General features: G+C 29.3%; 4 protein-coding genes across 6 annotated transcripts; 2 read left to right on the forward strand and 2 right to left on the reverse strand.

The window, feature by feature from the left end:
- The first annotated feature begins 18614 nt into the window (after positions 1-18614).
- LOC111309670 (peroxidase P7-like) lies at positions 18615-20709 on the forward strand. The gene is made up of 4 exons (XM_022908667.2): positions 18615-18889; positions 19401-19592; positions 19679-19844; positions 20078-20709. The coding sequence occupies exons 1-4, from the start codon at positions 18671-18673 to the stop codon at positions 20467-20469; spliced, it is 969 nt and encodes a 322-aa protein (XP_022764402.2). The 5' UTR covers positions 18615-18670; the 3' UTR covers positions 20470-20709.
- Positions 20710-25302: 4593 nt separating this feature from the next.
- Positions 25303-26685, reverse strand: LOC111309671 (LOB domain-containing protein 15-like). 2 transcript variants are annotated; one of them, XM_089748916.1, is made up of 3 exons: positions 26530-26685; positions 26103-26382; positions 25303-25856 (listed from the first exon to the last, which is right to left on the reverse strand). In XM_089748916.1, the coding sequence occupies exons 1-3, from the start codon at positions 26541-26543 to the stop codon at positions 25494-25496; spliced, it is 657 nt and encodes a 218-aa protein (XP_089605042.1). In that variant the 5' UTR covers positions 26544-26685; the 3' UTR covers positions 25303-25493. The 2 variants fall into 2 exon arrangements, with proteins under 2 accessions (XP_089605042.1, XP_022764403.2); XM_022908668.2 differs by having other exon boundaries at positions 25305-25856; positions 26103-26358; positions 26530-26679.
- A 13498-nt stretch (positions 26686-40183) lies between these two features.
- LOC149513571 (uncharacterized) lies at positions 40184-41437 on the reverse strand. Its single transcript, XM_089748211.1, has one exon. The coding sequence runs from the start codon at positions 41039-41041 to the stop codon at positions 40367-40369; it is 675 nt and encodes a 224-aa protein (XP_089604337.1). The 5' UTR covers positions 41042-41437; the 3' UTR covers positions 40184-40366.
- A 27533-nt stretch (positions 41438-68970) lies between these two features.
- LOC111309672 (WEB family protein At2g40480-like) lies at positions 68971-71547 on the forward strand. 2 transcript variants are annotated; one of them, XM_089748917.1, is made up of 3 exons: positions 68971-69331; positions 69773-70112; positions 70233-71547. In XM_089748917.1, the coding sequence occupies exons 1-3, from the start codon at positions 69056-69058 to the stop codon at positions 71315-71317; spliced, it is 1701 nt and encodes a 566-aa protein (XP_089605043.1). In that variant the 5' UTR covers positions 68971-69055; the 3' UTR covers positions 71318-71547. The 2 variants fall into 2 exon arrangements, with proteins under 2 accessions (XP_089605043.1, XP_089605044.1); XM_089748918.1 differs by having other exon boundaries at positions 68972-69331; positions 69773-71547.
- The last annotated feature ends 542 nt before the right edge of the window (positions 71548-72089 follow it).

The raw sequence follows: 72089 nt of genomic DNA on the forward strand, positions 1-72089 counted from the left end.
GATAGTTGTAGGGAATCAGAAATAAGTTTTTAGAAGTTTTTGGCGAAAAATTTCCTGGAAATTTCTGAGAAATTTCCAGATTCCGGTGAAGTTTCGGGCGAGGTTTGAATTTTCCGGCGAATTTTTCGGCCAACTTTGAAGTTTCCGACGGTTTGCCCAGTTTTCGGCGTAGAATCCCAGAAACCGACGGACTTCCGGCCAACTTCCGACGAAATTTCCAGATTCCGGTGACTTTTTCTAGAATCCGGCACCGGTGTTCTTCATTTTCTAGAGAGAAAGGAGAGAAAAAAGGAAGAAGAGAGAGAGAGGCGAGGGGTGTTCTGCCGAAAAACGAAGGGGACTGCCTTTTATACCCCCCAAAACGACGTCGTTTTGGCCTTAAGTAACCCACAGGATCCGCGCGTTTTGTTGAACCCGACCCGACCCGGGCGTCGACCCGCTTTCTGACTCGCGCGTGCCAGCCCCCTCCGAGCCGAGCCGAGCCGAGCCGAGCGAAGCCGCCAAGCCGCTCCCCCCGAGCCGTTTCCCTGCCTTGAGCCGAGCCGAGCCGCTCCAGGTTTTTTTTTTGAATTTTTTTGAATTTTTTTTATTTCTTTGTTTATTTTATTTTTTATTTATTAGATTAGGTTTATGTAATATTCTTTTTATTTATTTTTTATTATTTTATTTTCTTTAAATAAAAATAAAAAATTCCAAAAAAATATATTTTTAGGGAAAAGTTAAAAGTATCAATTTTCCTTAGAAATAAATTTCCAAAAAATATTTTTGGGGAAAAGTTGAAAGTATCAATTTTCCTCAGAAATAAATTTCAAAAAAAAATATTTTTGGGGAAAAGTTGAAAGTATCAATTTTCCTTAGAAATAAATTTTCAAAAAAAGAGTTTTTGAGGAAAAGTTGAAAGTATCAATTTTCCTTGAAAATCGAAATTTTCAAAAAATATTTTTTGGGGAAAAGTTGAAAGTATCAATTTTCCCCACACAAAAAAAAAAATCATTCTTTTCTTTTTATTTTGATTTTGATTTTTTTTTCTTAAATAATCCGACGACGGAGCCTCTGTAAGTGAAACAGTAGTTTTTCTTGCATACTCCTGAGGTGAGGGAATTTTCTCAATTTTCTGCTAAAATTATTAGAGTCAATTGAGAATAATTTCCAATAACTAATTACTTGGTAAAATTTTAAGGCTTTTGGATAACACAAATTTAAGCTGGTACCATCTTTTGATGGGCGTTGTGAGGGTGCTATAACCTTCCTCACACGTAACCGAACTCCCGAACCCTGTTCCGGTTAGCAGACCCGAACCTATTCTTTTAGGGACCCTTAAACTTAGGTGTTCCCTGAAAGAACAGATTCCTTAGGTGGCCAATCGCACCTAGATAAAAAAGATTGGTGGTGACTCCTTTAAGTCAATGTCTAGCGATAGATCTCCGGATCTAGACGTTACGACAAAGATTCTTAAAGATTATCATTTGAAGTTCAAAGACTTTCATTTGAGAACTAAAAAATTTAAAGATTCTCATTTGAAAACTCAAAGATTCTTATTTGAAGACTTTATCCAAAAATCCAAAATTTCTTTTCTAGATGACTTTCAAACTTCTACCAAAGTCAAAATGTTGTATGTAATGAATGTCATGATCAATGATGCAAATGCTTTCTTAATGACGCAAATATAACAATCTAGATTCTCACAATGACATATTTTCAACAATGCAATATAATGCAAATGTCTATGTCATGAAATTCTAATTAATTATGGTAATATAATTTTCAAGACTCCACCGTCTTTCATCTTTCTTTTTCAACTTTATCAGCACTAACCATTTAGAACAAGTTTTGTCAATTAATACTTGACCGTAATTCACAAGCCTTTCAGCACTAGCAATTTCAAAACAAATTCCATCTATTACCTCATATCATTTAATCACAGGCTTCTCAGCATTAACAGTCTCAGAATAAATTCTATCAATTGATCCATATTATGTTCATCACTTGATCACCATTCACAGGCTTCTCAGCATTAACCATTCCAGAATGAATTCTATCCTCTGATCCACATTATGTTCATCATTTCATTATCAATCATAGGTTTCTCAGCACTAACCATTTCAAAACAAGTTTCGTCTTCCATTACTTGGTCATCAGTCATAGGTTTCTTAGCATTAACCATTTCAAAACAAATTTCATCCACTGATCCACATTATTTTTATCATTCGATCACAACTCATAGGTTATATCAACCAATTCATCCCCATATTCATCACTTGGTTATATCATCTTTTTAAATTATCTTTTCAAGTTTTTACACTCTTTTTATTTTTTCCTTATCATCTTGGATTTCTTTTCAAAGGAATGCAAAACTCTTTTATACACATTGTCATTCATTCATTATCATTTCAAATTATGACAAATGTAATACAATCATACATTTTCTTTATTTATTCTAGAGATGTGAAAATAAGAAAGCACACAGTGAATTGAGAGAAAGGTAATCAATGAGGAGTAATTTTGGTACAAAAAAAAATGGGCAAAAGAATAAATTCAAAGCATGCCCTTAGGAATGTTATTGAATAAATGGAGTAACAATATCCAAACAATGAATATTCAAACAATACTGAACATTAATCCAAGTTTTTTTTTTACAAAAACTCATTCCATTAACTTTCGAAGTCATGTTGAACTTAATGAATTTTGCCCTAGCTTTGAAAGATTTTCGGATGTTTTTGCCCTTCCTCCACATGATCTATTTATTTAACTCTTAGCTCAGAGATTTTTCTACTCAAATCACCATTTCGAGTTTTCAATTTGAGTCTTCATTTTCTTTCATTTTCATCTTTTTTCATTCTTTCATTCTTTCATTCTTTCATTTTTTTTCTCTTTTTCTTTTCTTTTTTTTTCTTTTTTTTTATTTTCATCCATTATTGGTATCTCTCACACATCAACCTCTAAAACATATTCCAGTGCCCCATCATAAGGATGCTTTAACCCAATATATGATTATTCAATTCGAGCACTCATATTTGATCCAAATAGATTTTTAAAGGTTGTAATGTAGGCCATGGTGAAGGGTCATAAAAAAAAGGATAAAATAAGCTCAAAATATGTGTTTAAAAGGTTTAAAACTAAAGGATCATTTTTCATCATTTGATCGATTTTGACATTTTGTCCCTTTTCCCATCATTTCACTATTTTTTTCATTTTTATCCATCTTATTTCTCACAAAAAGATTCTCCTTACTTTACCCAAAATTATGTGTAGCATTCATTTTTTTCTCTTTTTTTCTTTTTTTCTTTGTTTCTTTTTTGCTTATCTTTTTTATTTTTATTTTTTTTGCTTTCCATCCTTGAGACCTTTTACGATTTTTTACCTCTATTCTTTTTTTAAAAATTGTATGCATTGTGGAGGGTGATTCTTGATCAAAATTCTTTAGAAAAAAAATTATAATAGGCTCAATAGAGTAGCAATAAATGATTTTTCAAATGGTAAAAGAAAGATTACCATTTTTTATCTCAAATGTGAATGCTTTTCTTGAACATCATATATTAAACAAAAACAAGCTCATGGATCTTTATAAAAGATTGCATATCTTCAAGACATATCTATTTCACATTTACTAGTAGCTGGCTTCTTTTACTCAAATAATCTTCTCAAATTAATGCGAATGAGTTCTTAAAATTAAATCTCAAAATTATCATTATCATTGTCTAAAATTCATCATCTAAATTTTGGAAATGAAAAGTTATGAAAGGTAATAAAGCATGGAATAATGGTTGAATGAAAGAGAAAATGTAATAAAATGCATTAATTTACCTTTTATTAAAATGATAACAAATGAAATCCTATTGCCTAAAAGAAATCCTAACATTACTTTGGAAGAAATCTTAAAATGACAAACAACATTCATCTAGCCTTAACATCATTTTTCTTTCTAAAATTATGCCCCCATGCGATTAAGTGAATGATCTTTCTTATCATCTAGCTCATTGATTCATTGCAGCTCTCTAGGCCTTTTCGGATCAACGTGTTCTTGATTCTCACTCAGAGTATTGACATTGTGATTAGGCAATGGATTACCACTAATATTAGGTGTTGTTGCTCTTCCTTGATCAAAGTTTATCATTCCATCCTTGATCAATCATTGCACATTATGCTTTAGGGTAATACAATTCTTTATGGAATGATCGGTAATTTTATAGTGCTAGTCACAGTAGGTTGTAGGATCATACCACTTGGGATAGGGTGGTTTGAGCAGCTCTAAATGACTTGAAACAATCAAGTGGTTATTGTAGAGCTCTCGATATAACTTCGTATAAGTAATGAGAATTAGGTCAAATATGAATTTTTCTCGAGTAATTCGTTGCTCTCGTGAACCACTTGGGTTAGCATGATGAATATGAGGTCTTATGGGTGGTTGAATGTTAAGGTTGTATGTAGGAGCTTGAGAGCTAAAAACGGACGGGTATATTGATGGATAAGATGGCAATAGGGCTGACTGGTATGGGTAAGATAAGGTATTATTCATAACAGGATAGTATAAAGAGTAACCTTATGGTGGATAAGATTGATAACCCCTGAACTATCCATCAAAGCTCACGACTTGAGTTTCGACCTCTTTCTTTTTTGACATTTTCTTGGTTTTTCCTTCTTTCAACTTATCACTTTTAATGACATTCTCAATGATTTTGCCTGAGATTACTATATCAGTAAAATTTTTTGTTGCATTCTCTATCATCTTTTTATAATAGAAAGATTTTAAAATATTGACAAATAACACAGTGGTCTCTTTTCAGTCAAAGGGGGTTGCAATTGAAAAGTTACATCTCTTCACCTTTGGGCACATTTTTTGAAAGATTTAGTCATCTTTTTTTTTATGTTCTGTAAAGACAGATGATCAGGGGCCATATCATTTCAAGAACGAATGTGAATCATATCTAACTGGACATACCACTTAGCAACAGAGCCTATAAGGTCATCTTAAAATGCATGCATTAATAACTTCTCATTATGAGCATGAGCTATCATTTTCTGATAGATATGATAATGTGGGTCTTCAGGCACTTCGTACCATCATATTTCTAAAACTCTGGCACTTTAAACTTCAGAGGAATAACAACATCTAGGACTAAACAAAGCCCAGCAGCATCTACTAAACCATAAAAACCAATGCCCTCTATGACCCGTAACATTTCCTTTAACAAGTTCATCTTTTGTTCAGCTTTTGAGCCTTCTAAAGTCTTGTTCTCCTTGGGCTTCAGTTTTTTTTCTCTTTTGGATTATCTAAATTAGGGACTGGTAGTGGTTATACTATTTTTTTAGTAAAGATAAGATTTACATAACTTTGACACTATCCTGAATTTGAAGCTAATAGCATTTCAGGGTATATGTACCTTACAAGATAGGTGAACTGCTATGGTGATGCATCTTGAGTGGACTGGGCTTGATGAAGCCCAAAGCTAGGAGGGTACAGAGGGTCAGTCACCTCTTGTGATGAATGATCTTTTTGGCTAGTACGTCTTTTTATTCCTTTTCTCTTGTTTAACTTATTTAAGGCCTTTAAAATCTTACTCAACTCCCCTTCAAGCTTTTCTTGAGCTTTCTCTATCCTCTCGAAATGATTGAAATTTTCTTGCTCCATTTATCTAACTCAAGCCCTTGTATTGTATTAGTGAGTAAGATTGCTTGGTGGAGCTATCATTGAACCTTGAGTACCACAATTATGATAAAAAATGCTATGCTATACTTTATGCATTATATGTTTATACCTGAATGGAATGTACATTTTCATGGATGAAATGAAAATGATGCAAATGCACAATGTTACATATGACAATAAAAATGATGCATGATATGATAATGCAAATACTAATGCAAATGCAAAAAGTTAAACAAACTGGTTAGATCACAAACTGTTCCTTATTATGTCATAATCTTCAGGTTACATCTATCACCAGGTATGAAGGACTCTATTCTAAGGCTGGCCTCTTAAGGATGAACTATATGTAGGGTTAGGTGATTTTGACCACTAAAGGTTTCCAAATTGTTTCTTACGCCATTGTCCATCACAGACTAATAAGGCATTCCAATCCTCGTCCATCATAAGCTATAAACGAAAATGATTCAATTTGAGTGAGAGTATTTCACTAGCCATTACGGAGATTATCATCTCATGAGAACGTAGGTACTTTACTCCCTTCTAAGAAGGACGGAGCCTGGGTATAAAGCTCATGTAATGCAAATGTAGGTGAAAAGGAACATATTGGTTTCATGCCCAAAATAAAAATGTTAGTACACAAATCATTATAATTTAAAACCATTAGACCAAAGAATATGATAAATTTAAAAATTATGGCTTGACTCTCTAGCTTCTTCATTAGAGTCACCAAACTATCATAACATATAGATCTGTAAATCTATAGCTAGACTTAATAAATGGAGTCACCATCAATCTTTTTTATCTAGGTGTGATTGACCACCTCAAGTATCTATCCTTTTTAAGAACTCCTAAGCTTGACTAAAAGTTCCTAAAAGAAGAGGTTCGGGTCTACAAACTAGAATAGGGTTCAGAAGTTCGATTACATGTGAAAAATGTTATAACACTCTTACATGCCCATCCAAAGGATGGTACCATTTTATTTTAAATTTATCCTAAGGTCTTGAGTCTAATGGTTTCAATTTTTTATGTTAAATATTAAAAATAATTTATAAGATTCTTTCATCAATCTGGTAGAACTCTTAAAAATATTTTTTCATCTCAAAGTATTCAATAATCTCATTTGATTTCTTAAAGAGGCTCCATCGTCGAAAAAATATTTATTTATTTTTGTTGAAAATATATCTAATTATTTCACCATTTGAGCCAAATTAAAAATATTTTCTTGTTTTGAATTTCTAAATTCTCCACCATTTAGGCCTATTTAGAAGAAATTCTTTTTATTTCTTTTTTTTATTTCTAAATTTTTCACCATTTAAGTCAATTTAGAAATATTATTTTTTTTCAAAATTTTTAAATTTTTCACCATTGTGGTCTATTTAGAAATTCTTTTTATTTTTTTTGGAAAATAAATATGATAATTATTTTTATTGAAATTCATGTAAATTATTCCATTATTTGAGATAAATTTAAAGAAAATTTCTCACCTATAGATTTCTTAAAAATTTACCATTTGAAATTTTTAAGAATCTCATCTTTGGATAATTATCAAATATTTTCAACCCAAATTTTTATTTTTAATTTTGTTCTATTTGAAAATAAATATTAATTATTATTATTGAAACTTTATCTAAATTATTACACAATTTGGGATAAATTCAGATAAAATTTCTCACTTAAAAATTTTATAAAAATTTACTATTTGAAATTTTTATAAATTTCATCATTGGATAATTAATACTTATTGTCAAAAAATATTTTATTTTTTCTATTTTTTATTTTTTTCCTAAATTTAATTATGCAAAAATACTAAAAATACATAAATAGAATAATAAATAAATAAATAATACAAAAAATAAAAGCAGCTTGGCTAGCGGCTGCAAAACGGCTCGGCTTAAGGCACAAAATGCGGTTCGGGGATGTGACTTGATGGCTCAGTGTGGCTCAACTTAACTACTATGGAATGGTTGGTACGCGGGTCAAAAGGCAAGTTGGGCTTCGGATCGGGTAGTCCAAATGAAAAATGTATTGATCTTGATAGGTTATTAAGTTCAAAACGACACTGTTTCTGCGAGGGTATAAATAGCCTAAATTCAGTCTATTTTCGTCAGAATTCCTTTGTTCTCTCTTTCTACTTTCCCTTTTCTCTCATTCTCTCTCTAAAAATTGAAGAACTCCGGTTGAACTTCACCGGATCAATCGGATTCTAAAAAAAGTTTCTGAAATCTAAGTTGGTTCACCTAAAATTCGTTGAAAAATTCAATCAGTGCCATAATCTTCAATCGGATTCTGAAAAACTCGTCGGAAAGTTCAACCATCGCAAAAAAACTTGCTAAAAAATTCAACCAACGTCGAAAATTTCATCGAAATCTGAAATTTTTCAAAAAAATTCTCAAAATTTTTTTTTTTTAAAACCTAAAAAACTCCAAAATTTTTTTTGCTTTCTGCTTGCTATTTTTTTCTGTCTCTGTGTGTGTTCTTCTACTCAATATGTCTGTGCATTTATAGAGTGTGATTCGAAAGCCCTAAACTAAAAAGAATTTTAGTCCTTTTTAACTTTTAACTATTAATTTTAATCTCACTTAAACTTCTCCTATTTTTCATTTTTTTTCTAGCCTTTTCATTTTTTCATTTTTTATTTTTTTTATATATTAACAAAAATCAAACGTAGACCCCCAGACATATTAGGGTGTCTACATCTACCCCGAACAGCTAGACCGAACTGAACTGATGTTGATCAGACTATTGACCGATCCGGTTCAAGTAAAAAATTTTTTTTATTTTTTATATATTATTTATATCATTTTTAACTTTATTATTATTGTTATTTATGCATGTTTTAAAACTTTTAAAATTTATTAGAATAAATATTTATTGTTTTATAATAATAATTAAATGAAAATAACAACAATAATAAGAATGATTTTAAAACTTTTAATTCCTTCTAATATTTTTTTAATAACCCAAGTGTTAATAAAAAATATAAAAAAATGATTATAAAATGAATTAGCAATAAGAAAATTTTTCCTGTTTAGAAGTTGAAAGGAACTTAATTGTATTTTAAATAATGATAATTTCACCTAGATGTTAGGAAATTATTTTAAAAAAATAAATAATATTATTAATAATAAATTTTCACAAAAAAAAGAAGAATTTTTTAAATAGTTTAAAAAATCATAAAAATCAAATTTGTTCTACAAGTTCACCTAGATGTTTGAGAGTTTTAGAGATGTTTGTGCTTTTTTTTTCAAAAAAATTTAAACCCTAAACCCTCCAAACTTTAAAACCAAATCTTAAACCCTAAACCTCAAATTCAAAAATTGAAACCTTAAACCCTCCAAATCCTAAAATTGAACCCTAAACCATCTAAACCCCGAAATTGAAACCCTAAATATCCCAAACCTTAAAATTAAACCCCTAAACCTCAAATTCTAAAATCAAAACCCCAAACCTCAAGCCCTAAAATCAAAACCCTAAACATCCAAACTCCAAAATCAATACCCTAAAATCAAAACCCCAAAGTTTCAAGTCCTAAACCCTAAAATTGGTACACAACCCCGAATCATCATAAAAAAATCACCAAAACTTAAAACCTTGACCTAAACTTATACTTAAAACTATTCCAAAACTTTAAGGATATGTGTGAAAATCTCGAATAAAATAATTTGTTCCTGAATACATACTAGATGATGGGGTATTTAAAAAATTTTATTCCATTAAGTTTTTTAAGTGAATCCTTAATTTGCTTAAACAATGGGGTTAATAACTAATTAATAATAAAAGTATACTAATAAAATAGGAGCTTAAGTATAAATTGTCGCACCTAAGCTCTGTCTAGATGTTGGAGGGTCAAGGTGGTCTCATTATATTTAAGAATCCATTTTTTTGAAAAAAAATTTTCTGCATTTCTTCATCTTGTATAATATCCATTGGCTTATATGCATCATTATATTATTGTTGACACTCAATTCACATTTCTTTGTCTTTAATTTTTGTTTGTTATATGATAATACCATTACGTCTTTCTCATATAAAATGTTTCACAAAACAAAAAATTTTTTTTTTTAAGTTGTGATACTATAAAATAAAACAAAAAAAAAACATTTCGAAGAAAATAATTCTTGGTATTCTACCTAGATGTTAGAAAGTCATCAATAATTATCTTCTACAACGAGTGTTATTTTTATTTTGAGAAATTTTGTGTTAAATCTTAAGTGAAAAGAGTTATTTTAAAATTTGCCTAGATGTTGAAGAATTTTAAGGTAATTCTTTAACTTAAGGATTTTCTCAATATTTCTAAATAAAGAGTTTTAACAAAATTTTATTTTAAAATGAAGGGGATTATTATTAAATTTCGAAACAAAATCATTTCATCCAACAACGAAAATAACGCATGATTAAATGGTACCAATTTATGGGCGTTATGGGGGTGCTAATCATTCCCTATGCGTAACTGACTCTCGAACCCAATCTGATTTTTGTAGACCAAAATTTATCTTTTTGATAAACTTTAAACATGCTTTTATAGTTTTATTAAAAAGATAAATATTTTGGTGGCCAATTACACCCTAAAAAAAAGAATGGTGGTGACTTTCTATTTTTTTTTCTTGATCTTTAAAATTCTTTACGTCTGATGGTCTTAAAACCATTACAATAGGATGGATATTGTAGGAGTGCTATAATCTTTCTCACATATAACTGTATTCTCGAATCTAACATCAAATTCGCAGACCAAAAGATAAGATTGGTGGTCAATTGCATTTTAACAAAAAAAATTGATGGTGGCTCTTAACCTTTTATGTCCAACAATCGAGTTTTTGGACCAATACATTATGACAAAGCCTAACCAAGATTAATCGTTTTGAACTTTAACTAATAAAGGTCATTTCTAATGAAAATGAAAAAATGCATAAAGTTGGATGATTGATTATTTTAAAAGTTTTAAGCTTATAAAAATGAGTCAGTTATTATATTTAAGTTTCAATTTGATCTAGTAATTTGTGTATTTATATCATATAAAATATTAAAATTCATATATTTTTATCATATTTTATATAAAAATTATGTATTATAATTCATATCGATATAAAAATATAAAATATATATTTTGATTTAATTAACTCTATACAAGGATATTATTAAAATTTTAAACTATATTATTTTCGAATGTATTTTATTCTTATGTATTGATCATATTGTATTAGTATATCATATTTTAAATTATCATATCTAATCAATATGTCTTTCAAATGATCACAATTTGATGCTCATAGAGTCCAATAAAAAATAGTTACCAAGATTCAAACCCAGAAGCTCTTATAAAATTAGACAACTGATTATCCTAAAAGCTTAAGCTTATGAAAAAATCCCAACTATTATACTTAAATTCCAACAAGTTGTAATCAAATTAAATAAGGACATATGGCAAGAGCATGAGTTGCTTAGTTAAAGCCACTTACTGTTGAATCTTACATAAAAAAATTTCTCAATGGTCTGTTGCCTACACATATTTCATTTATTTCTACATATATATAATATTTTAATATCTATATGTCTCAAAATATAATAAACATTAATTCTAGCAACTTTGAGCTTAACTTTGAGTTTTTTTATGAGATAAATCTGAGCTTGTAAGTTGTAATATATAAATACAAATGAAATTATTGGGAAATATTGATGAATTAAAAATAAAAGTCGAGTCCAATCAATTAAAAAAAACAGTTGCAATCTGACTTCAAAGGCCTCCGAATTAATTAGGGTTTTATTTTTTCTACCCCTCTTTTGAAGGCATAAAACTATAGAAGGGATTGAAGAAGTCAATTTCAATGTATCAATTTATAGTAGCTTACCTAACAAGTAACATTCAAATTAAACCCAATTTCTTAACAAAACAAAAATTTTCTTTTTAGGGTTCCTATTGCACTTTTTTTTTTAGATAAAAAAGTATTTGAAAATTTAATTTTGGTAACAATGAATTGACTATAGATTGAATTGTGCTGGTCAGAACACATCCATTTCATGTGAAAATTTTGGACTTCATGACAAGTTTTAGCCACTCATGTGATTGTTGATAAGCATATTGGATTACTTACAGTTTTGATTTTCTTCTTCGTAAAGCAACGAGGCGTGGTGCTCTTTATCTCCCTCCTCCAGAAGTTTTAAAGTAACGCTTGTTATACAAGTATATTTGAAAAATTATTAATTTGATTTTAATAGAATTAAATTAAATTATAAATATAAGTATTAGGGTTAAAATTTATTCAAAATTTTATTTATTAATAAAACTTATTTTTATTCATTTTAATTTTTAAATATATTTAAAAATAATATTTTTATATTTTTAGATATTTTAATATATTTTTTAAAATCTTTTTCGGTCCCACTAATCAGTCATTGACAGGACATTTGAATGACTTTGGCCCGACTCAACCCACAGTACAAAAACCAACACCTAATCCCAGACAAGTACAAAAATAACTTTTGAGTAGTACCTTATTTGTTCCTTGTGCAGCTGTAGTAGCTAGAACCGTGAGATAAATCAAGAGCGTAGCGAGGGAAAGAGCACGTCTTATTTATAATACATTAAATTATGTAATTAATTTTTATATTTATATAAAATTTAAATTTTAGTTTTTATATATTAATTTATCAAAATTAATTTTTTATATTAATTTAATTTAATAATATTGATTCAATTGATAATAATGTTACTTAATTTACGTTAAATAACTGATGTAATCATTGACTATATTAATGTAGCTGTTGATCATATTGATATAGTATTAATTTGTTGATGTGATAATTTAGATTATTGAGATTAATTGTTAAATTATGTAAATATTTTATACTCGTACAAAATTTAAAATTTAATTATTATATTCGTATGAAATTTAAAATTTAATTCATATGCTCGAACGAAATTTAAAATTTAATCCCTTTAACATAAAAAATATTTTTAATATTTTTAATTTTTTCAAAATTTAAAAATTAAAATATTTTAGTTCCTCTAATATATTATGTTTTATTATATATAATTAATTATTAATAATATCATATTAATAATATTATTATCATTTATATTAATCAATTATAATATTAATAATTTAAATTAATATATCAAGTTAATATTATTTTAATTAGTATAAATATATTATAATGAGAACTTTCAATTTTTTTATCTTTACAAAAAAAACTTATTTAAATAATTAAGTTGGAGTCTAACTTAATAATCTTTTAATAAAACAAAGAACATGAAATTAATACAATAAAAATATATTAAAATAAGTAAAAATTTTATTAAAAATAATATAACTAAAATTTATATAATTTATAACTAAACACATTCAACATTTATTGAAAATAAATTTTAAAATAATTTTTCATATGAAATTTATAGAAAAAATAAGAGAAATAATATTAAGTTATGTTTTTAAGTTATAATCATAATTAAATATTACATCTATATAATGGATTGAATAATTAGTTCTTATATCATAATTAAATTACAGTTATTGAATAATCAAATAATAAATTAAAAATAATTAAACAATAAAATCTACATATAATGAAACTTGAACTTAAAATATCAAGATTTTAAGATTTTCTCCTTACCATTAAGTCAAAAAATCAATGTAAAAAAATCAATGTTTTGAAATATTATAAGATAGCGCGAAACATTAGTTGCATTATCTTAATCTTTTTCATTTCTTTTAATCTAGCTTCATGCATGCTTAGCTATTTTTGAAATCTCTTCAAATGAGTTTGGTTTGAACTCAAAGTTTCAAAACTTAACCTCTTTTTTACTAACTTTTTTTATTAAAAGAATAAAAAAAATTTTAAATAAATATTATTACAATTTGAGAATAGAGAACGATAGATATTAAAATTTAAACTTTAATCCAATTGAATATCATTTCTGAAGATTGTTATATCATCAACTATACTTAAGATTAAAAAAAAAAATCAAACTCTTTCACCATGCATATGAAAACATTTCGTGATTATATGTGGATTGGGGAATCAAATTTGATTGTAATGTAATATTAATATAGTTTTAGGAAAGCTATTCCACCTAACTTTAAAAACTTCAGATTCTTAATTTGGAAGGTTGAATGACATAAACTGGCTTTGGGTCTTTCTCCAATTTCTTATTGGCTAGGCTAAACTTCACTATCAATTCTCGTTAGTGCTATTAATTATAACTACTATTTAGGGTAAAAAATCAATATATGAACTCTAATCCATTATTGCTATATGACTTTAACTCATCTTCGATGTATTAAAAAGAAAAGGATATTTGGCCTTTTTCACATTTAATTCTTGTGATTAAGAGACTTTAAGAAAGATACGTGGGCGTGAATTCTAACCCTACCATCTCCCTTTCTCTGCGGGCGTTTGCCCTCGTTTGAAGCAAAAAATAAAAAAAGGACATTTGGCAACCATGCCTTTAGGGCATAGACAAGAGCATGAGTTGCATAGTTAAAGCCCCCCACTGTTGAATCTTACGTAAAAATATTTCTCAATGGTCTGTTGCCGACATATATTTCATATATTTTTGCATATATATAATGTTTTAATATCTGTATGTTTGCAAATATAATAAACAATAATTCTAGCAACTTTGAGCTTAATTTAGGGTTTTTTTTATGAGATAAATTTTAGCTTGTAAGTTGTAATGTATAAATACAGATGAAATTATTGGAAAATATGGATGAATTAAAAATAAAAGTCGAGTCTAATCAATTTAAAAAAAAAACAGTTGCAATCTGACTTCAAAGGCCTCCAAATTAATTAGGGTTTTATTTTATCTACCCCTCTTTTGAAGGCATAAAACTATAGAAGGGATTGAAGAAGTCAATTTCAATGTATCAATTTATAGTAGCTTACCTAACAAATAACATTCAAATTAAACCCAATTTCTTACTAAAATTTTTTTTTTTCTTTTTAGGGCACCTATTGCACTTTTTTGAGATAAAAAAGTATTTGAAAATTTATTTTTGGAAAAAATGAGTTGACTATAGATGGGATTGTCTTGGTCAGAATACATCCATTTCATGTGAAAATTTTGGACTTCATGACAAGTTTTAGCCATTTTCATGTGATTGTTGATTAACAAATTGGATTACTTACAGTTTTGATTTTCTTCTTTCTAAAGCAAGGAGACCTCGTACTCTTTAGCTCCCTCCTACTCGAAGGTACTCTTTTAGAAGTTTTTAATTTTTTTGGTTTAAGAAATGGCATTACCTTTATAAGAGGGAAAGAAGAGAAAATCTTGATTAGAAACTAAAATTTTTATATCTTTTTTTATATTAATTCGGTTTAGTCGAAATGAAATAAGTTTTTTATATAAATTTTGAAGATTGAATTTATTCAAAATTTTTTCTATTAATAATATTTTGTTTAATTTTAATTTTTAAATATATTTAAAAATAAAAATATTTTTATATTTTTAAATATTCTCTTTTTTTTTTTTTTTAAAGTCCTTTTAGGTCCAACCAATTAAACTAAGTTAGATCCTAAACCAGGCTACTTTGGCCCGACTCGACTAACAGTACAAAAACCAGCCCCTAAGCCTGGACAAGAACGAAGAGCGAATCCTAAAATCAAACCTTGTTTGCTCCGTGTACATCTGTACTTGCTGGCACCGATTATGAAATGAAGTCAGGAGCGTAGCTAGAGGAGGCTGGCATGGCTGGCATAGACTATGGAGGAAAAAGAATAAATAAAAAAATAAAAATTAATTTAAAATTATAATTTTTGATTTAGTTTGGATTAATTTTTTTATTTAATTTGAATTAAGTTTAAATATTAAATATATGTATTAAATTCAGATTAAATTTAAGATTAGTATATAAAAAATAAAAAAATCAAATCAAATTATATATATATTTTAAATTTTTATAAAATAAAATAATTATTATATATATAAATTATAAAAATATATTAAAAATTTTATTAAAATAATATATAAAAAACAAAAAAAATTAAAAATTAGTGAATCGAATCTAATTAAATCAATAAAATTTGATTCAGATCAAATTAATTTTAATAAAAAATCAATTTGAATTTGAATATAATTTTAAAATTTTATTTTATTATATATTATTTAAAAAAATTAATCCGATTTGATACAAATTGTTATCGTTTTTGGACTGCGATTTTTTGTTTCAAAATTTTTTTTATATCATTGTAGCATAATATCTTATTTTATCAAAAATAATGCTTAATTCTTTCTCTTTCAATAAAATTGCTATATATATATATATATATATATATATATATATATATATATATATATATTGGCTTCCCCTCTGGATGAAGTGGAACGATTCTACGTGGAGATTTGAGGAAAGTAGCATAACTACTTCAGATGATGTCGGAGACAATAGCATTCATTTTCGTCCTTGAAACATTGAAAACGTCGGAGAGATTCCCGTAACAACTACAGTTGACAAAATAGACACATAGAGACAAAAAAGCAAAATGTGATACGAAAATTTACAGGGAAAATAATGCAAGTGTCCAAAATCTTAATTAATCAGGAAAATTATATTTATTTATTTTTCCAAATTAGAATTAAAATTAAATATTATATTCATATATAATGAATTTAATAAGAAATTTTTATGTCATAATCAAATTATAATTATTGAATAATTAATTAATAAATCAAAATATAATTCCCATATAATAAAACTTAAATTTAATATCTTAGGATTTTATGATTTTTCTTTACCATAAAGTCAAAATATCAATGTAAAAGGAATCAATCTTTTGAAATATTATAAGATAGCGTGGAACATTAGTCGCATTATCTTAATCTTTTTCACTTTTTTAATCAAGCATTTTGCATGCATGCTTAGCTGTTTTTTATGTCTCTTCAAATGATTTTGGTTTGAACTCAAAGTTTCAAATCTTAACCTCTTTTTTTACCAATGTTTTAATTAAAAGAATCAAAATTTTTTTAAATAAAAATGTGATTATAGATATTAAAATTTAAACTTTAATCTGATTAAATATTATTTTTTAAGAAAACTGTATCATAAGCTACGCTTCAAATTAAAAAAATCAAACTATTTCACCGTGCGTATGAAGGCATTTCACGGTTATGTTTGGATTGGGAAATCAAATTAGCTTGTAATGTAATACGATAGTTTTAGGAAAGCTATTCCACCTTACTTTAAAAAAGTCAGAGTCTTAATTTGGAACATTGAATGACATAAACTAGCCTTGGGTCTCTCTCCAATTTCTCATTGGCTAGGCTAAACTTCATTCTCAATTCTCGTTAGAACTATTAATTATAACTACTATTTATGGTCAAAATTCTATATATGAACCCCAATCCATTATTACTATATGACTTTAACCCATCTCTAGTATATAATTTTGTATTAGAATTTAATTTTTAAATTTCAAATTCAAATCCCACCGTGAATAATTTTTGTATTAAATTTTATTAATTAGTATATGATAATAGTTTGTTTATTTAATATATATATATTTATTTATACACACTCGCGAACTATTAAATTGAGTAACGAATTCTTTTTTCTTAATTGCTTCACAGATTTTTTAAAAATATGCTTATAAATTATTTTTTTTAATGAGTAGCTAAACAAAATAGGTTTCAAACTTTATAACTTTTCAATAATTAAATGATGGTAAGCTGTAATATCATGTCAAGTTGGATGATCAATTTATCCAACTAAGTGTGGAATATAAAACAATAGGCTTGTGATTATCATTTTTATTTGTACTTATAATTTCATGAAAAAAAAAAATTAATACATAGATAAGTTTGGACTACCTTATTCAATGTCAATTTTGTTCTAGATTTAGAGTCGAATATCATAGGAAACAAACAAAGAAAAACTTACAATGGTAGACTTTTTAGTACAAGAGAAAGAATAATCTTCTTAAAAATTCCTAATTATTAAATAATTTACAATTTTACACAAGTCATTGTGCTTGATCTAATCATGTTTAATTTTCGTTATTGGCTATAACAAGATTCCCCTTCCACTTTATCCATTGGTTGTATTTAAGAATTTAAGAACTATGGCCATGCAAAATGCAAAATTTTCTCAAGAAATCATAATAAAGAAGAGTTGAAGATGTCACCCATGGCGGAAAAATTGAAACATTAAATTTCTAAGTTACGAATGATTTGGCACACATTCCAGTAAACAAACCTATTCTTTTGACCAAAATAAAGCAAGTATTATGTCCTGTTTGACAGTGACAGAAATAGAAAAACCTGGAGAAACTGGAGGCTTTAACTTGACAAGGCTCGTATTAGTCTCGGTTATTACTGTTGTGAGAAGCTTTCATTAACTGAATCAAATTTATATATTCGCACTGTATTAAATATAAATTTTTATTAATAATTTAAATATATAAGTTGATGAATTAACATGATTTTAAATCAAATCGAAACGTCATGGTTTTAGAACTATTTTGCCAACAGTGTCTCATTCTCAATAATTTAGTAGGAGAGTTCATGAAAGCCAACTAAGATTCTAAAAGATAATGCTTTCCTTGAAGGGATATCATTTTTTTATTTAATTTGCTTCTTTTTGAAGAGAAGTAGTCAAATTGAACTGTATTTTCATTATTATAAATCTGGAGTCTTCACCAAATCATAAATATTTGATTAATTAGGCTGCTCCAATGTGGACCATGGCTTTGAAATTTTGCTACCAACAACACTGCCCTTCTTGACAAATTCATGTGAAACACATCAAGTCGTTGGGGAGAGATATTTTCAAAGAAAAACGCGTTCTACACTTTTTCTGGAATAAATTATCAGTCTAAAACCAGTGTTTCAGTTTTAATTTATATTTGTTTCTGATAACTTTTACAACGTAAAATTTGCCATGCATATTTGAAGAGTCTACGTGTTAGGTAACCTGCCGATAGTATTTTTGAGAAAATCTCTATATAAAGTAATGGTTTGCCACAGTTTGTTTCCAAGCCATAACACATTTCAATTCTATACTGTTCTATTTCTAAATTTCTAATACTAATATGACTTCCGCTTCTTCTTTTTTGAAGTTTTCTCTCACTTTGCTTCTCCTTTTGCTTGTCTTGGGAAGCACCAATGCTCAACTTTCAACAAATTTTTACTCCAAATCATGCCCAAACTTGTTTTCCGCTGTGAAATCCACTGTTCATTCTGCTATAATGGAAGAGCTCCGGATGGGTGCCTCTCTGCTTCGATTGTTCTTCCATGACTGCTTTGTTAATGTAAATTCTTCTTCTCCATTTCTTCCATCATGAAATTTACATATTACTTCGAAAATCATATGCATGTTCACGACCTAATTTCATTTTTAACGTTACTCTTCAAGCAAAAACATCGTGCACCAATCATTGAGCCAACTGCTTGGAAGCATGGCCTAATTTCTTTACGTGACAGTTTTTACATAAATAAAATTTTGCCACAATTTTGCATAGAAACTAGATAAAAAAAAAAAGTCAAATACTATATCTTTTATGGATAACAGCTCTTATGTCACAAGATTTTTACCAGGATTTTTTTTAAATAATGTTTTAGGATCATGGCCTCATTGTTTGACCAATGTCAAAAAGGACAAAAAAAAAAAAAAAACGGTTGGTTGGGATTTAAAAGTAAATAACTTTTCAAAGGAAACTGACCAAATTGGCATCTATCTCTATGTTACATCTAAACTCTAAAGGCTTGACTTACTAACCTTAGTAATGTTTTTTCATGGTGTTAATTTAATGTTCCTGATAGGGATGTGATGGATCATTGCTACTCGACGACACATCTTCCTTCACAGGAGAAAAAAACGCAGCCCCAAATCGTAACTCTGCTCGCGGATTCAATGTGGTTGACAACATCAAGTCTGCAGTTGAGAAAGTTTGCCCTGGTGTAGTTTCATGTGCTGATATCTTGGCTATTGCTGCTAGAGACTCTGTTGAAATTGTAAGAGTCCTAAATTTTTTTCAAGCATCTCGGTAAAAATTTTAATTAAGCATGTAATTGAGAGAATACCCTTTCTTGGTTTGTAGCTGGGAGGCCCCTACTGGGATGTGAAACTTGGAAGGAGAGATGCCAGGACTGCAAGCCAGGCAGCTGCTAATAACAGCATTCCTCCCCCAACTTCTAACCTGAACCGACTCATCTCCAGGTTCAATGCTCTTGGACTTTCCACCAGGGACTTGGTTGCTTTATCTGGTTTGTCCTCTCTCATCTGTCATTTAAAAAAGAAAATCAATTTTGACTATTATAACTAGAATATATATTTGGCTAATACCCATATGCTGGACTCTTAATTTTAGTTATAAAAAAATTAATCATGATAATGTCAAATATAAAAAAAATTATAGAGACATTTAATACAACATCAGTGACTCGCTTGTCGTCACGTCATTGAAACATTGTACTAATTTTGGTATTGTGAAATTCAGGGTCACATACAATTGGACAAACAAGGTGCGCATCATTCAGGGCCCGCATATACAATGAGAGCAACATTGACAGCTCCTTTGCTCAAACAAGCCAGAAAAACTGCCCAAGAACATCTGGCTCAGGGGACAACAATTTGGCACCACTTGATATCCAGACTCCAACATTTTTTGACAACAACTACTTCAAGAACCTAATAAACAGGAGAGGACTCCTCCACTCTGATCAAGAGCTGTTCAATGGTGGCTCCACGGATTCCATTGTTCGAGGTTACAGCAACAACCCAAGTTCCTTCAGTTCTGATTTTGCTACTGCCATGATCAAGATGGGAGACATTAGTCCCCTCACTGGATCAAGGGGAGAGATCAGGGAGAACTGCAGGAGGGTGAATTAATTGATGAGTTGATGGATGCTTTGTCTTTGGAATAAAAACAAATAGTGATGGAAATTTTGCTTCTCAAGTGGTTGTATCAATTTACATTATTCATTAGGCTTGTGTGCGTTCTTTTATGTTTTCCAAATTGTTCAATGGCTTAGGTCCTGCGGCTGAGACTGTGATCAAAAAGTGACCTTGGTTAGAATAAAAAGTATTTTGAGTATTAATATAAAGAAAATTTCTCTTTTGCGTTAGGCCCTGTTATTATTATTATTATTTTTTCTCCTTTTAATTTTTGAATGCTGGTGAGATCATTGTGAGATCGTATGCAAGTTACAAGCTACGAAAGCAAAACCATGCCCGGCATACGAGCTTGAGTTGATTCGAGCTGATTTTGTATAAAATTAATTTCAAGCCTACCTAACTGGAAATGTTTTTTATTAATAAAGACCATTTTTATTTAAATTTAATTTAAAAATAGATTTAAAATATTATAATATTATAAAAATGATTTTTAATATTTTAATATTATCTTAAATAGTAATGGGCCTAAACAAATTTAATGGCTAAGTCTTGTTGGATACTTGGGCAAACTTTTAAAATTGTCAAAGCAACCTGATAAAGTCCAAAGCAGCAAATGAACACATTTTATGTAATTAGGGGACCATCTCAAATTGGATTAAGCCAGAATGGACCAAGCCAGGGTTTTTGATTCTTAATTTATTTGCACTTGGTAAATATTTCACAGGGCCTCGCCATTTTAGGCCAGAAGCCCACTGAACTAGGACGACAGCATTAGTAGCACAAGCTGTTAGCCCATACTACTGTGTTTATCCCTTCTTTTTTCTTTGATTGATGTTTTGTTCATGCCATATTTTTGTATAGCATTTCACCCCATTTTTACTTTTGAGATGAGATGTTAAGCAACTAATTAGATTAATACAGTTTTTTGTAGTTTTTCCTCGATCAAAAAATAAAAAAATATTTGTACCCTTTGAGCTCAATAAATTAGTAACAAAACTACTTTTTCTCGAATCCACGACTTTAAAAACTTTGATCAATTTGCATGCTATTTGAATTAATATTTAATTGACATAAATGTGACTTAATTGAATATAAATCAACAAGTTTACAATAATAATTAATTGGACATGGGTCAAACTCCAATAGGAAATGGTATCTTGCTTTGAAGAAAGTAGAAAAGTGATGGAGTGAAAGAGAAAAAGAAGAGACCATGATAATGATAGAAAGAGAATATTATACCGATGCCTCTTGGTTTGAGTGGCAAGAAATTCGGTTTCTCTTTAAATAAGATTTTAATTTTAAGTTTTGTGAACGAAAAAAATAAGTTTGAAAAAATTTATTTTTTTTATGAAGTTCGACTCCGGCTTAATCATGATTCAAAGTGATTACTGAACATCAAAAGATTCAATATATATATATATATATATATATATATATATATTATAGGTCATGTTGTTGACATTCAAATATTGATGTTGCGTAGTGAGGGACATAGCACACTAGATTTTGCTTCACAAATCACAACAATATAAAAAATTCAGCTTTGACAATTAGAGCCTTAAAAAATTGATGGTTTAGATCACATATTTTATGAAGGATTAACATTTTTCTTGGTTGACTTAATTATTTTTTTGTTGATTTTTTTTTAATTAATCAGGCTTATGTTTTTTATTATATAACAAGCTAAAATGTCAGATGATACCGTAGAAAAATTTGAGTAATTGGGATTACTTAATTTAACAAGAAAACTTATCAAGAACTTCCGCAGGTGATCAGTATATAAATATTATTGTAAAACAACATCTAACATCTAAGAGAAAAGTTGTTACAATTTTTATTTGGTAGCTGACAGCTTAATCTACCAGAAGCTGCCAGTCCAATATTAATGCCAATATCAGTCAGAAACTCTTATATATTTCTTTCTTGCTTGCTTTCTGATCATACAAGAATTTTCTGTAATAATCTAAGCTTAAGAGTCTTCAGACATCATTCCCTAAGAACATCCCAAATATATGTGTAACAGCTGTCTCTGTCCTAAGTTGCAAAGATTCCTCTTGTCATTATCTTATATAATTACACCATTTTTAATGTAATTTTTAGAGTATTAATCCCTAAAAAATCTCAACGTTTATCCTTTTAGAGAGATTTCAAGGCAAACATACTTAAGACATTGGTCATTGGGTAAGATCAGCCTAGGATGCTGTTGTTCACACATCTTTTTCACCATCATCTTCAAGTTGCCTTGGAGCTGAGCTATGTGCTCCTCCTACTCTACTAATTTGCCTCCAATTTTGACCAAATCTCTCTCCAGCATAGCTAATAACAATTTTTTTTTTCTTTTTCAATGACTTGGAAAAATAATCCATTTTAGCCTTTTTGCTCATCTAACCAAACTCCTAACTAAATTGACTAAGAAGAAATATTGAACGGTTTGACTGGTTATAGTGATCACTCATTTAATTTGTGAGGATGCAAAGTCCCTCATAATATATGCTAAATTTCCATAGTTTAATTTAAACAGTTACGAAATGTGTAAATTGACATATGAACATTTGATTCAGTGGTAAATGTAAGTATTCGTTTTTCAAGAGTAAGTTGTAAGTTCGGATTCTCAAAATAAAACCTAACATGGTTTCTTAGCTTGGCTTATTACTCTCAACAACTAATCTTGCCTCTCTTTTTTTATCTTGGAATGCCACACTATTAATGATCACAAATCACAATATATACAACTCCTCTCCGTTTCTAAACAGTTTCCAACCATCCTTTATTGAATAGAGACCAAAGATATTGTGGAACTTGGGGAGCAGATGGTGAAAGGAAGAGTATAGAAATGTAGAATATCCTTTTGATTATCTTTTACTTATGGGTGAAATATTGTTAAACAAAAAATTTAAAAGGAGTTACATAGGGACAAGGTGAGATGCCATCATTTCAAGCAACCGTGACATTAGACCAAATCCCATCACATCCCTTGGGATTATAGAGACTCAACAATAGGAGATCTACATATAAATATATATATATATATAATTCCATCGAATGTAACACACAATAAATACTACATACGTATATAGGTATCAATTTATGTATCCATATACATTCATTTATGCTTATGTGCATCGATGAAGATATATATAGTTATTTGTACTAAATTGAAGTGATAATGGTGAGATTAGATGTGAATCGAGAGAATATGAATTTAAATCGTAATATTTTTTCTTTTTCTTTGTATAAAAGAAGGTCCCCCATAGATAGCTTGCTTGCTTAAACAATTGAAGTTCCTAAATCCTTCTTCCTTCAGGCTGAAATCCACACGCCAAGGAAACCCATGATTGAGCAATATAATCTTAGCTAGCTGGCACCATCATTGACTATCCAACAAAGACACAGTTATATGTACATCAACTACACCATATATTGTAGCTTTCATAAGGACCAAGATTTGCTTACTTTTCACTAAATACCAGCTGCTTTCAATTTCTTCATAAGATTATCTGCTTGCAACATTATTCAAGTCTCCAAAATATTTTCTCAACTTTTACCCAAACCTTGAGAAGTGCCAACCAATAATTGAACCTAATTCATCAGTGAGTTAATGGGGTTAGCATCCTAGCTAGATTCTTGCTAGGTCCTATACGGTGGAGCTTGAAGAGAAATTCATATGTTAAAATTTGCAATTTAGTTAGAAGCTTAAGCATATGCATCCATAGTGTTGTCAAACGGAATTAATGAAACTTGTTTTCTTATTCCTTGTAAAATCTATGAAATTTTTGGGTGGAAAATTAAAAAAAGACCACAAAGGAGGGTTCTCAGTCTAGCATTTGAATCCAAGCTACAATAATATACTATAAGTTACTATTAATCACGTGATTTGTTGATAAAATGCTGAACTCTTAGTTTTAATAATTAAAGTTCAATCCCAAACAACTTTGAGTATAAAAAAAAGTTACACAAAAATAATATACTAAGGTTGCTAGATCAACATTAAGAAGGTTGAAAAAGGCCAAACCTACAAAAATCTTTGTACAACCAAGAATTAACATAGGCAAAAAAAAGTGAAATATCTTTAGCATTGGAACATAATGAACACTAGTACCGAGACATTAAATTAACAAAAATTTAGAAGTTATAAATATATGTTTGTACCGATCATCTATTACAAACCAAAATGAAGAGAGGCAAAAGGAGTTAATAAATGAGAAAACAGAGTTTATTTGCATGCTTTCAATGATCCATACACAAAAAATAATAATTCTTAGAAGTTTCTAACCTACTCGGGATGATCACAACAATACCTTTTGTCTACCCTAACATCATGTATCAGATCCTTCAATGACACAGAATAGCATGTGCTCACAGTCTTTGCTTCGCGTGCAATGAATTCACACTTGTTTCTTTCCCCAACACACAATCAAAAATTCAAATAGGATCTGCCAATTTTACTTAACAAAATATGCATTTTCAATTCTCTTTTCAATGCCACTTAGTTTACTTCTAGGGTTTGATATCTCATTTCACTAACATTTCTACTTCACCAAAGAAAGAAATTAAAATAGAAGCTTAAGAAAACTTATGCATTTGGTTTAATAGTAGATGCATGCATTTTATTATATTAAAAATCTAGTTTCGAATCCCCTAAATACAATAAATTTTTTTTTAAAGAGAAGCTTAATACATAGATGTATAATTGACATGCATGTCACTATGGAAAAAAGAAATTAATTCATGTGGCCATAGAATATTCTCCCTGCCCCATATGGTAGTGACCATATTATTCATTAAGGAAAACAATAAAGAGAAGTGGCAAACAAGAAATTGTATATGATAAGAAAACAATGTAGAGGAAAGAAACGCATCAACCAATTAACAATTATAGGTAAAGGCATATATGGACTAAATAAAACAAAGCAATGAAAAAAAAAATACTCATCTTCTCTTTTTATTCCATTTTGCTTCATGATAGAGAAAAATAAATGGGATATTTTGATATCAGTCTAGCTAGGAAATTAATAATTTTATCCAAAGTAGGAAACATTTTCATTTGAACTGGTGCTGTAGTTGGTGTACATGGAAGAAGTAGAAGTAATAGGAAAAGGAGGTGGTGGTGGTGGATGTGTTGGGGCTGGTGGTGGTGTAGCAACAGAAATGGCCCCAGAAGAGAGCAGGGCTACATGGGAAGAGGGCATAAGGTTAGCTTCCCTATACTTGTAGTTTAGTAACTCAGCCCTTACTGCATTTAGTTCAGCTTGTAAAGATTGAACTTGCTGTTGCAAAGCTGAAATTGCACCCATGCACCCGTAAACAGGATCTCTTAGCCTCACATTAGCCTCATAAACAAGACTATTCGCTGCGTCAGCTCTTCGGCTTTCCGGTACTTCCTGAATTACACCATGAAAGGCATCATTAGAACAAACCAAAGAAAAAGAAAAAAAAACAAAAAACAAAAAGGGACTAACTAAAATTAGTGTCGTCCCAAGACATCTAATAATATTCAATAACTGTGTTATGTTGACTGAGCTCTTAGTTTCCGTAATCAAGATTTACTGTAAACAAGATTTAATCCCGATAGCCTTTTATATACATATAAATATAAGTATATTGACAAAAATTTGGTTTTTAATTACCATAAGCATCTTTGAGACATTGCTGGCACCGAAGACTTTGTGAACAGAAGCAAACTTTTGGGGTTCATGGGGGGAGAAATAAGGAGAAAAAGGGCATTCTTGAGCACACCTACGCCTTAAGAGTTTGCAGGCTGCACAAGGAGTAATAGTATTTAGGGTTCCCGGAGGACCCAACATGTGTCTTCTTCCCATCTGATGATGAGATGAAACATCTGCTTCTCTCTTGATCTTCTTGCCTATCTCATCAAATCTCTCCCTATATATAACACCAAGAAAAAAACTAAAAAAAAAGGAGTAATTACTTTATATTTATACCAACAGATTAATTTAATTATATAAATGAATCTTGTTATAGGAAGCAATTAGGCCACTAAGTGTACATTCTCAATTAGTCATCATAAAAGATAATTTGATTTCTACTTCTTACCTTTCTCTGGACATTCAGGCATGCTCTCAAGTATATATGGAGAACAATTTTCTCAGGCTGAGGGAAAGAGAGAGTGGAAATGAAAGGAAAAAAAGGACGAAAAAGAAAATGAGAGAAGGGAGGAAAGAGTGCTTAAAAGGCAAGATATACAAAGGGTGTGTCCGGTATTTATAAATAAAATGGGATAGACAAAAAAGAGGCAATATTATTGAGTTAAGAATAGAAACAATAGTTTCTACTCCTTGTTAAAGTTGATGTACGTACGAGGATTCCTGGAATTATAATTTGCTGATGACAGCAAAAGGAATACCAGATATCGTACTTTGAAAGAACTCTTCAAATTCAATGGAGGCTGATATGGGGAGATAGAGAGAGAGAGAGAGAGAAATTGAAGAGCTGATGCTGTCATTTGCAGTATAAATGACAGCTCTATCACTGCTTGCTCACGTGCGACTCCTTAAATGTGTTAAGACTTTTGGAAAATCAAACTATTCAAATTGGCTTTGCCCCATGTGGTCGTTGCTTGCTTCTTCCTCAGGAGAGACCCAAATCAAGCTAGTCACTTTTATTTTATCAACTATAATAAAAAACCCTTTTTCTTTTTTTTTTCTTTAAATATCACTACCTACAATCTTTGATGCATGAATTTGGGGAAGAGCTAGAAGAGTTTTTTAAGTAAAGTTTGAGAAATTTCCTATTAAAAGTCATTGAGTAAAATTTTAAATTTAAAATCCATAATGATAGATTAAAATATTACATTATATAAATCAAATATATAAAATTTAATAACTTTTTATATTATATTTAGATATATATTTTTGTTAAATATTTTGATAAAGTTTTTATCATTTAATAAGTATTTATCAAATTTTGACTATATATAATATTTTTAATAGTATTTATCAAATTTTCATATCAAATTCTATCCATTTATAAGTTTTAGATTTTCAAAATAACTTTCTGTGCAATCATTTTTAATAAAAATTTTCATGATTTTTATTTTAAAACTCTATCTAAGTCTTGTCCCAAAATTTGAACATTACCTTGCAATATGTAAGTACCATTTTGCATATATGCTTTTGAAGTAAAGAATATTATTTTTAATAATATGAAACAATTTATTTGAACTAATTTTGATATAGTGATTAGGTTTATATTCCTGGAGAGAGGGTTTAGAAATGAACCTCGATCTTTTTTTTTATATATAATTTAAGCCAAATAAAATTTTCTTTTGTTACAATTACGTTAAAAATTAATTTTTAATCACTAAAATAAAAGGTGACATCTGGGATTTAAATCCTAATATTTATAATCATATCTTCTATCTTTTGCTACAACCTTATGTAAATAAATAAAAGTTTCAGCACTTTACTAACTGATTACATAATTATTAAAATGTATTCATGAGATAAAAAGGTTAGTCCACAACCCTAATTAATTAAGGAGGATCATGCATCTAGATGGTCCTAATTACAATTAGAAAAACCTTTTTTTTTTGCATGTTGTGTTAACAATATTGCAACTAAAACAAGCTATATATCAAAGGTTAGGTTATGAAAGTCGAATATATATTTGGATGAGCATAGAAATATAGTTTCTTAAGGGCAGGCATATTAGTTTCTTGTCAATATCAAGAACCCATCTCTAAAAAGACCAAATCCGGGATCTAGTTCCGAAAATGAAATTTTTATTATTATCAGAATTGCCGTGTACTACCCGCAATTTGTTCTTTCAACATGGCCAAGAGACCTTATATTTCAGACATTGTGACAATGAGTGTAGCCTCATTTTGAAGATTTTAATTAATTAATTAAATTATGCTAAGCTAGCTAAATAGCATCAATGAACCTTTAATTCAGTAACATTAGAGTTGGTTTTAGAACTGAAAATCTCGAATTCGGAAAAAAAAAAAAAAACTATCTAGATAACATGAAACATATATCATGTATGTAAAAAAAAAAAAAAAATCAAAAGTTTGAGGTGTTAATAAGAGTTTGAACTCTAAATTAACTACTACATATAGTTTTAGAAAAAAAATGTAATATTATATTTTGAAAAATTCAACCTAAAACTTAAACTGATTATCAAAATTAGTTCTCTTCATGAATCACTATGCTGTCAATTGATGCTCATAGAAAAAGAAAATTACACTAGACTGTCAATTGATGTTCATAGAAAAAGATTGAACAACCTCAAGATTATAGATCTTTTGTAGATAGCAAAACATGGTTTCATGAGGAGATTGATCACATGCTCATATATAGAAAGACAGCCCACCTACATTTTCACAAATGGAAAGCATTACAATTCAAGAATTTTACTTCCCCCCTCCCCTTCTTTTTAACCTCAATACTATACATAAAAAAGGGATGCAATTTTTCACAAAGATAATTTCACTTATGATACTTTAACTTTGGAAAAATATATATATCGGTATGTAAAGAATTAAAATATATAATTTGCACCACAAAATTTTAAATTATGTATTATTTTAATTCAAATTCTAATGCTATTAACTGAACTTACCTATATAGTATCTAATTAGTATAATTTTGTTTTATATATGTTATTTATTAAATAAAAGTATTAAATATTTTGAAAAAACTTCATGTGAATGTTGCGTGACAAATAAAAATTGATTGATTTTAGATAAATTTTACGGTAAATTTTACGGTTTAGATAAAAAAAATCTATATTTTTTTTATTTATATTGAAAAAAATACGTTAATGGTATATGTGGTGAATATATAGTTTGATAATATTTGTCAAATGGCAAATATATAAGCTGATATGATTAAAGGGTTTAAAGTTTGAGTTAATATATACATAATTTGAAAGTTCAAATGCAAATCGTTCATTTTAATTCTTTTGATACCAATTTTTACATGTTCTCAAAGTTCAGATACAAAAAAATATAATTAACTCTTTTTCACATTAATTTTACTTTCAAATTTATTCATGTGACAATGTATTCTTTCTTTAATAATTTTTTGATCTTATATCAAAATACATAATATATATAACAAATTAATTGACTTTTCATCCAAAGCTTAACAAGATAGAATGCTATTTGTTATATATCCTATTTATATTTTAAGATTTATTACGTGTGTATTTGGGTTAATTTTATATTAAATTTGTCCAATTACTTATTTTCATTAATTGGTTTAATTGTTTTTGTTTGATTCATTAATTTTTTATATGTGATGTAATACTTGATTATAATTATAATTTCTATTTGTATTTGTAACTTAAAAAAATAATATGAGGGTTAGATTTTAAGGAAATGTTAATTTTTATAGAGAATTGGAGAAATTGGGGTTTTGCTTGGCTGTAATTTATGAGAAATGTTATATCAAAGTAGGTGGAGAAAGGGAGGGGGGAAAGGGTATAATTAGGAGAGGCTATAAGATTAAACAAGGGATAAATTTGCTTAGATTTTAAGGAAAATGGCACCATCCATTCTTCTTTGACCTGTATTTTATGGCTTACAAATCGCCCCATTGTCCTCAAATCCCCAACCTAATTCTTTTTCTCTATATTTCCCTTTGAACTAAAATCCCAAAACTCACCCACTTTCACTATTTACAATTGTAAAAAGCACTGTCCTAGAGGAAAAAATTTAGATAAATTTTTTAGGTGAAGTTCGTACAGTTTTCAATTAAAAATAATTGAATAAAAATTAAAATAAAAAATCAAAATCGATAGATTAAAATGTCTTGTTAGATAAATTAAGCGTGCAAATTTTTAAAAAATTTAAAAAAATTTTGCTATATATTTTTAGATGACATTTTCAATAAAAATGTTGAGATAATTTTTATCGTTAAATAAATATCGATCAAATTTAAATTATAAGTAATATTTTTAATATTTTATTTTTGCATATTATTGATTTTCACATTAAACTCTATCAATCTATAGATTTAAATTTTTTTATTAAAATTTTTATTAAATCATTTTTAAAAAGGAGCTTCACAAATTTCATCTAAAAAATTTCATATAAATTTTCTCTCTAACCTTAAACCCTTAATAAACCCTAAAAAAAGAGCTCATCTTGGTGTTTCAAAAAAAAAAAAAAAAGAAGCTAGTCTTAATTATAGGATATCCAAGCTGATTTCACCTGTCATTTATTTTTCAACTTATATTATACCAAACAAACATTAATTGTTTCAAATCTCAAAATATAGGTCAAAATGCATGCATGCTAAATCTGGAAAAATTAAAATGTACAGGAACATGGGACCTAACTGTTGTTGTCATATCCACAAACTCTTTGAATATTTTTGGCCTAATTAGTTAGACAAAATCAGGGTTGTAAAAGCAGATGATGACTTGACTTTTACCTAGAAATACCTGCTGATTTAGATTAGTTTCTTTCTTTTTTCCATTCGTGGATGTTGTCCAGGGTTGAATCCAAATTAATTCGGCCACCAGATCAACTCATCTTTGCGGGACTAAATTAAGTCACCAAAGTTGAAGATAATTCATTCAAAATCTCTAAAGATTTGGTAAGAGATTTGTTTGACATATTTTGAAATTGATTATATATTATTTAATGAATAAAAAAAATTATTAGATAAAAATTTTTAAAAAATAAAAATTATTGATTGACAAATTAATAGTTTTATTTTCTCTTGTATGAATAATTTATTATTCGATGATGCTTCCGCTTAATAACTAATTGATTAAGGCTTTTGATTTAATAATTTTAAGTTTCGAGTCATACTTTTATTTATTAATTATTTAAAAGAAAAGAGCATTGTATGGATTTTTTCGACAAATCTCATTATATGTAAATTTGGTTTAATTGCATTTATTTTGCATATATTTAAGTTAAATAAACAGTAAATTAGGAACCTATAATAAATTAGTAAGAGGTTTATTCGTAATTACCTATTGCTTCAACTCAAATTATATTTAAGCAATTGTCAATTAGAGCCAACATATATTGATATCGTTCAGAATTTTTTAATTAAAAAAAATACTGAAAAAATCCTGTTAATAATATTTCTCATGAAAAAGAAATTGATCAGTTTTTTGTACTAAAATACTCATAGATTACATATATAATGTTAAATTTTTAATTAAAATATGCTTGCATATATTTTATTATAAAATTTTTAATTTTCACAAATTTTTAATAGAAATCCTGATTCCATAAGTGATTATATATTACCTTAATTTTTTGTATTTAAAATTATAAAAAATTAAAATCTAATCATTAATATTAAAATTTTAATAATTTATACCATATAATATACCAATTTTGAAAATAGTTTTTGAATTAAATAGCACAGCCCACCTTATCAATGATGAGCCCACGAGGCTCACATTTACTATTGTCCTTTTGATAACTAATTTTGGTGGGCCGAATTTGGATTGCAAAAATTTAAGGATAGAAGGTACAGCCTTTTTTACTCTGTTGAGTGTTGATGGAAGACAAGATGGCCTATTATTATTATTATTATTAATGATGGATTCAGAATTTTAAATTAGGGGAAGCTAAATTAAATAATAATTGCAATTTGAAAATTTTTATTTAACATATAATATGTTATTATTTTATCAAAAGTTATAAAAATTTTAAGTAAAATTTGAAATTCTATAATATAACCATAAATAAGATGCATACATAAAAAAATTCAAGTATTGAAATAAAAAAATATAATTACTTAACAAATAAATTTATTTTTTAATGAAAACTAAACTATAATATTAATACTTTTTACAAAATTAAAAAGTTGAGAATTGAATTTTATTTTGTCTTAAATATTACATAATTGAATAATTAAATAAATAAATTAATCAATAAATTAAAACGTAACTAAATAAATCCAATATAAAATTGAAACAAATCTATATATAATGAAACTTGAATCTAAAATATCAATGTTCTAAACATTTAAACATTTATGATCACAAAGAATAATTTTTTTAATATTTTTAGGAGAATAATTTTTAATTTTAAAAAATACTTATAAATTATATAAATTATATCAATAGGGCTTGGGGGACCATGGCCCCCTCTAGTCTCAATCAGGCTCCACCCCTTATTATTACTATTATTTTTTTTTTTTTGCAAAAATCACAGCCTCCATATATTTGATCCCATACCATCCAAGTTCTGCTGATTGTGGCAAACCATTGTTTTCACAAAATTAGTACACGAAATAAAATTCAACGTTATAGTTATGTAATTTGCTAATAAAATATAAAATTTTTAATTTCAATGATTAAGGTTTAATTGCCATTTACTTTAATTATAAAAAAAATCATTAAATTTATGAAATTTTAATATATATATATTTACATGTAATTAAATCAACAATATTGTAGGATAAAAACCATAGTGAAATTAAATTCTAATCCATGGGTATCTATTTATGGAGGAATATATGGTTTTGTTCAGAATGGCTTTAGAAATATCCTCTAGTAAGGGTGAAAAAGTTGATTACTTTTTTGAAAAATGCTAACAAGGGTTGGTCCGATATCATCTACCAAGCTGTTTACCGTAAATAAATATTCATATGGGTCTAGTATTTATTACTTCTATGCACTTTTGAGTTGTCCAACTATCCAATTATAAAACAAAATAACATTTACTCATACTTGTATATATACAAATTACTAAGCTCTTTTGAGAGCTCATGGATTTTTTTTTTTATTTGGAATTTAACTATAATTTGTTAATAAGTTTGTTTCTATAGTTATTTAGAGTTTCTCTTTTCTTATTCGGCAAGCATGAAATTAATTCCAGTTCACCTCTTATCTGCCAGGTAACAACCAAACCCTAGTATTAGTTTGCTGCTAACATCTTAGATTAGGTCCAAGGGGACCAACTCTCACTGACCTGACCAAAAGGGCTGAAAAAGAAACAAAGATATTGATGTCAAAGGATTATTCACCGTTCCTTTTTTGTGTGTTCGATTAATGCTCCCACATGGCTATTTAATGCCATTTGCCAAGAAAAAAAAAAATAAAAGCTTCACTTTTTTTAATGACCTACCCCCACACTCCCCTATATGCCTTTTTAATTTCAGAACTTCCTTCCAATCATATTCATGTGAACAGCCATGGGAGCTGAGAAAGGGGTCGGGGTAAATATTTTGTAAAGAAAAGGTTTCAGAAATACGTAAAAGGGTGGATTGAGAGTGAAGCCTATGAAAATAAGAAAAAGAAAAATTACTAAAAAGGATTAATATTTAATTTAGAATTAAATATTTTGATGAGTAGTTAATTCAAGATTAAATTTATAATTTATATAAATAAAGATTAAACGTTATTGACTTATAATAATATAAAATTTTTTTTAATGAAAAGTGGAATGTGAAAGATATGTGCCGTAATAACGCATTAAAAAGTTAAAAGTCAATTGATCTGGCACTTTAATGTTGATTTATCTTTTTTTTTTTTTTCAGTATTCAATAAAAAAGAACAAATATAGTAAAGAACAAATATAGTGATCATATACTTATAAAACCAATGAAAGAAAATTTATTAAAAAAATAAAACAAAAAATATAAAATCACTTAAAATTTTTTTGCTTTATCGTAAATCACACAGACAACATTTTGGTTTAGGGTTTGTTGTTAACCCTATTTTTTTTTTTTCTATTTCAATCATTGATCCTATTTCAATCATTGATTTTGGAGTTTTGTCCAAGAGTCTTTGTTGTTCAATCGTGGAGTTTACAAATTTAGAGAGTTATTTGCAATCGTATTGTGCTTTAGAAAAGAGAAGTTTGGAACGTTAGTTCTTGTTGTTTTTATTTTTAAATTTGTATGAGGTAAACAATATTTATGCCCTTTTTTTGTTCTATTATTTTGCATAGTTAGGCATTTTGTTGTTATATTGTTTGTCATTGGTTGAATTTGAGTTAATTCTTCATTTGAATATAATCTTTCTCATTTTATGTTTAGGATTGATAAGTATTATATTATACAATAAATAAATTATATAGTGACAAAATTAAATTTTCTTACTTCTGCAGTGTTTTGATTATTGTATTCTACAATTTTACTATGTTAGTGCATTTGTTGGTGATGGTTGTAATCTTAAGTATATAAATAAGATAATAGAAGACGTGACAATTGATTTTAATAAGATAAATTGCTTTGAGTTATTAAACATTTGTAATGAGGCTAGTTATATGAATATTTGTCAGATATTATATTTGAAACCTAAAAAAATACTAACTGATGGGCTAATAGTAGTAAATAATGATAGAAGTATTCTTGATATGATTAGGTATATGGTAGATTATGATGTAGTTGATGTGTATATATTACATGGCATAGATGAAGTTGTTTTAGTTTTGAGCTATTAACAGGGCCTGAAGAGGAAGATGTAGCTAAGATAGTAGGGAATGAAAGGATAAAATATCAAGATATAGCTGAAATGGTAGGGAATGAAATGATAAGAAATAAAGATTTAATTAAGGCAGCAAGGGTGAGAAATGAAAATGTAGATAAGGCGTCAAAGTAGGAAATAAAAATATATTTGAGGCAATAAATGTAGGAATGAATATGTATTTAGGGTAATAAGGGTAAGAAATGAAGATGCAGCTAGGGTAAAAGTTAGAGATACAAGTGATAGAAATAGTAGTAAAGAGGAAGATCTTACTTTATATAAATTCAATATTTGAGTGATAATGATGATGAAGAAATAGTTGTTGCTAGATCTAAACTAAAAGCTATGTTAGAAAAGGATAAAGGTAGGAAAAATGTAGTTGATGAAAGAGTACAAATTGGTGTATATATGTTGGCGATGGAGTTGGTAATAACAAAAAAATGGAACCAGATTCAACTTCACTAGTTAAAGGCAATATTGGTGATGTTGATAAGGGATATCATAGTGAGTACTGTGACTCTGATGAACATGGTGAGCTTGTTAGTGATAAAGTAGAAATAATTGACGATCCTACCAGGATGAAAAGTTTCTAGAGTATAATCCTAATGCAAAGACCCTTTATATTGAGTTAGTAATATTTTTTAAGAATTCAAAACAATTTAAACATGTTTCTCATTACATTTTATTAAGATAAATAGGGATATAATTTGGGCTAAAAATTACAATGGTTTTATTAAAGGTAAGTGTGCTACAAAATAATGTTTTTAAGTAATCTATGCAACTTATAATAGAAAATTGCAATAATTTCAAGTGAAAACTTACAATAACACTTATGAATGCAATAAGATTTTTAAAAACCTAATGATAAGTCAAGCTATTTTGGTTGGATTGTACACAAACAAATTTATGAAAAATCATTTTATTAAAAATACAAAAATATGAGAGTTAATTAGGAAAAAAATTGATATAAGGGTGAATATTAGCATGATAAAAATGGGTAAAAAAGGTGGTCAATAAAATGATTGGCAATTATAAGGATATGTATGAACTTTTGTGCGATTATGTTGATGTAAACAGGGAAACTGATAAATGTAGCATAGTAAATATGCAAGTTGATAACTTGTATTTCAAAGGTATTATATATGTTTCGAAGCACTTAAAAAAGGTTTGGATAATAGTTGTAAGCCTTTTTTTAAGACTAAATGGTTGTTGGTTGAAAAAGGTTGACAAATGGTGAGTTGCTATATGTTGTTAGTAAAGATGGAAATAATCAAATATTTCTAGTAGCATGGGTGTTGGTGGAAGTGAAATGCACAGTTTGTATAATTTCTTATAAATGATTTCTTAAGTTGTTGAAATCAAACATCACATTTTTGGAAAATAGAATGATTAGACAATCATGACAGATCAACAAAAAATAAATATTTAAATGTTGATTTAAATTAAATTATGTAATTAAATTATATACTCAATAGTAAAACTTATTATTAATTAGTTTTATATCACTTGTAGGGCTTTAACAATACAATTGTAAAGTTGCTTCCACATGCTAAGTATAATTTTGTGCTAGGCATGCATATGTGAATTGGGCTAAAAGTGGACATAAAGGTGAAGAGATGAAAAATGCTTTTTAGATAATTACTAAATCTCTAATAATCAAAGAATTTGAAGAAAATAAGAGAAAATTACAGGAAAATAATGATATTATAGCTGCTGACATAATAAAAGCCTCACCTCGACAATGGTGCAAAGTATTTTTTAACATAGATTCTAGATGTGAATTGGTTGACAACAACTTATATGAAGCATTCAATGAAATATTGTTAGATGTAAGAAAGAAATCAGTGATATCTTTATTTGAATACATAAGAAGGTATCTAATGGTAAGAATTAAAGGAAAAAAAAGAAAGTAATGTTTTAAGTAGAGTGGTGTGATTGGTCCTAATGGCATCAAAGTCATAAAAAAATGCATCTATAGTATCACAATATGTAGTTGCATTTAATGGTGATGGTGAATAAGAAATAGATTTGGATTTAGATAGGTTTATTGTCCAACTTGGTGAGAAGATATGTAGTTGTAGAATGTACCAACTTTTGGTATCCCATGTGTACATGCCATATGTGCAATTAGAGATCTAGGTGAAAATGTTGAAGAATTTATGTTTAGTCAATATTATAAGAAAGTTTATCTATAGACTTATAATAATGCTTTACAACCTATGCTTGGGAGAAAATATTGGACCAAATCTAGGACAAAAGAAAATGTTATACCCCCAAAGTTCAGAAAGATACCAAACAAGTCCAAAACCAATAAAAGAAAAGATCATGATGAGTTTAAGAAAAACAAGTCTAACAATATTAAATCTTTCAATGAAGGGCATGACAATGACATGTAAATTATGTCATCAACTAGGCCACAACAAAAGAGGCTATCTTGTGAGAAGTAAAGAGGTAATTGCATATTATTTTATTTGTATTTATTATTATAAACAGTGTACTATTGTTAAATTAGACTATTAAATGAACAAACCCTAAACCATCAACTTAACTTTTATTTTTCTTTCTATGATAGCAAGATTTTCATATGCTCAAATCTAGATACCAGAACATAGACCAAAGTGCATCAAGTATAGGAAATACTACTGTAGATCCTATTGAAGTTGCAAACGATCTAAGCAACCATGCTACTACTTGTGGTGCTCCTGCTTTTACTTTTATTTCTGCTTTTATGTTCAGATCTGGTTTGGTATAAGCATTTACTTCAACTAATATTTTTTTATTTTGCATCTGCATCTACAATTGCAACTTCAATTGCATCTACACATGCATCTGCACATATTTCAAATCTAATTTCAAATTCAATCAACATTAATGCTGTTATTGCCATTTAAAATGCAAAACTTAAGTCTAAAAGGCTAACAACATCTAATGCAAGATGTTTTGTAGGTGAGGATAAAAGATTTTATGGGATGATTTTTGGAAAAATAAGTTCCTTATTAAAGTCCAAATCTTCTATAACAACCATTAGGAAGAGAGCAATTTCAACAAATAAAATTAGAAGTTGTAAGATAAGAACACTCTAGGAGCTACAACTAGAAGCAAGACAAAAAACATGCAAGATTATAGATTATATACAAACTTAGAAATATGAAAACAAATCATAAATATGAGTGATGTTAGATTAAACGTATACATTTATGATTTTTTTTATAAAATATTAGCCATTCTAACTTGACAAATGTAATTAAATAGCCTGGATTGTCAAGTTGGAAAGTGATAGCAGTTGAAACAAACAGAGGTAAGAAGAATGTTTTGAGGATGTAACTGCTATATAAAAAAGTGATAGCTTTTAAAGAAAATAAGCGGAAAAAAAAAAAAGACTAACACTTCTATTGATTGTTGCTAGAATAATTTGGTTATTATGTTGTGCTAACTATTTTTATGTTATTGTTTTTAGAACAATTTCAATTCAGACTTCTATTAACTGAATGTTATGTGTAGTTTAATGATGATATAGCCATGTCGAATGTATTTCTATTTCTATCATATTGTTTCTATAAATACAACCATTTTCTATTTTTGTTTCTGTTTCTAATGCAACCATTTTCATTATTAGATTACTTTATTCATAACATATTGCAAATTGAACATATTTACTTATTTTCATTATCAAATTACTTTTAGTGTTTCAACTACTTTCTATTACTTCTATAAATCTAGCCATTTTCTGTTGCTTCTATCATTAAAAAAAACAAAAATTAATTACAAATTCACAGTTAATAAAATTTATTCAAATTCACAAAAAAAGTTGAAATTCATAGCTAATAACATTGATTCAATTAGCATTGGTATAATAGGAGTTTTAACTAACATTTACATCTCAACTATCATTCACATTTTTAACCCACTATCAAGCATACAAGTTAAGTTGCCTCTTTTTTTTGGCATTGAAAATAATTAAACAAAACAAAAACACAAAAATGAATGAGAAAAGTCAAATTCTTTTCCAGTTGCCATCTCTATCATGTTCACTATTGGCAATTTTACTACTTTCTTTCAATTTCAACCTCAATATACTAAGTTTTCTCTTCAATTGCGTATTTTTTTTAAGAAGATCAACTTTAACAACATTTTTCTTTAACTTTGATACTTCATATTTCAAACTTTGAACATGATAGTATAAAAAAATTTTCCCTTTTTTCAACTTCAAAATAAGGGTTTTGCTCTATTAGAAATTTTAGGATCATGTCATAAATGAAATTCATAAATAGTTTTCTATAATCACACACCAAAGTGATATTAGTAAATTAAGCCAAAAAATATATATTTTATTACAAATTATTTTGTTCATAAATTTATTGAATAATATAGGCATCCATAAAATCTTTTACCATGATTGCAATTTGTCCATGAAGTCCATCTAGTTACCTTTATATTACAATAACAGAAAATGGTTCTCTTTCAAAGTTCCCTTCTATATGCTAACTAGTTGAAATTAACTTTTAAGTGTTTATATCATGAGACCCTCTTTTAGAAACTTTGTAATTTTAATATTTTGAAGAACAAATTCAAAAAATCTTGACCCAAATCAGAGCATGACAAAAACCTCAAATTTTTACTAATATTGAATTTATAAACTCATATGTGAAGAAAACATTGTATTCAGATTTTACTTTAAACAAAAGTTTTTCAATTTTTTATGTCGGAAAAAAAAAAAGAAAAAAGAGTGGTGGCAGACTTGCAATTTGTAAACCCCAAGTTATCTCATTGTCAAATAGAAAGGATAATGAAAAAGACATATGAAACAGGTTGAGAAACAAAGGCAAAAGCCTTTCCATCTGTCATTTCATGTGGGAATTTAATTCCACTTCATTTTTATCTGTAATGGTTTTTGAATTTAATGGTGTGTATCTTTCATATCCCATTTTCTGTTAAAAATAATCTTACATTGTTACAAGTCGATAATATTTAATCTTTATTTATATAAATTAAAACATTTAGTCATAGATTGAATAACTATCTAAACGTTTAATCTCAAATTGAACATTTAGTCTATTAAAAATAATTAAACTTGTAATAAGTTAAAGGGTTTCTTTTTTTACAATTAAATGTCTTAATTAGAGATTAATATAAACCCAATTCAAGCAAATTAGTACTATAACAAAGAATTGCATGTCTTATCATCCAATGCTTTGAATTTGATTGAAACACATATAAATTAAATAATCATTATAACTTTTTATTGATACTATATATATATATATATATATATATATAAATTATTACAATAGCATGCATTGCAATTTGGATTATGATGAGTTTGAACAAACTGTTCAATAATGAAAATTTGATAGCCCAAACACAACAATCAAACATCTGAAGTGGGGGCAAAGACTAGAAACTAATAACAACTCTGTACAATACACCAAAGAGAAAAAGATAAAAGAAGGAAAAACAACAAATTAATAACGTCTCGAAGTCATAGAAATTAATTACTAGTACCTTGACCTGAGGAATGGCTAACAATTGATACCAATGCTTTCTTAATGTTTACCATTGACTGATATCCTCTAAACTCATTCAGATTCCTTTGTCTAACCCCAAAACACAATGTCGAAGTCGGTGATCCCAGGCCTTCCTTATCATAATCATCCATGCAGTCATGAACGGGTGACCTCGAACATGAAAAATAGCTCCTTCGTCCATGAAATAAATTTTGATTCAGGGAATTAGCTGATGTAGAAGAACCAGAACCATGCACCGATGACCATGATGATAAAGACGATGAAGATGACATAGAAGACCTTGAAGAAGATGGAGAAGCATGGTTTTTTCCAGGAGTGATCAGCCTGGGAAATATGGAACTCAAAAGGGTTGGTTTCATGCTCTTTTTCTGCGTTGATTTTGACTTGAATGAGGAATGATACGAAGGAGGGGGAGTTAAAGGAGGGAGCGTAGTGTCATATGAAGGATGTTTGGGTGTTCCAGGCTGTGACTCCCACATGAATGGAACAGCACCTGAAGCTCCTCCATAGTAGACCCTGCAAGAAGAATTAGCCATGGAAGTTTCCTTAGACATCAGCCTGGAGAAGAACTTGTCATCTTGCTTGATTTTGAGACCTTCCTGATGCTGCTGCAGCTCATGGCTACTGTCACTCAACATTTTGGAAACTGTTGTCGGTTCTAATTTTTTTTTTTTTTTGAAAGGGTCTCTTATTTCTAAAGGCGCTCAAGATCCGAAGTCGAAGGCTACTAAACATCAGAACGGAATATTTCAAGGCCAAATAACTTGTCAAGTCTAGTCCAGTGGGATATAATTAATGCTCATGCAAATTTTGGCTGTTAATCAATCGATAAAATTTTGAATTTATTATATATTGTGCATAGTTAAAAAAATATACGATCTTTAAATTCGTTGAAAGAGAATATTATACCTAAACAAAACTTAAAGACACCTTAACCTTATTATAAAAAAAGAATTTGCACCAAGGATTTCAATGAAGTGGCACTTGTTTCAATTAATTATTAATATCTTGCAGGATTAAACTTTGATATAGATCTAATTAAGAAGAAATTTATTGAGAGGAACAGATCTATGGCGGATAGATTGCTTGGAAATTTAATATGGTAACTCTACGTTACTAATTTTTTTTTTTTTTGAAGAATCTGAGTCATTGATGAGGCAGATTGATGTGGGCTCATGTGGACCGCTCATCATTATCAGTACGAGGGAAAACAGTTGAGCAATGACGACGTTTTGGTTGCGGGTGAGTAAAGCACTAATAAATGAGAACTCGTCCTGGTCCATGATTCCATCTAAAGCTGTTGGTTTGATTTGATAGAAAAATTATAGATACACGTCCAAATGCTTCATCCATTTTTTTATGGCTTAGATTTCAGCAAAGTTGGAATTCAATCCCGACTTTTATTAAATTTTTTTCTTCAGTTTCTTTAAGCTTCAACTTATATATAAATATATATATATATATAAGTATGTATGTATATAAAAACAATATTGATTCCAACGCGTTGTTGGAGGAGTTAAATTTTTTATTATGTTTCCTAAATTATATATATTTTTTGTAAAATATAAGCATCAATTATATGGTCAGGAGAAGTTCATAAAGTATATTACATTACAAATATAAAATTTGACAAACCAAACCATCGGTCTTACCAACTTTCATGATATCAATAATAGAGCAATTACACTACATAGCGTATTTATTGAATCAATGTTATCATAGATAATATTATATTATAATATATGTAAAAATCTGATAAGATTTATTTATGTGAATGTTTAAATAGATTATTCATATTATTTACACGTCAGATAATTTTAAATAATTTTATTCAATCAATTATTTAATTTTTAAAAATGGTAAAGTTTCAAACTTTACATTTATCCAAGTCTTTCAAAAATTATAAGTTTTATCCTAATTTAAATCTGAAACCATAAAAAATCATACACTGTTTAAATCAATATTCACATAAATTTAAATAAATAAAATTTGCGGTTGAATCACTGTTATTTTCTAATTTTTTTGCCTTTATTTTTCTATGATTTAAAATAAAAGAGAAAGATATTTTATCTTAATTTAAAATTACATATATATCTAAATTTCAAATTATACTAACTTATTTTATTTTAATTTAAAATTAAACTTAGATAAATTACATTTTTAAATTTTTAAAATTTTAAATTTAAATAATTATCAAATATATATTTATAATTTCTTCTAAAAATTAATTTTTTTCTTTATAAAAGATAAGAGCAATAAGATTTTCGTCATAAAAATTTGGAATGATAAAGTCTCAAAACAAATATGAAAAAATCTTTATGATATATCACATGAATAAATTTCAATTTTCATACTAAAATTATATATACTTTTAAAAGTGTATATAATTGTGAACAAGAGATTGATTTTTTTATTGAGATTTGTATGTAATTTTACTTTCATAATTTAAAGCTTTCATAATAATTTATTTATAGAGGGCTTTAGTAATTTTAAGCTACAAATTATAGATGATTATGAATATTTTATTTATCTATATATAATATGAAAATTAATATAAATTAAAATTTTAAATTATAAAAAATATAATTTAACAATTATTGTAACTAACCATATGTTACTTTCATGTCCACTAATCCATATGCAGGTACTAACAATTATGTTAAGCTCTTTAACAATTATTGTAACTAACCATATGTTACTTGAAATAATATATAGCAAAATCCAAAGCATCAAAGAAAGAATAAAAATGATGGAATGGTAGAAGATTAGGGTTTTTCTTTGGAATTTGAAAGGGGTTTCGAAATTAACCCTTCTTTATTCCTATAGATTCAACCTAATAACTTGCAATTTAGTAATTCAATAATTAAATTTTACTAAAAAATAAAATCATAATGGAAATGAGAAGTTTTTTTTTTTTTTTTAGAAAATTGATAATAAGATCTATGTGGCAATAAATGTTGTGGACATCAATTTGTCCAGAAGTATAAAATACAAAGTATAAGTATAAAATACGAAATACAATAAAAAAATATGAAAAAAAACAGAATAGAACAAAAAAATTGACGATGGTAGTGGTGCCATCCCCGGCACCACTGCCACCACCCGTGCCACCAGACCCACCAGACCCTACACCCCATCCTTCTGATCACCAGACCCTACCCTCCACCCCTCGAATTAATCCTTCCGTTGACGAAACTGTCAGATATGGCCAAAATTAATAAAAGATGCATGGGGCTCGTGTTTACACCTCTATCGAGCCCCATGCCCTTCCCCCCAAACACACATGGCTGGAGCTCTATAAATAGAGCTTCTAGCGAAGCCAAAAAAAGAGGAGGAAAAAAGAGGCGAGACGCTGCAAAAAAAAAAAACTAAAAAAAAAATACAAAGAAAAAGATACACAGTCCTCCCCGTGGGCAAGAACCCAGCGCCGAGCTTCCTGCACAAAAAAGAAAAAAAAGAGTCAGAACACAAAAAATATATAGTTTCACCGAAACTTCACCAGTAAATCTTGAAATTTTGAGACTCCTTTTGGTGAAAGGAGGTCAAATCTGCACTTAGGGGGTCGAAAAGAGTTTGTGAGAGAATTTTAAAATTTTTCGACATCGTCGACAGCGGTCAGAACTCGCCACCGATGAAGACCACGGCGACCGTCACGACGGACGGCCACCGGCACCAAGTCGGCCTGAAAAAGAAAACAGAGGAAGAAGGTTTTTTTTTTTTTAAGGAGGAAAGAATGACCGAGAAAAAAAATTTTTGCTCTTTTATATAAATCGTCAGGCCCAAAACGACGTCGTTTCATTAAAGGCCCAAAACGACGTCGTTCAGGACAAGGAGGATCGGCGCGTCAACCCGCGACTTGACCTGGGGTCCGTGCACCCGACCCGATGACCCGCTTCTCCATCAGCCTCTGACCGATCTAACTAGACCGGAATCGAACTACCCAGATCGAGTCGAACCACCAGACCGAACCACCGAACCGAAATGCTCGTTGACCGAACTGTTGACCGGTCCGGTTCAGGTAAAAAAAATTTTTTTTAAAAAAAATTTTCTTATTTTTTATGTGTTATTTTATTAATATTTATGAATATTAAAATAATTATATTTGTTAGATTAAATGATGAAATTGTGGTTAAATTTTTTTATGTAATTATGTTAATTTTTAAAATAAACTTTAAAAACAATTATATAAAAATAAATTTAATAATAATACTAAACTAATAAAAAATATAAGAAAAAGAAATTTTTATCCGACGACGAGATTCAAAGGTATTCTTAGTGATGCCTACGAAATCTCTAGATGAGAAAATTTTTTCTAAAATATTACCAGTGTATTAGAATATTTATAGAAAATCTTCAATATAATAAAATTTTCATTTTTCTTCAATTTTTTTAAATAAAATTTTCTTTTTTAAAATAATAAATAAAAATTTATTAATATATTAAAAATAAGTAATAAAAATGAAAGGAAAAGAAATTTAATCCAATGATGGGATTCTAAAAGTATTCCGAGTAGAGATGCTTTAAGAAATCTCTAGGTAAGAAGATTTTTTGTAAAATATTACCAGCGTATTGAAATATTTATAGAAAATCTTCAATATAATTAAATTCCTTTTTCTTCAAAATTATTATTATTAAAATATTAATAAAATTTCTAACAAATGAGATTAAAATGTGTGCATAAACATGATAACATTTTGCATTGCATCATGACATTTTTTACGAAAAGTAAATTTGAGCCTCCGAGGATGAGATTCTAAGGTATTCCGAGAAACGATGCCTAAGAAATCTTTAGGTGAGAAAAAGTTCTTCTAATGTTACCAACGTACTAAAATATTTTAAGAATTATTTCAATAAAAAGATTTTAATTTATTTTTCTCGAGAATAAATTTTTTTTCTAATAAATAAAAAATCAAGGAAACTATTTTTTTTTAACACTGAAAATTGGACTATTTTTATCAAAATCCAAAGATAACCCGTTGTTAATTGGTACCGTTTTTAACAGGCGTTGTGGGGGTGCTAATCCTTCCCCACACGTAACCGACTCCCGAACCCAGACTGTTTCGCAGACCAAAAAATTATCTTTTTTAATAAATTTTAATTAATTTTAAAACTTTATTAAAAGGATATGTTTTAATAGGTGGCCAATCACACCTAGCCAAAAAAGATTGGTGGTGACTCCATTTTTTTTTATTTTGTTTTCAAATTTCGTCGGGCGGACACAAAATCGTTATAATAGCTTGGCGATCCCGCTGGGGATGCCTTTTGTTTTCGAGAGTTAGGCCAAAATTAACTACTTGTTATCCTCAAATTTTGATTTAAACAGTCTTAATCAATTTCTTAAATTTTTATTTTTCATTTTTAGTAAAAAAGGTCAAAAAAAAACAAAACAAATCAAAAATAAAAAGTAAAACAAAAAAATTCACACACATTTCTTTTACTATGCTTCTTATGTTTTTATTTTTTTGTATATATTGCTCTCAATAAATTAGGATATATTTGTACACAATGGCACGATACATCTCATACATGAGCTCTATACCCGGGCTCCGTCCTTTATAGGAGGAAGTAAAGTACCTATGCTCTCGTGAGGTGATAACCTTCATAATGGCAAGCGAAATACTTTCACTCGAATTGAACCCTTTTTCGTTTGTAGCCTGTAATGGGTGAGGATCGGGGTGTCTTACTAGTCCAACATGGACGACAGTAAGGAACAATTTGGAACCTTTAGCCCTGTCAATCCAAACCCAACATAAGCCTAGGAAACCAGCCTTATATAAAGCCCTATCCACCTTCTTGTAGAAAATACCTAAGAATAAAAGTTGTGTATAATACTAAACAAAACAAAATAAATAAAAAATCTCAAAACTAAAAAAAAAACTAAAAAAAACTAAAAAATATTTTTTTTTAAACCACATCCTCACACTAACTCAATTTTGTTTCGTTTTCTTTTTTTACATTAATCATATCATACAGTTTTGCATCGAGATATTTGCTCTAGGACATTTCTCCCAAGAAGTTTTCATAGATCCCATAGAATTACAGATTTGCTCATCTTCAGTCAGTGTGCCATGTGAGTCGTATAATGAAGTACATGTTTGGTCGAAAGAAGCTCAACAAAAGAACGAAAATTGTTTACCTACCAGTTATGTATCTGAGTTACCCGAGAAAGTGTATTTAGATCTCACACAGAATGATTTAAAAGAGTTAGCTGCTATCTGAAGTCAGTTAAGTGAGGAAAAAAAAGAAAGCTTTTACAAAAAGTATGGGCAGATTGCATCCCTCATTTCAGTAGTGATCAATGAACAGCTGGTCAAAGCAGCTATACAGTTTTGGAATCCATCCTATAGATGCTTCACTTTTAATCAGGAAAATTTGGTACCAACTATCGAGAAGTATTCGATTTTGCTCGGGATAGAACTACAATGTCCAGATAAAGTATTTACCCGAAAGCCAAAATCAAGTTATCACAAAAAGTTAGCCAAGCTTATAGGGGTTAAAGTAGAAACCATTGATTCCTTTGCGAAGTCTAAAGGTGAACATCTCGGCATTCGTTGGGACTTTCTTCGAAACTTCATTCAGGAGCATTTGGATAATAATCAAGGTATGGATGTGTTTGCTCTAGCATTATATAGCATGGTAATCTTTTTGAAGACTTTGGGTTATATTGAAATAACTGTGGTAGACTTTTTCGAGCAAATTAAAACTCAAGCAATTAATCTCGCTCCAGCAGTCCTAGCCGAAACCATTAGGTCATTGAATTTCTATCGACGAAATGGGAAAAGACGATTCATAGGATGTGTATCTCTATTATACATATGGGTCAGAAGTCATTTCAAATGTGAGAAGAGTGCATTTTCGAAACCATATCTTCAAAATAAAGCACCACTCGAAGAGTTTCGTAAAAGCCAATGGCCGACATTAAAGACTAAGGAAGGATAGGTCCTTTTCTTGCGAAGGCTTACTGAGGATGAAATCGAATGGATGGCGCCTTAGATGCCTCGTGTGCCCTTGTTGTATCGCGGAGGAAATGAGCCATGGATTTCGTTATTAGGGCTATGGGGCATTGTAAGTTACGCTCCATTGATGGTACTTAAACAATTTGGTGCAAAACAGTTTGTTCCTGCTACTCATGGCCTGGTCCAAGTAGAATTCATTTATGGGGATTTGAATCCATCAATAACCTCAGAGCAGTTGATCCAAGCATGAAAGAGAACATAAAGAATGAGGTTAGGGCCTCTCATCGACAAAGTCACTTCTGATTACCAGATTTGAAAAGTAAGACAACCTAGAGACACAGTACTCTTTCCTGATAATAGCTCATATCAATTGGTTAATCTTTCTGAAGAAGTGTAATTATCAGAAGTTAAGCTTGTCAAGAAAGAATTAGAAACTGAAAAAAAAGAAATAAAAAGAGAAAATTTGAGACTTCGTGAAAAAGTAGGGCAATTAAAATATGAAGCGGAGATATAAGGGAGCAAATTAGAAAAAGTCATAAAAAAGCGAGATCTGGCTAATAGTGATTTAAAAGATCTACACTAAAAAAATAAGAGGTTACGAGTTCAATTCAAAAATGGAAAAGTTACCAAGTCTTATCTTAGTCGACAACGTGAAATGGATGAGCTCCGAGAGGGAATAAACCAATGAAAGGGCAAAGCTGAAGAAAAGCAAGAGGAGACCACCAGAATTTCTCAAGAATGTCAGAATTAGAAGAGATTATACTCTACAACCTCAGCAAAATTGGTGGAATGCCAAAACGAAAAGGAAAGGTTGAAAGTTACGCTCGTAAAAGAGAGAAAAAAGCACTTTGAAGTACTAAATGAAAAAGAATCACTTCACCAGGTGATCCAAGGGTTAGAGATACAACTACAAGACCACAATAGCCATATTTTAGTAAGGATAGATGAGTGGCATAGAAGGGAAAAAGATTGGATCTTCACATGTGATTCAGAAAGGGATGTCCACATGAGATGGAAGGCAGAAAGCTTAGAGAGGTAACACTATATAGAGCACTTGACTAATCAAGTTTGCAAGGCAGTGAAGAAAGCATGAGAGATGGTTGAAAAGGTAGAAGCATTAAGAAGAGAAGTCAATCCTATAGGAGAATATGGACAGCGCCTAGTGAACTTTCTAGATAAGGGGAAAGACCATTATAAGCAAGTCAAACGCTTCTATGGATATAACTCTAGGATGGTAAATCCTATGTAATAAAAGTTGTATGGGATCAATAAAAATTTTTAATGTTGAAATTCGTCCAAAAGTAAATATCTCTCACTTGCATTCATGCATCATATACATCATTTTTCATAAAATAAGTAAAAAAAATAAAATTTTCAACACATAGCATTCTATTTTTTTTCTTTCTTTCTTCTTTTTCAAAATAAAAACTTTGTGGTAATAAAGGTTCAAAAATAGCTCGCCCATCAAAAATTTTGACCCAACCTACTCGTCATTCATACAATACCAGGATACAAATAAGAATCATGGAGCAAGAACAGGTCAGTCGATTTGAGAGAATTGAGAAAGTTCAAGAAGAACTAAGAGGGGATATCAGTATAATAATGGATATGCTCAAAAAACTTGACAAAAAAAAAAGCAATGGAAGAAAATCCTAGCCTTCAAGAATAATCACCAGATATGGTAGATCCTGTCTATCCTCTAGGGTTTGAGCCATGACTGAACCAACCTTCACAAGGAACTAGAGTACCAATTCCTACTCTCGATGGATATCCTAATCCTTATCCAGGAATGACATCCACACTTGCTCCATGACAATTTCAAAATTTTATTAATCCCATTATGATGAAAAAATCACCTGAGCCAATCTTAGTTCTTGATTTGGATGATCCCAAGGAAAGAGAAAAGCTAGGGATGCAGACACCTAAAAAGGTAGAAGATATCAGTGCCCGAGAGAAAATGAAGTTATTGAAAGAAAGGCTTAGGGCTGTAGAGGGAATGAATTTTTATGGCTCCACAAATGCGACTGATTTTTGTTTAGTTTCAGATGTGGTAATTTCGCCTAAATTTAAGGTCTTTGAATTTGAAAAATATGATGGCATAAAATGTTCAATGACCCACATCACCATGTATTGTCAAAAGATGGTAGCATATGCTTGAGATGAGAAGTTGTTAATACATATATTTCAAGATAGTCTTACGGGTTCTGCAGCTAAATGGTATATTCAATTAGATAAGACTCGTATTTATTCTTAGCAAGAGCTTACAAAGGTATTTCTTACACAATATCGGTATGTCACGAATATGGTTCCAGATCATCTATCTCTTCAAAGTATGAAAAAAAAAGCAACTGAAAACTTTAAGGAGTATGCACAAAGATGGAGAGACGTGGCTACACAAGTTCAACCACATTTCACTGAGAAAAAAATAATCGTTTTATTTGTGAACACCTTGAAAGCACCGTATTATAAGAGATTGATAGGCAATGCAACTAAGAACTTTACAGATATGGTGATATCAGATGAGATCATTGAAAATACCATAAAGAATGATAAGCTCGATGTAGGAGAGACAAGTGGAACAAGAAAAGGTGGAACTCTAAAAAAAAAAAAAGAATGAAGCCCAAGCAGTAAACTATGTAAGGCAACAGTTCAGAGGTTTCACACCCTACTCTGTACCAATCTACCAAACCCATTACCCTTCTGTAAATCATGTTACATCCATCCCTCATTCATATCAACCATACCAGTCATTACCACAACCAGCTTATTCACCTCATTTTCAGTCATCTTTTCAGACACCCACCTATAATCGTCCTGCTGCACCTATCAGACCAGGATAGAGACCCAGTCCTAATAGTAGTTTGAGAGCCCCAAGAAATACCCAAAAAAAATCACTTTTGATCCCATTCCCATGACATACACAGATTTGTATCCTCAACTTGTTGAGAAATATTTGCTTGCTCGTGTTATCGTTGAACCCTTGAAACCTCTGTTTCTCAAATGGTATGACCCCAATGCACATTGTGATTATCATTATGGGAATCCAGGTCATTCTACTAAAAATTATACTATTTTGAAACATAAAGTGCAAGGGTTAATCAATGAAGGAGTATTAAATTTTGATACCAACCAACAAGGGACTTCAAATGTCAATGGGAATCCTCTACCAAATCATACCAGACCATCAATAAATGCCTTAATTGATGGGCAAATAAGCCACGCGAAAGAGAAAATAAATAAAGTTAAGACTCCGATGGCTAGGGTGTTCGAAGTCTTGGTCAAAGCTGACATATTGAAGCCAATAGAACCTCAAAATTGCTCTAAAGCAATTAGCTCAACTGAAAGTTGCAATTATCACGGAGGTGTTCTAGGGCATTCTATCGAAAATTATCACCAATTTCGTCAAGAGGTGCAAAAATTGATGGATGAGGATCGAATAGAGTTTTACCAAGAAAAAGAAGAGCTTGTGAAAGCTGAAGTGTCTACCATTGATTCAAAGAATAAGTTTATGCGTAGATCGGTAACTATCTATTATGATGAAAAGCTAACATCGAAGCTAGAAAAGCCTATCTCCCGACTTGTGGTGACAATTAAAGTTTTGACCCTTTTTCATATCAGAATGATAAAGCAATACCTTGAAAGTATGATTATGATGTCGTAGTCGACCCAGATACTACCAACATAACGGGTGTAAGAGGCATAACTCGAAGTGGTAGGTGCTATACCCTAGAGGCTTTAAAAAAAGCTAGAAAGGAGAAATCCAAGGTAAGAGAAGAAAATGAAAGTCAAAGTGGTCTTGACACAACCCCAGAAAAAGAATGTTAGAAGCCAGTATATGAGAGTGAAACAGGTGAATTTCTGAAGTTAATAAAATATAGTGAGTATAGCGTGGTAGAACAGCTTAATAAGATGCCAGCTAGAATTTCGCTATTGTCATTATTGCTCAGTTCAGAGTCACACCGTAATTCTTTACTGAAGGTGCTAAATCAAGCATATGTGTCTCACAATGCTTCTGTTGAATATGTGAAACAGCTTGTTGGTAATCTGACGATTTCAAACTATATCTCCTTCAATGATGAAGAGATTCCTCATGAAGATAGAGAAAGTACCAAGGCTCTTCACATTACTGTAAATTATAAAAGTCATATAATGACTAAGGTTTTGATTGATAATGACTTATCCATCAATGTTATGCCTGTGACTACTCTGGTAAAACTCTCTGTTGATGGATCTTATATGAAACCTAGTCATATGATAGTGAGAACCTTTGATGAAACCAGAAGAGAGGTGCTAGGAGATATAGAAGTGCCATTACAGATTGGCCTATGCACTTTTAACTTGAAATTTTAAGTTATTGACATCTCTCCTTCATACAGTTATTTATTGGGTAGACCGTGGATCCCTATGGCAGGTGCTATCCCATCCTCATTACATCAAAAAGTTAAATTCATTGTTGAAGAGAAGCTAACATATGTGGTAAGAGAAGAAGATTTATTGGTAACTCAATCGATAAATATTCTTTATGTGGAATCGGTAGATGAAGCTCTAGAATGCTCTTATAGATCTTTCGAGATTGTCAATGCAGCATATATAACTGAAAGATCTAAATTATATTCGTCACACTTATCTACGACGACTAAAATGGTAGTCAAACAACTTACCAAGATGGGATGGCGACTTGAAATCGAACTTGGAAAGAACCTGCAAGGAATCACGAAGCCATCGGCCATAAATAAAAAGAGAGATAGATTTGGCTTGGGATATAAGCCAACGAGAGAGGACAGAACAAGAATGGTGAATGAGAAAAGAGATAAGAAAATAGCTAATCTTAATGGATATGAGTCAGAATCAGAGCTCATAGTCATTCTATACCTTTATGATTCTTTTCACTCGGGAGGATACATTTATTCAGATTTACCGGGAGCCCAAATATAGGATTTATGAAAAAATTTTCAGAGCTGGCCATTCAAATGATGGATGATGGAGAAAAGAAGGTTCAAAGTGAAGAGCTGTTCGTGTACCCTTGTCCTTCAGATTTTGAGCTGGATAATTAGAAAGTTACAAAGTTGCCTGTTGTTTTTAAAACTTTGAAAAACTAATGTACTGTGAACTTTAAATCCCTAATTACTTTCTACGAGTATTAGTAGATCTTTTATGGTGTGTTTATATTTGTCGTTCTAATAAAAGACTTAGAAGATGCATCCACATTTCTTTTATTATTTTTATCTTCATTTTACCTTTCATTCTTTTCTTTCCTATATTTTCTTGCCATTCCATTTTTATGTGCCAATATTCTCTCCATCTTATCCTTTGCAGGGTCCCAAACAATGAACATGAAGATAATCATGATAATAATCTCAGATTTGATTTTGAAAACTTAATTCATGTTGATGAACTTGATAATGAGAAAGATTCAGATAACTATACACTGCCTCCTGATTTGTTAAAATTAATGAAACATGAAGATAAGCTAATTGAACCCCACCAAAAAATTACTGAATCAGTAAATTTAAGAGATGGTGAGAACAAAAGAGAGGTCAAAATTGGTACATCTCTTTTACTAGCTGAAAGACAGAAGCTAGAAAAATTACTCCGAGAATATGTAGATGTGTTCGCGTGGACTTACCAGGATATGTCAGGACTCGGCACTGATATTGTAGAGCACAAGTTACCTTTAAAACCAGGATGTAAGTCGATGCAGCAAAAGCTAAGGCGCATGAAACCAGAGATGCTGTTGAGAATTAAAGAGAAAGTGAAAAAATAATTCGATGCTAGATTTTTGAAAGTGGTAAAATATCCTGAATGGGTAGCCAACATAGTGCCAGTTCCTAAGAAGGATGAAAAAGTGAGAATGAGTGTCGATTATCGAGATTTGAATAGAGCAAGCCCCAAGGATAACTTTCTTTTACCTCACATCGATACTCTAGTAGATAATACTACTAGGCATTTCACATTTTCCTTTATGGTGGTTTTTCAGGCTATAATCAGATCAAGATAGCTCGAGATGATATGGAGAAAACTACATTTGTAACCATGTGGGAAACATTCTGTTACAAAGTTATACCTTTTGGGTTAAAAAATACCGGTGCCACTTATCAAAGAGCAATGGTGACTCTCTTCTACGACATGATGCATAAAAAAATAGAGGTATATGTGGATGATATGATTACAAAATCTCATGAAGGAGAAAATCATATAATCAATCTCAAAAAGTTGTTTGACAGGTTGAGAAGATTTCAGCTGAAGTTGAATCTTGCTAAATGTACATTTGGTGTCAAGTCAGAAAAATTATTGGGCTTTGTGGTCAATGAAAAAGGAATCGAAGTAGACCTGGATAAGATACAAGTCATCCAAAACTTATCTCCTCCTTGTACCCCAAAAGAAGTGCGAGGTTTACCAGGGAGACTGAACTATATTGCTCGTTTCATCTCTCAACTCACCTATAAGTGCGATCTTATTTTCAAGCTTCTCAGAAAATATGATCCAGGAGAATGGAATGATGAATGCCAAGAAGCTTTTGATAAGATCAAAGAATACTTTTCAAATCCACCTGTGTTGGTGCCTCCAATCTCGAAAAAACCTTTGATCTTGTACTTGACAGTGCATGAAATTTCATGGGATGTGTGCTGGGACAAAGAGATGAAACTGACAGGAAAGAACGAGCAATATACTACTTGAGCAAAAAATTCACTGATTATAAGTCCAAGTATTCACCATTAGAGAAGATATGTTGTGCATTAGCCTGGACAACTCGAAGGCTTAGACAATATATGCTTTATCACACTACTTGGCTTATAGTAAAGCTGGATCCTATTAAGTATATCTTCGAAAAGCCCTCATTGACAGGAAGAATAGCACGATGGCAAGTTATGCTTTCAAAATATGATATCATTTATGTGACTCAAAAAGCTATAAAAGAAAGTGCCGTAGTCGAGTTCCTTGCTGATCGCACTACCGAAAATTATGAACCAATGAACCTGGAGTTCCCTGATGAAGATGTGATGGCCATTGAAGAAAATGAACCCGTTGAAGAGTCTTTGAGGATGTATTTTGATGGAGCTGCTAATGCTTTAGGTCATGGTATTGGGGTAATTTTAATATCTCCTGATGGGCACTATTATCCCATTACAACCAGGTTAAATTTTAATTGCACAAATAATGTGGCTGAATATGAGGCTTGTGTTATGGGTCTACAAGCAGCAATTGAAAAGAAAATCAAAGTATTAGATGTGTTAGGAGATTCAACTCTAGTCATCTATTAGTTACGAGGAGAATGAGAAACCAGAGATTCCAAGTTGATATAGTACCATAAGTATATTTCTCAGTTGGTTAAACAATTCGAAGAAGTTCAATTCAAGCATTCGCCTAAAGAAGAAAACCAAATTACTGATGCACTGGCTACTCTAGCTGCAATGATTAAAATAGATACAAATACTGAAAGTCAACCTATCAAGCTGGATGTGAAAGATGAACCAGCATATTATTCAGGTATTAAAGAAAAAGTTGATGGAAAACCATGGTATCATGACATCATACAATACATTAAAAGCCAACAATACCCAAAACATGTAACAGAAAATGATAAGAGAACTATCAGAAGGTTGGTTATGAGTTTCTTTCTTGATGGAGACATCCTCTATAAAAAGGGTCAAGATCAAGTACTCTTAAGGTGTGTGAATGCAGCTGAAGTGAAAAAGATTATTGAAGAGATACATGATGGAGTTTATGGGGCACATGCAAATGGTCATATGATGGCTAGATAAATTATAAGGGCTGGATACTATTGGTTGACAATGGAGAGTGACTGTATTGATTATGCCAAAAAATATCATAAATATTAAATCTATGCTGATAATATCTACACTCCTCCAACAGCATTGCATGTTTTGACTCCTCCATGGCCATTCTCTATGTGGGGTATGGATGTCATTGGTCCCATCACTCCAAAAGCTTCAAATGGACATAGATTCATCTTTGTGATGATTGATTACTTCACAAAATGGGTAGAAGCCACATCATATGCTAGTGTGACCTGATCTGTGGTATGCAAATTCATAAAAAAGAGATAATATGCAGAAATGGTCTTTCAGAGATAATTATTTCTGATAATGCCAAAAATTTAAATAGCAAGATGATGAATGAAGTTTGCGCTCAGTTCAAGATTCGTCATCGACACCATATCATCCAAAAATGAATGGGACAGTAGAAGCTGCAAATAAGAATATCAAAAGAATCCTAAAAAAATGACTGATACTTATAAAGATTGGCATGAAAAATTGCCCTTTGCTTTGTATGCTTATAGAACATCAGTCCGAACATCTACCGGGGTCACTCCATTTTCTTTGGTATATGGAATGGAAGCTGTGCTACTGATCGAAGTAAAAATTCCCTCGCTGAGAGTCCTGATGGAGGTAAAATTAGAGGAAGCAGAATGGGTTCTAAATCGCTACGAGCAGTTAAACCTCATTAAAGAGAAAAGACTTGCAGCACTTTGTCATGATCAATTATATCAAAAGAGAATGATGAGAGCACATGACAAGAAAATCAGTCCTCGTTACTTTAGAGAAGGAGATTTAGTGCTAAAAAAGATCCTTCCAAATCAACATGATAATCGAGAAAAATGGACACCAAATTGGAAAAGCCCGTATATGGTGAAAAAAGCTTTTTCTGGTGGGGCATTGATTTTAGCAGAGATGGACGAAAGTAATTTACCTGCTCCGATAAACTTAGATGCTGTGAAAAAATATTTTGCTTGAAAAAAAAAAGTAAAAAAATAAAAAAAATAATAATGACTCATCTGAAGCTAAAAACCTGAAAAAAGGTGGCTTGGATGCGAAAAAGAAGCATCATTCCATAATACAAGGGTAAGTGTAGTTTGATGAACTCTGAAAGATCAAGGAAGTCATCTAATTTAGTTTTAGAAAAAGAATCTGAGAATATTCTGTTCATGATTATCTTATGATCATCATTTGGGCACCTTTATTTCAACTCAAGTACTTTACCATGTATTTGTTACTAGTCTAATAAAATATGCTTTCTTTCTTTTGGAAATAACACCTATCCATTCCTTTATTCTCATTTTTGTCCACCATATGAATAGAAGAATTATGTGATTGCATTTTATTGGTCTTGGACTTAAAATGATGAAAAGAAAAACAAACATGAAAGATCTTAGCATTACTTTTTAAAAGTTGACAAAGGCAAATGAAAAAGGATGAGAAAAGTATGACAAGACATTGATGTTGCAGACTTTTGAAGAAGAAAAATATTGTGGTCATATGTTAAGAACAGATTGGTCGTACAAAAATTCTGATAAAAGAAGCCAAAAGTGAGAGATTTTGAGAACCTTTTTACTACAATGAATAATTTTGATTGCATTACATGGATTGCATTACATGCATTGCATTTAAAGCACTCAGTACATGCATCCATGAACAGTTTCAAATAAAAGATTTCAAAAGAGAAAAATTTACTTGTTAAAAAAAAAATTCAGTTTTGAGAGAATATGATATTTTAAAGTTGTTGAGCCTCTGTTGAGATGAGCCTTTTCCAAAATAAGATTTTAAAGTTGTTGAGCCTCTGAGAGGAGCCCTTTTCCAAATGAGATTTTAAAGCCGTTGAGCCTCTGCTGAGAGGAACCTTTTTCAAGATTTTAAAGTTGTTGAGCCTCTGCTGAGAGGAGCTTTTTCAAATGAAATTTTAAAGTTGTTGAGCCTCTGCTGATAGGAGCTTTTTCAAATGAGATTTTAAAGTTGTTGAGCCTCTGTTGAGAGGAGCCTTTTTCAAGATTTTAAAGTTGTTGAGCCTTTGCTGAGAGGAGCTTTTTTCAAGATGAAATTTTAAAGTTGTTGAACCTCTGCTGAGAGGAGCCTTTTCCAAGATGAAATTTTAAAATTGTTGAACCTCTGTTGAGAGGAGCCTTTTCCAAGATAAAATTTTAAAGTTGTTAAGCCTCTGCTGAGTGGAGCTTTTTCAAATGAGATTTTAAAGTTGTTGAGCCTCTATCAAATGAGATTTTAAAGTTGTTGAGCCTCTGCTGAGAGGAGCTTTTTCAAATGAGATTTTAAAGTTATTGAGCCTCTGCTGAGATGAGCCTTTTCCAAGATGAGATTTTTAAAGTTGTTGAGCCTCTACTGAGAGGAGCTTTTTTAGATTTTAAATTTTTTAAAGTTTTCGAGCCTTAAGTGAGAGGAGCATTTTCGAAAAAAAAAATCATTTGGATGCCGGACAAAATTGTTGTCTTTGTCTTTGCCCTATTACTGATTACCAACAATGTGCAAAGAAGGGCAGCTATGGACATCAATTTGTCCAGAAGTATAAAATACAAAGTATAAGTATAAAATACAAAATATAATAAAAAAATATGAAAAAAAAATAAAATAGAACAAAAAAATTGATGATGGCAGTGGTGCCATCCCCGGCACCACTGCCACCACTCGTGCCACCAGACCCACTAGACCCTACACCCCATCCTTCTGATCACCAGACCCTACCCTCCACCCCTCGAATTAATCCTTCCGTTGACAAAACTGCCAGATATGACCAAAATTAATAAAAGATGCATGGGGCTCATGTTTACACCCGTGCCGAGCCCCATGCCCTTTCCCCCAAACATACATGGCTGGAGCTCTATAAATAGAGCTCCTAGCGAAGCCAAAAAAAAAGGGAAAAAAAAAGAGGCGAGAAGCTGAAAAAAAATTTAAAAAAATACAAAAAAAGATACATAGTCCTCCCCGTAGGGAGGAACCCAGCGTCCAGCTTCCTGCACGAAGAAGAAAAAAAAAGTCAGTTTAAAAAAAAAAAAGTCAGAACACAAAAAATATATAGTTTCACCGAAACTTCACCAGCAGATCTTGAAATTTTGAGACTCCTTTTGGTGAAAAGGAGGTCAGATTTGTGCTCAAGGGATCGAGAAGAGTTTGTGAGAGAATTTTAGAATTTTTTGACACCGTCGACGGCGGCCGGAGCTCGCCGCTGGCGAAGACCACAGCAGCCATCACGACGGACGGCCACAGGCACCAGGTCGACTTGAAAAAAAAATAAAGGAAGAAGGATTTTTTTTTGAAGGAGGAAAGAATGACCGAGAAAAATTTTTTTTGCTCTTTTATATAAATCGTCAGGCCCAAAATGACGCCGTTTAGGACAAAGAGGATCCACGCGTCAACCTGCGATCTGACCGGGGTCGTGCACCCGATCCGACGACCTGCTTTTCCATCAGCCTCTGACCGGTCTGACTAGACCGGAACCAAACCGTTCAGACCAAACTGAACCGGTACTAAACCAACCAGACCGAGCCGAACCGTCGAACCGAACCGTTCGTTGACCGGACCGTTGACCGGTCCGGTTTAGGTAAAAAAATTTTTTTTTTTATTTTTCTTATTTTTTATGTGTTATTTTATTAATATTTATGCATATTAAAATAATTATATTTGTTAGATTAAATGATGAAATTGTGGTTAAATTTTTTTATGTAATTATGTTAATTTTTAAAATAAACTTTAAAAACAATTATATAAAAATAAATTTAATAATAATACTAAACTAATAAAAAATATAAGAAAAAAAATTTTTATCTGACGACGAGATTCAAAGATATTTCGAGTAGTGATGCTTACGAAATCTCTAGGTGAAAAATTTTTTTGTAAAATATTACCAGTATATTGAAATATTTATAAAAAATCTTCAATATAATAAATTTTTCATTTTTCTTCAATTTTTTTAAATAAAATTTTCTTTTTTAAAATAATAAATAAAAATTGATTAATATATTAAAAATAAGTAATAAAAATGAGAGGAAAAGAAATTTAATCCAATGATGAGATTCTGAAAGTATTTCGAGTAGAGATGCTTTAAGAAATCTCTAGGTGAGAAGATTTTTTGTAAAATATTACCAGCGTAATGAAATATTTATAGAAAATCTTCAATATAATTAAATTTCTTTTTCTTCAAAATTATTATTAATAAAATATTAATAAAATTTCTAACAAATGAGAGTAAAATGTGTGCATAAACATGATAACATTTGGTATTGCATGCATGACATTTTTTACGAAAAGTAAATTTGAGCCTCCGATAATGAGATTCTAAGGTATTTCGAGAAGCGATGCCTAAAAAATCTCTAGGTGAGAAAAAGTTCTTCTAATGTTATCAACGTACTGAAAAATTTTAAGAATTATTTTAATAAAAAGGTCTTAATTTATTTTTCTCGAGAATAAATTTTTTTTTCTAATAAAAAAAAATCAAGAAAAATTTTTTGTTCGAACACCGAAAATTGGACTATTTTTATCAAAATCCAAAGATAACACGTTGTTAATTGGTACCGTTTTTAACGGGCGTTGTGGGGGTGCTAATCCTTCCCCACAAGTAATCGACTCTCAAACCCAGACTGTTTCGCAGACAAAAAAATTATCTTTTTTAATAAATTTTAATTAATTTTAAAACTTTATTAAAAGAATATGTTTTAATAAGTGGTCAATCACACCTAATCAAAAAGATTAATGGTGACTTCATTTTTTTTTATTTTGTTTTCAAATTTCGTCGGACGGACACAAAACCGTTATGACAAATATAAATAAAAGGCAATGGGCACATATTTGATGACATTGAAGTTTCACCTCCTTTCAAACTGTCAACATTCCTTGGATTCTTCATTTTTCTTCGAAAGAAAGAAAGTTTTCAAATTGCTTGAAATAAATGGATATTAAACACAGAGGCAGAGAAGAGTAAAGAGTTGAAAACGAAGGGTCGGCGTGAATTTCTCCCAAGCAGGCAGAGGATAGGGGTGTTGGGCACTTGAGAGTAAAAAAATTTAATATTATTAAGTTAAACAAAACCTGACATGGGAAGTTAAAAGATTTACGTAATATGTCTTTTACCTCTTAGTTTAGTGATTAAGAAATTAAAAAAAAATGCGAAGACGTGAGTTCTAATCCCGTTATTATTATTTTATTTTATACGGATGTTTGCTCTTTTATAAACAAAAAAAAAAAAAAAACTTACGTAATATTCTAAGTAACGTGTTAAAAATATATGTATATTAGATATTAACTTTAAAAAATGCTTAGCTAGGATTGATTAACCTTCAATAAAAAGGTTTATATTCCAAACTTGAATTCCCTTGAACTAATAAACTCAATTCCACAAGAAAAGAAATTAAATTATTGCTCTATTAATTTACATAAATGGTCTAAATAGATAACATATATTCGCTTAATTAATTAAGTCAATCAATTAAATTTGTTTGTGAAATTTAAAAACTTAATTTTATTAAATGAAAACACGTAATTTTTCAAATTTACATATTTGAAACATCATGGGTAATTGCATGATTTAGTTTCGTCCATGTAAGGCAATTGAGAGCTGTCTCGTTGGTATAGAAAAAACAATTAGGACCACTAGGGTAAACTAATGGACCACCTCATTTTGCCACTGCAATTTGCCCTCAAACAATGTAAATTCCATATGCTAGGAGTTTAGGCTCATTAATAACCCTGGCACCCTGCCATAAACTGAAACAAAGCTTAATATTGCACGTGAATTGAAAAAGGGACAGACAAAGCCGAAATTCAAAACCATGAAATTTTAATGAGCTCTCAAATTTTGTTGGGCTGGTTAGCACGTTTCTCTCTTTGTTTTATTTTTTTTATTTTTCTCTTTGTATATGTATCTATCATATATAATATTATATTATAATATATATAGAAATTTGATAAAGTTTATTTATGTGAAAGTTTAAATTGATGGTTTCTTTTTCGACACATAGGAAATTTTCAATTTTTTTTTATAATAACATATAATACATTTTCTAATTTTAAGATATTTATTAAATATATATTTAAAAATTATTTAATTATAAAAAACTTTCAAATTTAAGTAGAAGACTAATTCAATTATTTTTAAGTTACTAGTAACAAAATCTAATTTAAATATATTATTTTTTAAAAATACATTTCCAAATAATCTAAATATATATCTTTTTCAATTTAAAATTTTCTAATATAATGATATATTATCTTTTAAAATAGGTTTCTTAATAATATAAATATATATTTTTTAAATCTAAAAACCTCAAATGTAGTGATATTATAAAATAAATTTCTTAATAATTTAAATATGTGTCATTTTAATTTTGAAATTTTAAAAAATAATTTTTATTTTGGGAGATTTTATAATGATTCTTTATTATTTGATTATTTTTAAATTTATCACATACATTATAAGATAATTTATTCTTTAACTATACTTTCAATATTAATTTTTTTCTCTATTATTTTAACCTTCATGCTTGCAAAGGAATGATTTTTTAACCTGTGAGATGCACAAAAAAATTTTTTTTTGAACTTTTTGATATATGAGATGCACAATTTTTTATTACATTATTTATAATTTGTGCATTCATATGTTAAAAAGTTAAAATCAATACTTTTTGCTTTTGAAATTTTTATAAAAACTTTAAATATTTTGTTTGTTCTAGAGTGTATGTATGAATCTTATAGAAAATTTTTGATAATTTGTGGATATTGGAGCAGAGAAAGACATTCGGTTTAGCACAATGGTTATTTTTTTGAAGTATTTTGACAATTGAAGGTAAAATATATTGATTTAATTATTTAGGCATTATTTGTTGGTTTTATTTATTTATTTAGAAAATATTGTATAAGCTTACTTTTAATTGTTGATTTTGTTGTGCTTTTCTTTTATTTTTTTTAATTTATAAATAAAGACAAATAATTAAAATGCAGTACTAATTCTAACATAATTATTTTATATAAAAATAAATTTATATTTTTTTATTTGAAATTAATTTTTTATAATTTAATTTTTTATAGTATTATTTTTTTCCTAGAAGTGAAATGTAAGTAGTAAAAGCATAAAGAAAATTTTTTTACCCTTGAAATCAATTATAAAATTCTGTCAATGAAAACTAACATCTTCTCATTGAAACCTTTTTACAACAAATTTTTAAAACAGTTAATACTATAATTTAAATTTAAAACTATTTCATTTCAGCTTTTAAACAATTTGTATCAAATATAAAGCTTAAAACAAGGATAAAAATTAATTTGGCAAATCTTGTGATGTTAAAGATTAAGATATTATTAAAACTCACGCAAAAAATTTATATGCGATTAAGCTATCATTTATATTATTTAAACATTTAAAACCATTGTTTTTTCTAAATAAATAAAATTTATTTTAAAATTATATAAATTTACATGTGTATAAAAAATATTGCACAAGATAGAGATAAACACAAATTTAAAGAAAATTAATTTGATGTGATGAAATTTTTAGTTTTCAATTTAATATTTTGTTGTTGTACTCAATAATACTATTTATATATAAATCTTTTGGATATTTTATTTTTCTCAAATATTATTATACATTTTGAATTTTTTAATTTTTAATTAAAAATTTTTAATTTTATTATATTTTGATATCTTAATTATATTATTTATAATTCACATATATTGAACATCTAAAGAATCAAATAATATTAATTTATATATTTAAATATATTTAAACAAATAAAGATAATTCATGCATTGTAGGAATAGCAAGCTAGTTACCATATTAATTTGTACATAAAAGGGCATACCTCTGTTTTTTTTTTTTTGTGAAAAATCTTTTTCCATTCAATCATTAATTTGTGACATTTATTTAGTATAATTTAACAATAATAATTTGTCATATCAAGTCAAAAACAAGAAGGAAAAATATTAAATTTAATGTATTAATTCAATTAATTTATATACTAATTTTAAAGAGATATCATACAATAAATTTAAAGTTTAAATTTTAACATTTACAACTTTTATTTCTATTTTCAAACTATGATATCATTTATACCAAAAAAAAAAAAAAAAAGATATAGCATTATTATTTTTCCATCATTAATCTTTAACTCAAGATTGAAAATGCATACCATTTCATTATATAATTTAAATATGATGCAATTAGTTTTGCAATGTCATTGAATGTTGGGTTTTATCTTTTTACAAGATTAATGTATGGTTGCTACTTATCTATCATTACACCATAGGATAGATATATATATATATATATATCATTAAATGAATAATTAAGCGTACAAGAAAAGATAAGGCCATATTTAGCTTCAACAATCCACTTTATCCATTGTTACTCCCTCCATCTCAAAATAATTATCCCTTATTGATTTTTTTTGGTTAAAGTAATTTCACTTTGACTTAATTTTTTGAAATATAATATTAAATTAAAATTTTAAAAAATATGTTTTAAAAAATTTAAAACTCAAAGTTTACAAATCTTATTTTTAATTTTTTTAATTTTATTATTTTATTAAAATAATGATCAAAGTTGAGTTAATTTGACAAAAAAAAAATCAATAAGAGACAATAATTTTGAAACATAGGGAATATTTTTACCATAAAGAGAAGAATTTTAAGTATTTTTAATTCTCTTATAACATTCCTTTTTATTCATTTGGAGAAAAGAATTGAATTCAATTTGTTGAATATGAGATTGTTATATATATGTATTTTTTTTGTCAAGCCAAATCTTATTTAATTTTATTAAGTGAAATAGAATTCATACATGTATAAATATTATATATTGCATGATATGCATTCAATTATGTTTTTTTACAAAAAAAAAAAAAAAAAACTTTAACTTCAAAATAAGAAAAAGTGTTGTAGATATTGAGGTTTAAATCTCATATCGACTAAATATAATTTTTTAATGATTATTATATAAATTAATTGAATTAAATTTTAAATCCATTAAATTACATTTTTGTGAACATTATATATGTTTGATATATATAACACAAATAACGCGGTTGATTCTTTTCTTTAGTGTGAAATGATATGGTCATTTATGCCGACAGCTCCGTAGATTTCTGCAATTGTGTATCTGCCAATGATCATGTATTGCTTCAGCCAACCATATCCAACTACCAATCTCTATCCAATTGAAGTGCCCTAATAAATCCATATCATAAAGAAAACAAAATACAAAAATAAAATATGATTTTTGAATAATTAAAAATTAAAATCGAAGATTTTCATGGCAAATAAGATGCATGATTTAATTTATTTTCCTATTGAACAATTATGTTAATTAAAATTGGTATATAATTTTAGTTATTTATTTCTTCATTTTTCAGCTTTTATTGATTACTTGAATGTTTTAGCATCTTTTTTAAAAAGTAATGCATAGCCGACAATCACGTGCAGACCCTTGAATCACGTGCTTTTCTCCTTTATCTTTTTTTGTTTTTTTAGCTTTTTAATTAATTATGTAATAATGGTGTTTTATACGCAAATTTTTTTTTTTTTCCTTTTCGTTGGATTACAGACCAGATTTTATGGGAAAGTCTAGATCATGGGAGACAAATCTAAAAGGCAATTGATTAACGTTTGATCTAAAACTATATATTTTTTCTTTTTTTTTTTTTTTACGAGGAGGTTTGACTGATTTTACCTAAATAAAATAAAAAATTTATGCTAAAATTAGTGTGCTATATAAATACATATGACAAATTAAAGTAGCTATAGAGAAAACATGTCACATTGTTTAGGCAGTAACATTTTTTTACACCAACAAGAAGTAGATTTACTTAATATTCATTTTTATTAGGAAAAAAATAGGAAACATATGTTATTTTTTATAAGAATAGGAAGCTTATATTATTTTTCATAATTATTGCATTACAATTGAACCTCTAAAAAAAAGTGGATTCATGTAAGAGTCAAAGTTCGATACTCGCACTTGCAATTTCTTTCTTTAATTCCGCGAAAGCTTAGGCCTTCATTTATCGAAAAAAAATATTACATTATAATTAATCCATTATAATCATTAATTGCATAAATGAAATGAGTTAATAAAAATATGGTTTAAGTTCTAACATGTTAGAACTAAAATAGTATATATCAAACTCCTTCTCGTATTTGTTTTTGTTAAAATTTTCTATATTTTTCGGTTACGTATATCATTAATTGGAATTTTAGTTTATAAAAAGGACTATTAGTGCTAATAGAGACCCACAAATAAACTCAATTAAGTTAAAGTGATTATCAATTCAATTATTGTAATTGTATATATAGATTATAAAGATTAAGATGCAATTATGATGTGATTAACTTGATTGAGTCATTAAACCAACTTTAAGGATCAATTCTCAAAGGTCAACCCCAATAACAAGTCCCTATATATAATTATATATTTTTTCTAATATATTTTCTCATTCATTTTTGTAAAATTGTCAACTCTAAAAAAATTGGATAATAATGATCTTTTGAAGAAATTTTATTTTAGAAAAAAAAATGAAAAGTTAAATACATAAAATTTAACCTTATTCTTAATTGAAATCTAAGAAAAAAATGTTGTGTATATCTAACTAGTACTGTACAAGTAACCAAATTCAAACATTTTTAGCTGTCAAATCAATAGTTTTAAGCACTTGATTTATTTTTAAGAGTTTGAAAATTTTAATATTAATAAAAAAATTATCTCATATAGTTAAAGTAAATGAAGTATTTAAATTTCACCATGGGTTAAAAAAAAATCTTACTATTATAATTAAAAATATTGATTCCCAAAACCAAGCCAATAGTGAATATGTAATCTAATTATATTAACTTCAAATATAGAACATTTTTCCCTACTCCCCAACAATAATGAGGCAAATTTACACATTAGCTCCATAGACCTTGGTTGGATTCTCCTATTTATCATATAGCCTAGGTATGGAATCAAACCAAGTTAAAGCCCTAAAATATGGTCCTTTCCATTTATGAATATTTATGTGTAATCAAACTAAAGATTAACTAGTGCTTATAGAATTTAGCCCTAAAATGATATGATAACATATCATTGAAATTGATATTTAGAAGTTATGAGCTGAAAAGAATTTATACGTAAAATATCATTTTTAATTAAATAAATATTAATATAAGATAAAAAAGATAGATTAAAATTTTTAAAAATAATGTGATAGCACATCGTCCAAATAAATCATTTGAGAATGAAAGCTATACAAGAGGAATAGATCAATTATAATTTTTATTTCATAATGTCTTAGCTCATTTAAGCCTTTTTTTTTCTTGAACCAAAAATTTCCAAAACAATCTAAAATTTTTCTCAAAATCTTTCACCTCTTTAATCAATTGTGCAATCCTTTACACATTTTAGGTATGAAAACCAGACATTGGTGCTTGGTCAAAAAAAAAAAAAAAGATGCTAGTTTTTGGAAGGGTTAGGTAGTTAGGTTAATGATGATGAGAAATGTTGGGTTGGAAAGTGATCCATACATAGTAATTATGGTGAGACCCTTTTTTCACTTTAGGCCTGCTGCATGCATTTTTTCCACTTTAAAGAGACGTTTCCTTCCATTTTTAGCCCCACTTCTCCCCCCTTTATTTCAGTCCTTGCTTCCTCACTTTACTTTTGCCCCTTTATGTTTGTTCTCCTATATTGACTTGGTAGTCAACGATAATCTGAATTAAAAACCCTTTTTTATTTTTAGATTTGTATTTAGGGTAAAAGCTAAATTTCAACAACGTAGTGATAAATTAAATTTATTATTCATATTTAAGCATGTGTAATTTTTTTATAAAGCGTTTGGTAGCTTAAATTTTGTTTAAATTTTATCTTTTTTTAAATAATTTTAATAAATATATTAATTTTACCCCTATCCAATAAAATTTTGATTTTTTTACTTGAATAAAGATAAAAATAAGTATTATATTGTGGGAATGGTTACGAAGATTAAGTATAATTTTAATTTTTTTATTAAATATAAAAATAAGGACGGATAATATAGTATCTTTTTCATATTTGTATCTGTACCCATATTTTACATATATATTATATATATTTGATAAATAAATTTTTATTAAATAATATAAATTATTATTTTAGATTAATTAGAAGTAACATATTTCTATTTAAAATATATATTAATATATTTATAAAAATTACATAAGTACTTAAAAAATTAAAATTTTTTATTTTTATTTTTTAAAAAGATATAAATAAGAAAATTATCCAACTGAATTAATTATTTTTGTGTACAAAATAAGTGTAATTTTAACATTGTATGAACAATTTGACCATCATCTCAAGTTATGAAAGATAAATTTGGAATTCATTCATTTATGTTTATGGTACTTCTCTATGCTTCATCTTAACGTTTTCCCAAAGCCAAAATAATTCAACTTTCTTCTAACAAGATTAGATAGATAAACTTTAAAGGTGACAGTGAGAAAATGGCATTAAAGACACTAATTATGTCTCTAATAATTTTGGTGGGTTGGGTTGCTCAAGCTTTGCACTGTATAATTTTGGACACCTATGCTTGAACTTTTAAATTGTTTTGAACTAATTAATTCTTAATTTCCAATATAAGCCTTATCATTTGAAGACCTAACTTGAATATATAATATATAATTAATTTATTTTATATATAGTACATATACAAATACAATGTATGTAATATGTATTAAGTTAATTTCTATAATTTTAATAAATTTTATTTTGTAACATTTAGTTATTTTTAACATTTTTTTGAAATAATAATTCTCTATAACATTATATACAAAATTCAAATTTAGCTACACATTTGGGTTTCAAAGGTTACACTATTCAAATTCGACCCTACTCTAAATCCTAATTTTCTTAGGCTATGGCAAGCTTGTAGCCAAAATAAAAATATCCATGAGTCAAGTCAAATTAAATCAGGATAAATTGATTGATCAGAAACTCGATCAAGAATAATATATCGGGCTTTTTTAAATTAAAAAATATTAATATTCAAATATTTTTAAAAATAATATTCAATTTATAAGATAAGGGTGGATAAATCTTTAAATTCAAATTTAAAAAAGATTTATTAACATTAAAATAACATCTCAAGCTAAGCTGAATTAAACTTAAATTAAAAATTTATGTTCAAAATTCAACTCTAATCAAGCTTGATAAGCGACCAGTCCGACCTATGTACAAGTCTAAGCCAAGGGATATTAGTATTAATACATGAACGCTCTCTAAATGTTATAATATAAGAAATTTAATTTTGGTAGTATTTATGACATCTTGTCAAATGTCAAACAATATATTTTTATCTTCAATTTTACGCAACGTCGTCGTTTGCATCCATGATTTGATTAGACCTTGCCTTTCCTTCCCATAAAGCCTCACCAAACTGCAATTCCCAATATACCTTTCGTTAAAACCGCAATCAACGGCCAAAAGCACAGGGAAATCAGTCCTGACATGCGAATCCAATCTCATGGTAGCATGCTGCTGTGTCATCATTTTATTGGTGTAAACTCAAAACCCTTGACCCACCAACTCTGACTCATCATCCCAGCAACAAATATCCATCGAACATGTCAGTAACACTTCGACATTCAAACTCATTGAATCAAAAAAATAAATAAATAAATGAAAAAATTGAAAAGAAAAAGAAAATCACTTTGCCACCTTTTCTCTCTCTTTCACCTAGTGGGACTATGGACATAATCATAGCAAACTCACTCTAGAATTCTTGATTTCTCATAATGTAGTCTTTTTTTTTTTTCTTTTTCATCTTTAAAGCTGAACTTGCACACCCTTTAAAAAGAGACCTTTCTCTTTTGCGTTACACTCACATCCACATTAACATTTTCACATTGTTATTCACTCTCTAGCGAAGCTTATTTGTGTGCATATGCAATGGCAGAAGAACCTCAGTACTCACCCATGGAAGGGGTGCCGGGTACACCCGGTATCAGGGAGGTGAGGCCCGAGTCCGGCTCTGAGAATTTCGGGTTTTGCACCGAGAAATGTCATGTGTCCCCGTCGTGTGGGTATCCAAACCCGGGAATAAGGAGGGTGAGCTTGAGGGCTGAGATTGACACTTCTCCGCCTTTCGGATCGGTTAAGGAGGCTGTGACCCGGTTTGGTGGCAGCGGACCTTGGATACCATCGTACAAGTTTGGAGACCCATATGTAAGTATTTATCTACTTTTGGTTTGACTATGATGTAAGAAAAAATGTGCTTTGTTCTGTTGTGTGGTTTGTCTTAATGGAATATATACATGCATGCAGTCCCAAAAATAGTTTCAATAATATGATCTTATGAAGTTTAACTTATAAAAACAAAAAGAAAAAAAATGTTTGTAGTAAGTTAGTGGTTGTCTAGATTATATATGGCTGTTTGAAAATGGCATAGCTTACTAATTGAGATGTCAGCTTCTGTTAATTTTCAGATTTAGATGATATATTTTTCCCAATGAAAATGCAGGGGAAATCATGAAACTTCAACCTGCTTCATCAATTTAGACTGCAATATGCATGTATCATTTATTCGCAAATTTCCTCACATTCTATGTTCTGTTTTCCAGTTCTTGTTAATGTATTTCTGATAGATAATAAATTTGATATGAGCAGCATGGAATTGAAGAGTTTGACATAAAGAAAGTGGAGGAACAAGCAGCAGAGTTGGAGAAGGATCTGATTGTGAAAGAATTGGAGACCCTGGATGTGCTTGAAGAACTAGGAACTACAAAAAGGATTGTAGAAGAATTAAAGAGACAGCTCCAAAATGAAGCTTTGAAATGCATGACCAGTACTCCAGACTTGAATTCAGATGAACACATGCCTGCTCCATCTATCAAAGAAATGAACAAGGAACATTATGAACAGATCAGAATTGGGAGTTCAAGCCCGTGCCCTATTTCGTCTCCTGATTTGATCTTGATGGAGTTGAAACAAGCAAAATTGAGCCTTGGTAAAACTATAAATGATCTTGGGATGATTCAAACTTCTGTTGAGTCTCTAAATAAGAAAATGAAGAAAGAGAAAACTTTACTTGAAAAGACCAAAGAGAGGCTAACTTCTAAGTTTGCAGGGGTGACATCTCTAGAGGAGGAGCTAAAACGAGTGAGGGTGAAACCACAGATTACCAACAATGTGGAAGCCAACCATGGGAAATTCCAGAACTCTTCAAACATTTTAAGACCACCTTTTCACAACAATGCCAAGCCTGAGCAGTTTAAGAAAATGGTTGATCCTGCAAAAACTGAAGTTCCAAGAGGAATTCCACTGCCAGGAAATGATCAAAACAAGCCCTGTATAAAAACTGCTGAAATGAGGTGGGTTGCAGCAAAGAAGATGGAGGAAGCAGCCAGGGCAGCAGAGGCTCTTGCTCTTGTTGAAATGAATGCCCTTGTTGGAATGAAGGGTTTGTCAAGCAATGAGAACTCATCAGGATTTTCCTTGCCAGAGCCTGAGCCATCACCTCTAACCCCGAAAGTTCATAGGGCAGAAGAGGTTTCAAAAAGGAAAGTAATTCATGCAATGAACAAGTTTGCTGAAGCAAATATCTCCAAACTTTCAATCCTGAGGAAGCTAGAGGAAGCTTCAGAAGAAGTTAAACATAGTAAAGAAGCATTGGAAGAAGCTCTTAATAGATTGGAAATCGCAAACAGGAAGCAACTTGATGCTGAAGAGGCTCTCAAGAGATGGATTCCAGAGCAAGAACAGAACAAACAGGTTGTTTACAATGCGACCAAGATCAACAATTTCCATCCACCTTATCCTCATAATCAGCATCAGCATCCTCCTCGATCTCCATTACATGATCTGATGAACATGCAAAATCCAACAACGGATGATGAATCAAACCCTGTTTTAAGGCCAACAGTTTCAATGAGGGATATCTTGAGCAGGAAACAAATTACTCCTGAAGAATGTGCTGTGAGAAGGCCTAATGAAGGCCACAGTACTGAAAGGCAAAAGGTAGCTTTGAGCCAAATGCTTCATGAGCTAAGGGAAGATCTGACATTAGTTCCTTCAAAACCTGTTCAAAAAGATCATGGAGATAATGATCAAAAGCAGTACTTCACCCAGAGGAGAAAGTTTGGGTTCATCCACATATCCCTACCATTGGCAAAGCAAAGCAGGAAGAAACCACAAGCTCTAAACACAATGTGATTCAATAGGATAAATTTGTACTACTAAATATTAATCTGTGGTCATATGCTAATATTTTTTATTCTGTTTGCTTCATTTGTTTGTGTTGCTTTTGGGTGATTATTTTTTTATGTTCTTGGCATCTTTGGATATTTGTTTTGAAATTTGTCTTTGCTGTAAAGGTTTTCTATAATTTTGTCCATGTATTCTGCGATCTGCCCTGAAATATTGATGGGATAGAATATCATGTTTACGAATGTTAATGGTGAGGGTACGAGACTATAGATATTTTTCATTTTCATCTTTAGTTTTTTTTTATTATTATTATTATTATACTTGAATGTTTTAAATAAAACAAAATTTATTTTTTTAACTTTTTTATTATTTTTATTTTACACTTTTATATAATTTTTTAAATATATATTTTTAAATAAAAATATATTAAATTCAATTAATTTAAAATAATAATTTATATTATTAAATAAAATTTTATTTACTAAATATATAAAATATGGATATGAGTACAAAATGATTGTTATATTAATCTTCCCTATACTTAATAAATATTTTGAAACCATACCCTCATCTCGTCTTTAAAATTTAATATTCATTTTCATCCTTATTAAAATAAAAATTTAAATTCTCCATTATATATAGGTAATATTAACATCGCTACTCATGTTATCTATATATATCATGCATTAGGCTGAAACACATTCTAGGAAAAACAGCTTCATGGAGTGGGTTAAAGCCAAGAGAAAAGCACCGGCTGCACCATAATATCTGCACCATA

This window comes from Durio zibethinus, chromosome 19 (assembly GCF_047325235.1).
Source record: "Durio zibethinus cultivar Kanyao isolate XHJ-2024 chromosome 19, ASM4732523v1, whole genome shotgun sequence".
NCBI lineage: Eukaryota > Viridiplantae > Streptophyta > Magnoliopsida > Malvales > Malvaceae > Durio > Durio zibethinus.

Excerpts from the sequence above, each read along its gene's own strand:
- LOC111309671 (XM_089748916.1), bottom strand. Across the intron at positions 25,857-26,102 it reads ATGTCTCAAAGATGCTTATG|GAAGTACCGGAAAGCCGAAG; the intron begins GTAATTAAAAAC and ends GGTGTAATTCAG.
- LOC149513571 (XM_089748211.1), bottom strand. The coding sequence starts at position 41,041 with ATGTTGAGTGACAGTAGCCATGAGCTGCAGCAGCATCAGGAAGGTCTC.
- LOC111309672 (XM_089748918.1), top strand. The coding sequence starts at position 69,056 with ATGGCAGAAGAACCTCAGTACTCACCCATGGAAGGGGTGCCGGGTACA. Across the intron at positions 69,332-69,772 it reads ACAAGTTTGGAGACCCATAT|CATGGAATTGAAGAGTTTGA; the intron begins GTAAGTATTTAT and ends TGATATGAGCAG.
- LOC111309670 (XM_022908667.2), top strand. The coding sequence starts at position 18,671 with ATGACTTCCGCTTCTTCTTTTTTGAAGTTTTCTCTCACTTTGCTTCTC. Across the intron at positions 19,593-19,678 it reads CTAGAGACTCTGTTGAAATT|CTGGGAGGCCCCTACTGGGA; the intron begins GTAAGAGTCCTA and ends CTTGGTTTGTAG. Across the intron at positions 19,845-20,077 it reads GGACTTGGTTGCTTTATCTG|GGTCACATACAATTGGACAA; the intron begins GTTTGTCCTCTC and ends TGTGAAATTCAG.